Raw genomic sequence first — 72,089 nt, forward strand, 5'->3', positions numbered from 1 at the left:
ATAAGTGCTACAAGCTCCATGGCTATCCGCCAAATTTCAAATTCTCTAAGACTGCTGGTCCCAGGAAAGCTTCAGCACATAGTGCAGTTGATTCATCTGCATCCCAGGAATGTGTATCTCATTCCAATGGTGGTGTTGTCCCAGCTGGTTTCTCTAATTCTTCTTCTACTTTTCCTGGCCTGACAAAGGACCAATGTTCTCAGCTAATCTAGCTCTTGCAACAAACTCATGTAACTCCTTATTCTTCTCAGTCACTCATGGTTTCTGCACATTTTGCTGGTAGGATAGCTACCCATAGTGTTCTTCTTAAGCTTGCTTTGATTTTACAAGTTAGTATTTCTGATTGGATCATTGATTCTGGGGAATCTAATCATATGACCTCTCTCAAATCTCTCCTCTTCAATATTCAACCTCTTATTATTCCTTGTCTTGTTTCTCACTCAAATGGTTACAAAGTTAAAGTTACCAACTCTGGATCCTTAACTTTGTTTCCTAATTTCACTCTTCACAATGTCCTTTATGTTCCTAGCTTTCACTATAATTTAATTTCAGTTCATAAGTCGGTTGATCAGTTTAATGGCATTGCACAGTTTACTAAGGTTTTATGTGTATTACGGGGCCTTTCTCTGAAGAAGCCTCTGGCTCTTGATAAACTGGACAATGGTCTCTACAAGCTGCAAGCACCTATGTTTAGGCATGATAACTGTGTTTCAAATTCTATTTTTTCTTCTACATGTACTGTTTCTGGTAGTTCTGTTGTTTCCTCTTGTAATTTTGCACTTGTTGTTTCTAATAAAATTGATATTGTTTGGCATTTTAGACTTGGTCACATACCATTTTCTATAATGAAGGGAATTCCTATTCTTAGTCCTTGTCTCTCCTCTAAACAATCATTTCCTTGTCCTGTCTGTCCTTTGGCTAGGAAAACCAGACTCTCTTTCCCTGATAACACCATTCACTCTACTGCTCCTTTTCAATTGATTCACATTGACACTTGGATCATTTACCACTCGTCTACTTCCCATCTTGCCAAGTATTTCCTTACTATTGTGGATGATTATCCTAGAGCCACTTGGACCCATTTGATGGGTGCTAAGAACAATGCTTTTGATCTTCTCAAAGCTTTTATTGTTATGGTTGAAACTCATTTCAATACTCATGTTCAAACAGTTAGAAGTGACAATGCTTTTGAACTGGGATCTAGTACTATTGTAACGACCTGACCGGTCGTTTTGAGCATTTGCACTTTGCTCGCCAGTTCTCGGGCATGACTAGCCCCGTATGATATATTATGACTTATGTAAATTGTCGATTTTGGTTTTCAGGATAATCGAAATAGATTTGGAAGAACAATTCTCAGCTTGAAGCTTTAAATTTGAAAGGTTTGACTTTTTAGTATTCGATTTTGGTTTTGGATTTTTATGATTTGGTTAGTTCTTTTAGGTGATTTTGGACTTGGGAGCGCATCCGGAATGTATTTTGGAGGTCCCTGGAAGATTTAAGCTTGAATTGGCAAAATTGAAAATTTGGCGTTTTCCGGTCGGCAATGGAAATCCTATATAGGGGTCGTAATGGAATTCCGGAAATTGGAGTAGGTACGTAGTATTATTTGTGATGTGTGTACAAAATTTCAGGTCATTCGAAGTTGATTTGATAGGTTTCGGCATCGTTTGTAGAATTTGAAAGTTCTAAGTTCTTAGGCTTGAATCCGAGGTTGATTTGGTGTTTTGATATTGTTTGGAATGACTCTAAGGTTTGACTAACTTTGAATGATGTTATGGGATATGTTGGCATCTTTGGTTGAGGTCTTGAGGGCCTCGGGTGTGTTTCGGATGCTCAACAGATCATTTTGGACCTTGGAAAGTTGGTAGAATTGCTGGTGTTTTTGTTGCAGAGAATCCTTGTTCGCGTTCGGGAGAGGGATATCGCATTCGCAAAGGGTTGTTGTGAGATGCAGTGAGTTTGTTCTTTGTGTTCGCGATGTTGGTCCCGCGTTAGCGAAGGTTCATGAGTTAAAGTTACGCGTTCGCGAGGAGCGTTTCGCGTTCGCGTAGGGTCGGTTGGTTTGTCTGTGCGTTCGGGGGTGGGCCCTCGTGTTTGCAAAGAAGCGAATATTGTTTTGAGGCAAATTGTGCTTCGCGAATGCGAGGGAGCTACCGCATTCACGAAGAAGGAAATAATACCTGGGCAAAATGTTTAAAAAGAGGTCTCCACGATTTTTAGCCCATTTCTCACCATTGTTGAGTGGTTTTGAAGCTTTTTGAGAGGGATTGAAGAGGGATTCGAAGGGAAATACTTGGAGGTAAACTTTTTGAACTCAATACTCGATTCTATAATGATTTCTAACTAATTAGACATGAAATTAGTGGGATTTAAAGCCTAAAATTGGGGAATTAAGGCTTGGAATTAGAGAGTATAAATTGGGGATTTGAGGGGCCATTTGAGGTCCAATTTTGATGTTCTGGGTATGTATGTACTCGTAAGAGGATAAGGATTCTATTGATGTGATTTTTATCAGATTTTGAGACGTGGTCCCGGGGGTCGGGTTTGACCAATTTCGGGATTTTTGATGTAATTTGATTATTTTCGTGTGGGCTTTGTTCCCTTAGCATATATTGATGTTATGGTTCTGATTTTGGTTAGAGACGGAGCATTTGGAGGCCGAATCGAGAAGCAAGGGTGTTGCGGGCTACAATTTGTCTTGGCTTGAGGAAAGTGACGCTTCCAAACTTAGTTCTAAGGGTTTGAAACCCCGCACTATGTGTTCTATGATTACTATTGAGGTGACGCAAATGCCAAGTGATGGGCGTGTGGCCGTGCATCATGAGAATCGCAACCTGGATCATTCCATGGCACCGCCTAGTGACTGTTTCTTATTGATATCTGTGTTGGAACTATGTGATTAAGTTAATGAGCAATAAATCATGCTAATAATCATGTTAAGGCTTCACACCAATACTGTTGAGACCCGTGAGGTCGTTTCTTGCTGTCATATCATTAGCTTCATTGGTATTCTGTACTCAGTCCTGTTCATGCATATTATATCATGCCTCAGTCTCGATTATTGTTATTTGACACATCATATCATTGTTTGGGCTAGTATCATGACATTTTGAGCCCGTGTGTGTGAGACTGGAGAGTAATGACTGAGTGAGGTGACCGAGAGCCTGATATTGATCGATAGTATGGGATCGGGCTGTACGCCACAGCGAGATATTAATCATGCCTTCGCTGGCTTGATATAGTGCTTGGTCTTAGAGGAGCCCCTCTGGAGTCTTTACACCCCTAGTGAGCGCAGTTGGTATTATTGAGGGATGGATCTTCCCTGGACATGAATCTTGTTCGATGTATTTATACTTGGAGATAGATCTTCTCCATAGGCAGGAATAGCCTTCCTCGGTACTGGATGACTGTTGTCAGTGATGTGTATATATTCCGGTATGGATCTTCCCTAGGCCTTGTGAGCCATATACAGTATCGAATGGTTGTGAGGTTGTTATTTATATTATTATCTGGAGATGGATCTTCTCTATATGCTGGAATGGCCTTCCTCAGTACTAAGTGATTGCTGTTAGAGATATATATATTCCGGGATGGATCTTTCCTACGCCGTATGAATCATATACAGTACTGAGTGGACGAGCATTTGTTATTGTGGGCACATGAGGCACTCAGCATGGGGCATTTCATACAGTATGTGCATTGACATGTAGATGTAGTAGAGTTACACTTCTTTACCTTGTTCATACTTGCTCTGTTTTACTGTTCGAACTATTTATTTAACTGAAATCATGCCTACGTTTCTGTACATTATTTCTGTTATCCTTGAGGAGGTTGTGTTCGTCACTACCTATCAGTCCAAAGGTTGGACTTGTTACTTACTGAGTTGGTGTACTCACATTACGCCCTGCACCTCGTGTGCAGATTCAGGCACTTTGGATCCAGTAGCGGATGTTTGATCGAGGCTTCAGACTTAGAATATTATTGAGGTACCTGCATGGCGTTCGCAGGCCTTGGATCTCCACCTTACTTTCCAGTTGTATTTTAATTGTTCCCTTAGACATTTATGAGAGTATGTACTTTTCCTTAGACGCTCATGCACTCAATGACATCCCGGTGTTGGGCTGGATTGTATTTATTCTTGGAATTTCTTATATTTCAAATTGTTCTTTAACTGTTAAAAGCTTCCGTAAATGTTTTCAAACTTATTATTATCGTTTTGATTGTTGAGTTGAGGCTGGCCTAGTTTCACTATAGGTGTCATCACGATGGGTCGGGTTTTGGGTCGTGACAAGTTGGTGTCAGAGCCTAGGGTACATAGGTCTCACGAGTCATGAGCGGGTTTAGTAGAGTCTCGCATATCGATACAAAAACGTGTGTACTTATCTCCAAGAGGCAATAGAACCTTTAGGAAATAAACTTCACATTTTTGATTTCCTATCGTGCGACATTGATTCAGCTTGAAGCTTAACTCCTTGAATTCCTCCCACGCATTCGTGTGGTGCATGAGAACTCGGTATCAGCTGTTCATCGACGACTCGTGATTCCCTAATCAAAGGGCAAGATATGATTTATGTGCGTTGATATTGGGCCAGTCTGGAGGACTTGAAGCCGGGTTTTTGCCTATAGCTTGAGCGCTGAGGCGTTGATTGTGTGGGCACATGCTTCTGGATTTATATATTCGGTGGTGTCCCTATTAGTAGAAGTGATGACAGGATGTCTATGTGGTGAGCATGATATGACTACGAGATGTGTTCATATGATTTGAATATGAAGAGACGGGTCTGCTTGAGGATAATAAGATCTATTGGGTGCTTGATTTCCATCGTAATTTGATGTATAGCCCAAGTCAGGGGGTACTGAAGAATCTTTTCATTTTGTTAGTTAGGGAGTGAGGTGGATTTTATGTCCCGATTTAAGTTCAGACTCAAGAAGATTTGGTGATTGCGTGATGTTTATGGCGGTGGAAGGGTATAAAGAGAAGTTCATTTGAGGCGGAGCAGGTGGGTTATCTCCTACGGAGTGTTCTGAAGTGGTGTGATCCCTATGTTGTTTGTTGAAAGTCCTCTTCTACTAGTGAATTATATGAGCTGTAGTTTGAGTTTGGATCGCGTATGAGAGTTGCCTTGATTGTTACGAGGATGAATGCGAGATTTGCAGATGACTAGATGGTTTGTGTTGCATGAGTTTATGAAGGAGTTAGTTTAACCTCACATGGTATTATGGCAGTAGTAGAGTATGGGCGTTGTGAATTCTGTGTGTTTTGACATATGGCTTTGAGCCAAGTGGGGGAGCCTGCTATTGATTAGTTGATTGCACGGTTATGCGTTGTATTTGTTTTAGTTTGAAGTATATTAGTGAATTAGTTATGGCTTGTAGGAGGTTGAGACCAAGGATGGCTCGAGTAAAGGAAATTTCAATAAAGGTTATGTTATGCTTTATGGGTGTATGAGAATCATGGAATGACTTGAGTTGTTATTGGCAAAGGATGTACGGTGCATACAACATGAAGTTGCTTGGTTGTATTAAGGTGAGGTTACATTCTGCGGTGTCGGAGTGTTAAGGGAGTATAGGTCGTTCGGTCCATTTGATCGATCTAATTGCGGCTTGAGTAGAGTGGATAACTCTCGAGAATGGTTCTAATGGGTTCAAGATTTTTCATGTGATAATTACTAAAATATCTGATTTTAACGACAGACAAATTCTTTAGATAAACAGTACAATCCGTCACAAATCTCATTTAGCGATGAATTAGTGACGAATTATCAAGAAATACTGCTAGCTACGGGCGATTTAGCGACAAATTAGCGACAACGTTCGTAGCTAATTCCAGTATTTTTGTAGTGAATGGGAGATTTCAGGAGGTGTAATTGGCCAGAAACTGAGGTTTACATTGGAGGGTGTTAGGACTTGTGGCATTTCTATATCATTATGGATTCTACACATCAGTATTAGGAAGGTGAAGGTAATGACTTTAGATTCGCAGGAAGTCTCTTCAGGGTGAGTATTTTGAATGTGGTACTTTTGGGAATATTTAAGAGAGTATTCAGCGGCTTATGAGCCTTAAACTGTGTGATTTCATGCTTGAGTCTCATATGGTGAGTCTGGGTTAAGGATTGTGGTATTATGGGAAAGGGAAATATCAATTTGAAGGAAATTTAGAAGTAACTTGGATAAATAGGACAGCTTGGTATTAGGCCGGATTGGCATGGTAAGGGATATGATTAGTCTTTTGGGTGCTTATGAGGTAATGAGTTTCTACAGTTGTTTCGTGGTAATGCTCTTGGGTTTTTTGTGACTTGCGTAGCTTGGTCGAGTTAGAAGGATTCAGTCATGACGGTTTGGTTTTGTGCAAATGGAATTTGGAGAGTTCGTGATGGTTTCTACCACAGTTAGAGATGTATAACTTTTATTGGCTTGAGGAGCATGTGATGTATAACAATTTTCTTTTAGATTGGATCAAATGGAAAGTTCTTGGCTAGTGGAGTACATAGTTGCTTGTGGCTCGGAATGGATTATTAATTTCTAATATTTGTCATAGGATGGCATGGTATATGCGGTATGTTGTGTAGGGTTGAGATTGGCATGTGAAAGGTCACAATTCAGTTATGAAAGGAAGGTCATAAATTCTTAGGCAGCACGGGCAGTTTCAAATGATTAGGCAAATGATATTGCTAATTGGTATTGCTTGATGAGGGCATGCATTTCAGAAAGGGCAATGTGTTTGAGTTAAGGGTACTTCCTTGGCATTGCGGTACTCTCTTGTTTGATCGACTGCTGATATTCGAGTCTGCTTAGGGGCATAGAAGGATTTTAGAAGTATCCCTCGTGGAATGATTGGGTATTAGAGGTGTGTTATATGTTCGGATGGTGGAATTGGGATTGGATATGGTGATTCGTGTGATATATGGATTTAGGGACTGGGAGTTCTCATAAAAAGGTTATGTTGTGGTTGTGGGTCGCGTATATCGGCCTGGTGTGGTGACTATCGGGGGGTTTGGAGATCCGGGTGGATCCTTTGTTGCTTATATGTTAGATTTTGATGGGATATTGAGTATGGACTGGTTGTCTCCGCGTCGTGTTATTCTGGACTATTGCGCTAAGACTGCGATGTGGCTATGCCAGGGATGCCACTGATTGAGGGGCAATATTCGACTGATTATGTTCTTAGAAGGGTGATTTTTCATTTTTGAAGGCCCAGTGGATGGTTGGGAATGATTGTCCTTCTTATTTGGTCTTCGTGAGGGATGTCAGTGCAGAGACTCCTACCATTGATTTAGTTCCGGTGTTGAGGGATGAGTTGATTCGATTGTTATTGAGCTTTTTAGTGTTCTGGGGTGATCTAAGAGTTACCTTTTTGTGTTGTGGGGCGTTATGATTTGTTGGTTATAAGTACATACATTGCAGTTCTATTGGGGTCTCATAGTGGGATTCGAGCTGGAAGAGTATTGGTCATTGCTCGGTGGATGGCGTATCCGTTGTGTCCTTCCGGGTTTGTATAGTGTTATGTCATTTGCTTCGCAGTGGTTATGATGATTTGCTTTTGGTTCTAGACATCAAATTGCGCGTAGTTGTTGATTTTGAACATAGTAATGTGAGGTGTTTCATGTGGACCAGTGTTCGGATAAGGTCGCGCATTGTAGCGAGATTGTGTGGAGGTATGATCCTTCGGGTTAGATTCGTGTGTTCTGGTTTTACGATGTGTGATGGGTTCTCAGCATTGCGTTGGGGTGGTACTGGTGAGCTTGCAGTATATCTCTCTCATTTGAGTCATCTTTCCATGATTTGAGTACATTTGGATTGTTGCTTATTGGTGCGCGGGTTGCACGAGTTATGGATTTAGATTGTATCGATGTGTCATGTCACTAGTGTAGTCATGTTGGACGAGATGAGGTCAGTGGGATCTAGAATGAATACTATCAGATTTGATTTTAGCATGTTGGAAGGATAATATCGGGATTCGGTTTAGAAATTTGCTATGGTCCTTGCCGAATGGGAGAGAGCTCTACGACTAGTTGATCTGAGAAATGGTTATGATTTTCTGTGTGTTTCGTTCATCGTTGGCAGTACGAAAGTGTTGGAATGAGGCTTAGTTTGATGAGAGGTTTATTATCGGTATTCGGTTGTTTTAAGCAGTTGTTGTGACCTAAAGTTTTCACTATGAGTGTTCGAGTTGTATGGTATATCCTGTGATTTCCATCTTGAATTGTGTTTATGGCTAGCTACAATGTGTTCAGATTTATTCGGTGTGTAGATGTGAGATTCTGATCTTATAGATAACTTTGGAAGTTGAAATTTGGTTCTAAGATTTATGGGCTAGGTTGGATTGTGAAATTTCAGTTACGTTGTGCTATGGGACCTGTCGCGCCCCCTTTTTCCTCGCGGAGTTCGAGTTTTCACATTCATTGGGAACAACTTATTTCCTTTTGGGAATTGGATATTTGAAGAGTCATCACCTAACGGATTAAGGTGCGTTAGGGCACCTAGAGCAATTGACTCATATAACTAGTTTGCATTATCAGAGATTATAGTAAGGGCTCGAAATAACCTTGAGGGGAAGATGTTAGGAACCCCTCGCGGTCCACAACGGTGGATCCCAGCCGAACTCAGTATGTGAATTAGTCATTTAACAGATAAGAAGTCTAAGCACACATTTGAAAATAAAGGAAGTTTAGGCAATCTGAGCACACATATGTAAATAAAGGAAGTTTAGGCAATCTGAGCACACAGATGTAAATAAAGGAAGGGAAGTCCTAGGTTTGTTAGCCTATAGGAGCACATCTATACAGTACCCGGTAAGCCTTCCTCAAATAGAGGGGTTACACGTGGCATTAACGCACAGGTCATCATATCCTCTACTACCCGATTACCCTCCCATTGTTCATAGCCTAAAGTGTTGTAGCAATATTAAGACATATCCTATGCGTGCACTACCCGCCCCTTTATTTATATAGTCCGGAGGTATTTGGTACTTCTAGTTAAGGTGGGTCTAGACTCTCCTACAGTAATTAAAAGGAGAAACTCTAGGCGACATACAAAACATATAAGACCGGACCGAAGATAGAAAAATTAAAAGGCTCACATTTTACCTCCACAAATAGAGCAAGTAAGTGCACGTCTCAAACAACAAATTTCAGATACTTGAGAAAGAGCCCTAGAACAGGATATCTAGGTGAGCATGATAATCAGAGAATACACAATGCTGGTTTAAGGCAAAAATGTTGAAGACATATTCAGTTTGCCTACTGAATTTAGAACTTGTTAAATCTGGGTAGTCACAATAAGCAAAGCAATTTCACAGTTTATTAAACCTTGATTGCCTATAGGCTTGCCTAGGCGTGGATTAGCAATAACATGTCATCTAGACATTAATGAAAAACCATAATTCTGAGTTAGTAATTTACAGGCAGATTTTGTTTTTTATTGAACCTATATGTTGTTTAGGTGCTGAAAAATGATCACAAGCAATACAGAATTGATTTCACTCTTTTATATCTAAGAGTATGATGTCTAGGTATTGAGATTATTTTTGTGCATATTCCTTATAGGCTAAGTGACAACGCGTTCAAACTATAGGCATGGTTTTAAGCGAATGCAGTGAAAAATCCTAGAAACATGGTCTCTAATGCACATAGAGCAGTTTGTTGAACGTGATTATTAAGACATAATTGATAAATGACCTGAGAACCAGATTTTTAATGCAAGTAAGTGAATGCAGAATGGCAGTTTAGAACAAATAGTGTAGTGATCCTATAAATAGGTTTTCTAATGCATATAACAATCCGGTAGGCATGGCTTCTAACTTATACAAATAATCATAACAGTCCTATGAGCATGGTTTCTACTGCATGAATAACAGTCCTATAAGAATGGTTTCTAGTGCATCATAACAGTCCTATAAGCATGGTTTCTACCCGATTCCCACAAAAAATATATAAAAGTCCCTCCCTTTTACTAATTTTCCACAATATCCGTTTACAAGAAATGATTATTACGAATCAATAGTGAATGAATTACATAAATAAATATAAACTATCTATATGGAGCCTGAATTAGGCCCACTAGTAAACCTGGGGATGCCAAGCCTTCAGAACAGTCTCAAATGCCAAGAGTCTTATAGTCAATGGCATGTCCTCGTGTGTCAAAGTTCCCTAAGGACCTCAGGGATCCCGGGAAGTGCTCACACGAAGACCCTTTCTTAAAATAGAGAACTAGTTATGTGCAGTATGGAAGGGCCAACCCTGGTGTGCCAGAGTTCAGAGGAATCTCATGGATTCCTAAGCAGTACACACACTAGAGGGGCAAAACTTAAATAATCTAAGAGTAGAAGTGAGAGTGCTTGACATAGTTTTAAAGAACTTAGTAAAACAGTGTTGAAGTAAAACTTTCAAGAGTGAAAAAGGTTTTCAGGAATAGACACAATTTTAGAAAAAAAAGGCAAGAGTGAAAACAGTTTTGGAAGCAATTCTGAGAAAATACACAATCACAAAAAAACAACTTAGAGTGCCCAGATTCAGAGTCATTTATTACTTGATTCTAAGTGAAGACAAACAGCTTTACAGACAAGGATCGAAGGGTGGGGGTTGGGGACATAGAGAGCTCAAATCAGAAACACACAAACATGGATAAGATGAGAAGCATATAGACTAGCAAGCACAAAGAACAAGTAGGAACTGATTGACATCCAGAACACAAAACTACCACTTCAAAGTGTTAACAAGGGAATCATGCTCGAAATTAGAATAGTAACATGTAGTAAGACATAGGGACAGGGTATGGGAGTGGTCATGCTGAGGACAGGGATCTATTACATAGAATTAGTCATGCCGCTTAGTGTTAATCCAGTATATTAGGAGTCTATGATACTAACATGAGCATACTAGTTGAGAGACATAAACAGGAACTCAAATAAACATGCTGGCCAAGTATCAAACAAGACAAGTGATACCCAGACATGCTGATTATACACTTGAACAAGAGAGGGCAAAACTTAAGCATGCTGAATAAAGTAGTAAATAAGAAGGGCAATTAAATACATAAGCCATTAAATTAGTGCAGAAGGAAATATGGATTAACAGACATGGGGCACATAGAGTTGAGTTTCAGAACTAAACTAGGAACATACCAGTTAAGGAAGCAAAGTGTAGAAAGTAAAGCTATATAGCCTAGCCTTGGCTTTCAGCCGGCTAGACAAGCAGTTAGCACAAGTAGGAGAGAGAGAAGAGAGAATTTTTGTGTGTGTGTCTTTTTTGAACTAATTGTTCGTGTGTTGAGAGGTAAAACAAGAGTGTATATATAGCAGTTTTAAGAGTAGAACAAAATAGGGTAAAGGAATCAACATCCAGTCAATTAAGGGAAATCATAGGATCACATAATCCAATCACATAAAAGGAGTTCAGAATAGACCCCTTAATTAGGGGTAATTGATCAAACGGTAATAACAGGGGTCTAATTAAGGAAAGAATCCCAATCATACCATGTAAAAGAATCAGTAAGAATCTCTGAACCATATAGTTTACTAAGGCAAGGCAGGTAAGTATTGCAAATAAGGTAAATGAAGTAACCTAATAACCAATCAATGTTTGATTGGGGATAGGAAATTAGGGAATTATACCATAAATAACTCTAGTTGAATTTCAAATATGGAAAGAAGTAGGTTTAACAGTTAATTAGGGTTAGAACCCTTAAATCTAGTAATCAGTTTCACAAACAAGGCAACACAGGTAATCAGAGATTAATCAAAGGGTAAGACAACCCATAGATGGACAAGAGATGTCAATTAAGAATTAGGGATTAAGGAAAGCTAGAGGTCGAACCCTGGTCTTTGAGCTGCCTACATATCCCTAGTTTAACAGGAATCAGGCCGTGTGTAGTTTCGGAACCAATAGTGAGCGAAAGCCGATGGAGTTATAAGAATCGCGGCCATTTCCTGCAAAGGTGCTTTTGTGAAGGGTAATGTCTGGTGGAGTTATGTTTGTAGATCTGAAATGTATCAGATGTATTATAGGGCAGATAGCTGGATATCACGGGATAGTATGGGTAACTGATGAGAATCGGTTATGAATGGCAAAGTGAAGAATGGTACGAGCGAAAACCGGAGCGAAGGCTGCTCCTGTTTGAAAATGGTTACCTCCGGGATCACCTGCAAACTCAAAATACAATGCATGCAAGTACGTAGATTACTGCGAGCATTTAAACGTGATGCAAATTCCTTTTGGACCATGAAAGATTGCTTTTGGACGGTGCAGATGACGTCCTTAGACTATGATGTCCTGGACCATAAATTGTGAGATATGAGATTTGCAGGCGATGAAATGATGTTCTCGGGCCATAAGGATGGTGCCTCTGAACCATGATGCCTTTGAATAATGATATGCAAATTTGAGAGATCCTCAGGCCATGGCATGGTGTCTTTTGGCTATGAGGATGATGCCTTTAGACAATGATGCCTTTGGACAAATTGGCGATATTTTAGCCCATGAGATGTAATAATACGATGCTAAGATCAACAAGACAAGGCTTAGTCTTGTGAGGTTGAGGGCAGAGCTTAGCCAGAAAGAGGAGCAAATAAATAGTGCCGGAATAGAGCAACATTTATGCAAGGAGGGACAATGCTTATTCCCATGAGAAGGTAGTACTTAGCCTTATGCAAATATGGAGGCAGTGCTTAGCCTCATGCACAATTCGGGACAGGTCTTAATCCCATGCAAACTGAAGGCAATGCTTAGCCTTATGCAAAATAGAGGCAGGGCTTAGCCTCATGCAAGATTCGGGATAGGGCTTAGTCCCATGCAAAGGGAAGGCAGTGCTTAGCCTTATGCAAATATGGATGCAAGGCTTAGCCTCATGCAAGATATGATACAAAGCTTAGTCTCGTGCAAGATGCGGGACAGGGCTTAGTCCCCATGCAGGTGGAAGGCAGAGCTTAGCCTTATGCAAATATGGAGGTAGAGCTTAGCCTCATGCAAGATGTGAGAAAGAGCTTAGTCTCATGCAAGATGCGGGACAGGGCTTAGTCCCATGTAGGTGAAAGGCAGAGCTTAGCCTTATGCAAATATGGAGATAGGGCTTAGCCTCATGCAGATGGAGTTGGCAAATAGGAGCAGAGTATTTCTTAGCTGGAAATATATTCGGTGTCTGATGGCCCAATTGACAGTGATTTTGCTGCGTATATATATTTGCAAATGCTACTGTTAGGTCAGATGTGCCCGTACCCAAAGAAAAATTGTAAGTTTTGTAAGGGGAGGTTGGTTTGTGTCTTTGTCTGCTGGCTTTGCTTTGCTCCGTTCTGGAGGCCTTATTGAGTTTTCCTAGGTAACACATGGCTGTTATGGAAATAAAGTTTTTGAAAATATGCAATTATTGATGAAAATAGAGTCATTTTCAGGAATCATAATGGAATATCAAGTAGTTTAGATGAACTGATGACTGTAACACATTTCAGAGACATTACAACTTTCTTGTATTAAAATTTTGAGGGTCCTCCTCAAAATTCTGCCCCAGTTTGGTAAATGATACTTTGGTCGTTTGCGAGTGATGAAACTTGTTGAACCCTTCTCAAAATTCTACCCTAGTTTCTTAACCAATTTCTGACTTTCTGGTATGCGATGGCGTCGGCTGGACTTGCTCCGGAATTTTGAGGGTCCTCCTCAAAATTCTGTCCCAATTTCTGGTTCGGGGGGCGGGGGGAATAAAAATTTTATTATGATATGACCGAACCCAAAGGTCTGCACACATATCCCCTTTTAAACGGGAATCAGGTCAAGCGTTGTTCAATTACATCATATGAGGAAATATAAGTAGTCTTAACATAGTATCTCTTGACTACGTCTGAATTGATTGGTTTCGGCTAGACTTGTTTGTCCATTTCTATGAGTATGAGTGCTCCTCCTGTTAGCACCATGTGATCCATGTAGGGACCTTGCTAATTGGGAGAGAATTTCCCTTTGGCTCCATCTTGATGCGGGGAGATCTTCTTCAGCACCAGCTATCCTGGTGCAAACTATCTAGATTTGACCCTTTTGTTGAAAGCTCTGGACATTCTATTCTGATAAAGTTGACTGTGACATACTGCATTCATTCTTTTTCCATCTATAAAAGCTAGTTGCTCATAGTGGCTCCTTATCCATTCTGCATCGCTAAGTTCGGCTTCATGTATGATCCTTAAAGAAGGAATCTCTACCTCAGCTCGGATGACAGCTTCGGTACCATAGACCAGTAAGTAGGGAGTTTCCCCAGTTGATGTGCGGACTATAGTACGGTATCCCAACAGGGCAAAGGGTAACTTCTCGTGCCATTGTTTGTGGTTTTCTACCATCTTCCTTAGTATCTTCTTGATGTTTTTGTTGGCAGCTTCTATGGCTCCATTCATCTGAGGTCTGTATGTTATGGAGTTCTTGTGCTTGATTTTGAAAATCTTACATGTGGTCTTCATCAGATCACTGTTGAGATTGAAGGCATTGTCAGTGACGATTGATTCCAGAACTCCAAACGGGCAAACAATCTGGTTGCGGACAAAATCTGCCATGACTTTCTTAGTTACTACCTTGTAAGATGTTGCTTCAACCCATTTGGTGAAGTAATCAATAGCTACCAAGATAAACTTGTGCCCGTTTGAAGCAGTGGGCTCGATCGGACCGATGACATCCATTCCCCAAGTGGCAAATGGCCAAGGTGAACTTGTTGCATTGAGCTTATTTGGTCGCACCTTTATCATATCGGTATGTACTTGACATTGGTAGTATTTTCGGACATACTGGACGCAATCTGTCTCCATGGTCATCCAAAAGTAAACAGCTCTAAGAATCTTCTTGGTCAAGACAAAACCATTTATATGTAGGCCGCAGATCCAAGCATGTATCTCCTCAAGTAGCTTAGAAGCTTCTTTTGCATCGACACACCTTAGCAATCCCAAATCAAGGGTTCTTCTATATAGGTTTCCTCCGCTATGGAAGAAGTGATTGAACAACCTCCGAAGTGTGCATTTTCGAGTATTGTTCGCATGCTTCGGGTATTCTCCTTTTGCCAAGTACTTTTTGATGTCGTGGAACCAAGGTTTTCCATTTGTCTCCTCCTCAACATGAGCGCAGTAAGCCGGTTGATTATGAATTCTCACTGGGATAGGATCAATGAAATTCTTGTCTTGATGTTGTATCATGGATGACAAAGTAGCCAATGCATCGGCAAACTCGTTCTGAATTATGGGAACATGCCAAAACTCTATCTTCGTGAACCTCTTTCTCAATTCCTGTACATGGTGCATATATGACAATATCTTGGAATTCTTGGTGGCCCATTCTCCGTATACCTAGTGCACAAGTAAATCTGAATCACCGATTACCAGCAGCTCCTGAATATTCATGTTGATTGCCATGTTGAGCCCTAGTATGCATGCTTCATACTCTGTCATGTTGTTGGTGTAGGGAAATATCAGTTTAGCAAATATCGGATAATGTTGGTCAGTTTCCGATACCAAGACGGCTCCAATGCCCACTCCTTTGAAGTTTGCAGCTCCATCAAAGAACATTCTCCAATTGTTGTAAGCCTCAACAATGTCCTTCTCCTATGAATGATACTTCTTCATCAGGAAAATACATTTTCAAAGGTTCGTATTCCTCTCCTACAGGATTTTCAGTAAGATGGTCTGCCAATGCTTGTCCTTTGATCGCCTTCTGAGTTACATAAACGATATCGAACTCACTTAACAGTATCTGCCATTTGGCAAACTTTCCAGTCGGCATAGGCTTTTGAAAGATGTACTTCAGAGGGTCCATCCTGGATATGAGGTATGTGGTATAGGCATAGAAGTAATGCCTCAATTTCTGAGCCATCCAAGTCAAAGCGTAGCAAGTACGCTCCAACAGAGAATATCGTGCTTCGTAAGGTGTGAACTTCTCACTCAAGTAGTATATGGCTTGATCCTTTTTCCCTGTCTCGTCATGTTGTACCAAAACACATCCGAAAGCTCCATCTAATGCAGATTGATAGAGTTGCAAAGGTCTCCCAGGTTCTGGAGGGACTAGGAATGGTAGTGTGGCAGGTACTCCTTGATTTTTTCAAAAGCCCTCTGACAATCTTTGGTCCAACTTGTTTCAGCATCTTGAAGATGGGTTCACATGTGACTGTGGACTGTGCTATGAAGCTACTGATATAGTTGAGACATCCTTGGAAGGTCATCATGTTCTTCTTGCTCCTTAGTGGTAGTAACTCTTGAATAGCCTTAACTTTGGACGGGTCCAACTCAATTCCCCGACGGCTGACAATGAATCCCAATAACTTTCATGCAGGAACCCTGAATGCACATTTTGCAGGGTTCAGTTTTAAGTTGTACCTCCTTAACCTGTAAAAGAACTTTCTCAAGTCTGCTATGTGATCTGCGGCCCTCTTGGATTTGATGATGACAACGTCAACATACACCTATATTTCTTTGTGTATCATATCATGGAAGATGGTTGTCATGACTCTCATGTAAGTGGCCCCAGCATTCTTTAGACCAAATGGCATCATCTTGTAGCAGTACACCCCTCATAGTGTAATAAAAGCTATTTTCTCTCCGTCTTCTTCATCCATCCAGATCTGGTGATAACCCGCGAAGCAATCCACGAAGGATTGGATATCCGTGCTTGGCGCAATTGTCGATCAGGATGTGTATATTTGGCACTGGGAAGTCGTCTTGGTACTTGCTCTGTTTAAGTCTCGATATTCAACACATACTCTAACTTTCCCATCTTTCTTCAGAACTGGTACAATGTTGTCTGACTAGGTTGGGTACTTAATCACCCTAATAACTTTGGCTTTGATCTGCTAAGTAACTTCCTCCTTGATTTTCAGGCTCATATCTAGTTTGAATTATCTGAGTTTCTGCTTCACAGGCAGACACATTGGATTGATAGGCAACTTGTGAGCCACTATGATGTGCTCAAACTGGTCATGTCATCATATGACCATGCAAAGATATCTTCATACTCCTTCAAGAAATGAACGTATTCTTCCTTCTCTGCCGGTGATAGGTGAATGCTTATGCGAGTCTCCTTGACGGTTTCGGCGTCTCCCAAATTTACTGCTTCGGTTTTATCCGGGTTAGACTTAGGCTTATTCTCAAAGTTCTCAACTTCTCTGACAACTTCCTCATGTATTTCATCTTCTTCTTCTGAGTCACTATCCTTATGTTGCGTTGTCTTATTACATGTCACAATCACTGGTTCATCAGGAAAAGTAATAATAACGCTGTAGAAAGAAGAGTGTGAAAGATAATAATGAATAATAAATAGCAACGCATTGATTAAAAGTTGAAAACATCCAAAACAAGTAGGGGTCGATGAGTCAAGCAATTATTTTGAAACAAAATGCGTCTTTAAAACAAAATTACTGAAAACATCTGAAATGCTTAGCATGACTATAAAAATAAATTAGGCTAAATTCCAAGCTACCCAGGGACTCGGCGGGCCCGGGATGGTGTGGCGGTCTAGTTCCTCAGAACAACTCCCTTCTCCACAATCTGAATGGTGAGGCCTTCTTCCTCATCCTCCTCAATTATCATGCTGCAATCCATATCCTCGTCCTCTAGGAACAAATTCCTCAGTCCAACTAAAGCTTCTTCCTCTGCCGTTCCCCATATTGTATCAGCCTGGTGAAAAGTTTGACCCAGATATGGCACTGGTTGCTTGAGAGGTCCATGCCATGGAGGCGACCAATCATCATCCGCTTGCCATGTATACTGGTATCCGAGCCCGAAGGTAGTACCATGACGTTTCAGCTATATAGGCTTGGTAATGCCCTAAAGATCCTTCCCAAACCCTTTACTGGGTTCATACCCAGACCATGCTAGTATGTTTTCTATCTTGTTACTCTGCCATTTGTCCTTCTCAACTACATTGACATGTTCAATATGGTGGTATGTTTCCCCTCCTAGACTTCTTCTATTCTCGATAACCGGGATGGTTTGGCTGGTGTAAATGGGGTTGCTCCCATCTCCGTGAATGATTACCTTCTGATAATTCCATTCGAACTTTACGGCCTGATGCAGTGTGGAAGCCACAGCCCCAGCAACGTGTATCCAAGGCCGGCCCAATAGAAGATTGTATGTAGCTAATATGTCAAGCACTTGGAATTCAACATCGAACCATGTTGGCCCCATCTGTAGGCAGATATTAATCTCCCTAATTTTGGCTCTCATGAAAACCTTTGCCCAATCTTTTCAGTGTAGACAATGGGCAAATGTTGAGGCTTGAGCCTCTATCTATCAGGACCCTAGCAATGAATTTATCTTCAAACTACACTGTAATGTGCAATGCCCGGTTGTGACTTAACCCTTCGGGCGGTAGTTCATCCTCCTGGAAGGTGATCTTATGACTTTCCAGCATCCGCCCTACCATGTTGGCCATTTCTCCACAAGTGATATTGTTAGGCACATAGGCTTCACTTAACACCTTCATCAGATCATTCTTATGCGCTTTTGAATTTTTCAATAGTGACAAGATGGATATCCGAGTGGGGGTTTTGTTCAAGTGATTGATAACGGAGTATTCCCTTGCCTGCACTTTCCTCCAAAGATCATTTGGCCCCGTTTCAATGACAGTTTGCTTAGTAGCAGCCTCCTTTCTTGATCCTCCCAAGTGTTCAGGTGTATAGATACTTCCTGTTCTGGTCATTCCTTGTGCAGCACCAGATTCTTCCATCTTTGCCTTTCCCTTTCACGTAGCTTCGGCAACGTAATCCCAAGGTATGGCTTTGGAATCAAAAGGAGGTGTGGTTGACATTGTTACTGTGAAAGGTGTGGCCACTTCTACCTCAAATGGAGCGGGTGTGGCTGTAGGCGGAGCTACCTTTACCTCAAACGGAACCGATACAGCTACCTTAGACTCGACTGGTGACTGCATCTGCACCACGATAGGAGTGAGTGTGACTGCAAGTTTAAAGTCATCACCTTCCCGAATAAGCCCGATTGATCCCTCAGGATCCCATTCCTCATTTGTCTCTATCACATGTACCCCATTACCCCTATGATCTAGGAGAGGATTGTTGTGGACGTTAGGCGCATCTTTTTTTGCATGTATGACCTTGTTGTCAATAAACTTCTGGATTTTATCTTTCAATGTTCGGCATTCGTCAATGGTGTGCCCCTTCATACTGGAATGTATGCACAAGTTTTGTTTGGGTTAACCCATTAAGATGAGTTCTCCACTGCCACAGTAGGAGTAGAAGTGACAAAACCATTGGCTTTCAGCCTTTCATACAGCTGGTTGATAGGTTCAGCAATAGCGGTGTATTGTTTGGGTGGTTTGCAATCAAAGTTAGGTCGGGGTCTTGGGAAGTTTTGGCGAGTCGGAGGTGATTGGAAATGAGATGGTTGGGAATTATAGGTGTGATAGGCAGTAGCTGGTTGGGAATATCTGGGAGATAAAGGTTGGTATTTGGGTGGAGGTGTTTGGTATGTAGGTGGAGGTGTTTGGTATGTGGGTGGAGGTGATTGGTATGTGGGTGGATGTATTTGGTATGTGAGTGGAGGTGTTTGGTATGTGAGTGGAGATTTTGGGCATTGAGCCACCATTACTGCCCCCATGTCTTTCTTCTATGATATGCGGCCTGATTGTAATGCTTTGTTTGTGTCCTGTAGTGCCTCAAAGTTTGTTACCATCCCGCTCTTGATTCCTTCTTCGATCCTTTCGCCAAGTTTGATGATATCAGAGAACTTATGGTTTTTAATAACCATCAATCTTTCATAGTATTGCGGATCATGTGCTCTGACGAAGAACTTGTTCATTTGTTCTTCTTCTAGTGCTGGTCTGACCTTGGCTGCTTCTGACCTCCAACGGATAGCATACTCGCGGAAAGTCTCAGTTGGCTTCTTCTTTAAATTCTAGATGTAGAAGACATCCGGTGCATTCTACGTGTTGAATCTGAATCGGTCCATGAAATCAGATGCCATACTCACCCAGTTAGACTATTTCTTAAGATCCTGGCTGATGAACCAGGACAAAGCATCTCCCGTAAGACTCCTCATAAAAAGCTTCATCCAAATCTTTTCATCCTTTTCGACCCTAACAAGTTTGTCACAATAGGTCCTTAGATGAACCCTGGGATCACCTGTACCATCAAATATCTCAAACTTGGGAGGCTTGTAACCCTCTGGCAGTTCTACAACTGGTTGTATGCATAGGTCTTCATAATTTAAACCTTCTATCCATTTGCCTCCTTTGACACCCTGAACTCGACTTGTCAATTTCTTGAGTTCCTCAGCCATGTTCTTGATGAGCAGGTCCTTCTCATCAGATTCTGGTGTATAGGAGATTGGTTGGGTAGAGTTAGGTACGGTTTCCACATATATAGGGTTGTTTTGGTGAGTGCCAAGGACTTGGATGTAGTGGTGGTCGTTGGTTGAGTTTTGAGGATCAGAAATAGGTTGTGGTGTGTTCTGAGGAGTATGGTAGGTAGTGGTTTGTAGTTACTAGATTTGTTGATGATGGTGTTGTGGTGGAGTTGGTATCGGTAAGGGATTGGGATTTTAAGGTGGAGTTGCATATTGATGTGGTGCGGGAGGGTTTTGTGGATGCTGGTTTGGTGTATTTTGGGGGGGCGCTGGGTTTTTGTATTCTGTTGGTTGATATCAGGGACGTTCAGGGTGAGGGATAGGTTTGCTAAGTTGCGAACCTGCTCAAGTTCTCCATGTAACTCCAGTAACTTTTGTTCCAACCGCAAAACCAAGTCATTTGGTGCCGGAGTACTTCGATCGTCTGAAGTTTCCACATTCTCAGCATTTTCCTTTTGAATACCACTTAAGTCATCCATTTTAGCTTTACATTTGCTTCTCGTATTACTTGGAAGGGGAGGTGGTGGAGGGCCTCTAGATCTGGTGTGATATGCTGATGATGCTAGTATGTGCGAACCAACCTTAAGGGATGGGAATGATAAAGAATAAAGAAAAATAAAAGGTAAATCAGTCAGTAAGGATTCTGAAATGTTTGCAATATTTCAACACATATTGCGGGAATGTAAATTCGCGTTCTAATTTGGGAGTCTCGTTATGCCCGAGGTAGGCCTAGTAAGAAATAGATTTGGAGAAATTCAATGCCAATAATTGCCTCATTTCATTAATGTAAAAATAAACGACCCAGAAAGACACTAAATAAGATAATGTTACTGATGGCACTTGGCCTTATTACATTTTAAAAAGAAAGCATGTAAACCTAATCTACTTGGTCCCAGAAGGACCCTCTCAAGACTGGATACTCTTGTCGATCAGTTCCCCCAGCTCGTGCAAGTTCAGCAGTAAGAAAGCCCTTGCCAAATGTCCTCCTTCATTTCCCTCAGCATTCTGGCAATCGGTGACCCTTTTTCTCATTTTCCCTTCCAATTCCATCAGACTATACTCTGGATATTCCAGCCTTTCGTTGGATTTAGCAAGTCTCTCTTTCCACTCATTGATCATTTCCATGTCGGCTTTATGCTGCTCTATATGCTCAGCTTCGGACTCACGAATTGTTTTGCGCAACTTGTTATACTTCACCTGTGCTTCGGCAACCTCGTCTATGACCCTGTTTCTTGGACCAACCCTTGGCTCGAAGATTCCTGCTATGTTAACATCCAACCATAAGGAGTAGAATTATGTGTGTCCCGCATGATATCGGTCCGGCTCGATGGTATCCTTTTCCACAATAATTTTCAAGCTCCACATGTGTTGTGCTTCATCTTTATATGGGATGGCATCACCCTGAAAATCGGCTATGAAGTGACTCATCTTAGCGACTAGTGGTATGACCTATCTCCTGCCTGCCTGTCTCATAACCCTGAGGGGAGCATAAGGGTATATACCCCTTAACCCAATCAATACCAAGTGTGGAGAATCCCTGGATTTGATTATGAACTCGTTGGTAGGGAACCACTCAAACATCCATTAAACCTGGTCCTTGGTCAAATTGTTGAAGAAATGTACCCATCCTACAACGTCCTCTGGTTGAGCAAACATGTCTGGGATATAGGTAATTCTTTGGGGATGATGGAAGACTATATGATCATTCCACGGCCTTCGCGAAAATTCCTGACGGTATTGACCATTTTGGAGATGTTCTAGTAACCAAATTTGTAGCAACAAATTGCAACCCTAGAAGAATCTGAACCCCCTCTGACAGCGTTCCAAGGCCTGGTACATGTCTGCGATGATCATAGGGACAATGGTGTATGTCTACCCCTCGATCCCATCCATTAATGTTTTGGCCACCATGGCCAGCCAGGTGTGGATTCTGTCCCCTTGGATCGGGAACACTAGCATGCCCAAGAAACACACAATGAACACAAAGGCCCTACAATAAATCCAACCCAAGGAGGTGATTGAGAACTCATCATCAAAAATATGGTAAGAGCTGTTGTGACCGTATCGTTCATAGAGGAAGTCGAAAGGTATGTAGGATTCTTTTAGGCACTTCAAGTTGTCATTCTTCTTTAGCCCTATCATCTTCAGGAATCCCCTAGTGGTGCGATTTTCAAGCGCTAATAAACTAGGGCTATCCCAATGCAACCCAGCGAATCCCCTATTTCTTTCAAGAAAGGGGTCATTTCTATGCTTCCAAAGCGGAACACGGCCCTTTCTTTGTCCTAGAATATGGTGGCGGCCTCGATCAACATTTTGTTTGGCTGAAGTTCCAATAGAGAAGGCAAATTTCCTAAGAGTAGTTTCACATGATTTTGGTCACATGAAGGAAGATCCCTCCACCAATCTAGCAAAAGTGAGGGTATGCTACCGACCATGCCGAATCTGGGGACTTCGTGCCTCATTTTTTCTACAAAACAAAATATGGTTAGGCTCTTTCCCCCTCCAGGTTCGTCTATTTATACTACAATGATTAGCATTTTGCCACTTATTTCTCCAAAATTAATGCACACAATCGTGGTTGCGTCCATTGGGATTATGAAAAACCCGATAGACTTTTGGGTGAGTTTTGTCTTAAAGGGTTATTATGTGGACCACATATTAACCCGGCTAGGTTTGACCATGATGCATGTACAATTAATCAGAGTAAGGTTGCTATAGAGGTCTAGACTGGGACCCTCGAGCAGACAAATTGAGGGGGAAAGGCACGGAACCGTCGAACACACCGTTGATCGACTAGTTTTACCGCAAATACACCTTTCTGAATTTAAAGGGTGATATATAGGAAGAGCGCAAACACTCATCAAACATTGCTATAGTATTGATTGCGCACGAGTGGAATATGATGTTGAGCATGATTTATGCAACAATAAATAGCATGTTGTCAAGTATTTGCACATTAAAAATGATAAATGCGGTATTTAAATAATTGAAAGTCAGTTACGAAAAAGAAAACAAAAAGACAAGTCAGTATCAAGAAATAAAAGAAATCATAAATGCTTGAAAATAAGTAGTTAAATCCAAATAAGGGGGAAGGGTGTACAGGATAAAGCATGATCAAAACTAATTCACAAAAATAATTTCGTTATGGTAAAATCCTAAAATATCCCCAGCAGAGTCGCCATGCTATCGCACCCCCTTTTTCCTCGCGGAGTTCGAGTTTTAACATTCATTGGGAACATCTCGTTTCCTTTTGGGAAATGGATATTTGAAGAGTCACCACCTAACGGATTAAGGTGCGTTAGGGCACCTAGAGCAATTGACTCATATAACTACTTTGCATTACTAGAGATTAGAGTAAGGGCTCGAAATAACCTTGAGGGGAAGGTGTTAGGCACCCCTCGCGGTCCACAACGGTGGGTCCCAGCCGAACTCAGTATGTGAATTAGTCATTTAACAGATAAGCAGTCTAAGCACACATATGTAAATAAAGGAAGTTTAGGCAATCTGAGCACACATATGTAAATAAAGGAAGGGAAGTCCTAGGTTTGTTAGCCTATAGGATGACATCTGTACAATACCCGGTAAGCCTTCCTCAAATAGAGGGGTTACACATGGCATTAACGCATAGGTCATGATATCCTCTACTACTCGATTACCCTCCCCTTGTTCATAGCCTAAAGCGTTCTAGCAATCTTAAGACATATCCTATGTGTGCACTACTCATCCCTTTACTTATATAGTTTGGAGGTATTTGGGACTTCTAGTTAAGGTGGGTCTAGACTCTCCTACAGTAATTAAAAGGAGAAACTCTAGGCGACATACAAAACATATAAGCCCGGACCGAAGATAGAACAATTAAAAGGCTCATATTTTACCTCCACAAATAGAGCAAGTGCACGTCTCAAACAACAAATTTTAGATACTTGAGAAAGAGCCCTAAAACAGGATATCTAGGTGAGCATGATAATCAGAAAATACGCAATGTTGGTTTAAGGCAAAAATGTTGAAGACTTATTCAGTTTGCCTACTGAATTTAGAACTTGTTAAATCTGGGTAGTCACAATAAGCAAAGCAATTTCACAGTTTATTAAACCTTGATTACCTATAGGCTTGCCTAGGCGTGGATTAGCAATAACATGTCATCTAGACATTAATGAAAAACCATAGTTCTGAGTTAGTAATTGACAGATAGATTTTGTTTTTTATTGATCCTATATGTTGTTTAGGTGCTGAAAAATGATCACAAGCAATACAGAATGGATTTCACTCTTTTATATCTAAGAGTATGATGTCTAGGTATTGAGATTATTTTTGTGCATATTCCTTATAGGCTAAGTGACAACGCGTTCAAACTATAGGTATGGTTTTAAGCGCATGCAGTGAAAAATCCTAGAAACATGGTCTCTAATGCACATAGAGCAGTTTGTTGAACATGATTATTAAGAGATAATTGATAAATGGCCTGAGAACCAGTCTCAAATGCCAAAAGTCTTATAGCCAATGGTATGTCCTGGTGTGTCAAAGTTCCCTAAGGACCTCAGGAATCCCGGGCAGTGCTCACACCAAGACCCTTTCTTAAAATAGAGAACTGATTATGTGCAGTGTGGAAGGGCCAGCCCTAGTGTGCCAGAGTTCAGAGGAATCTCAAGGATTCCTAAGAAGTACACACACCAGAGGGGCAGAACTTAAATGATCTAAGAGTAGAAGTGGGAGTGCTTGACATAGTTTGAAATAACTTAGAACAATAGTGTTGAAGTAAAACTTTCAAGAGTGAAAAAAGTTTTCAGGAATAGACATAGTTTTAGAAAAAATGCCAAGAGTGAAAATAGTTTTGGAAGCAATTCTGAGAAAACACACAATCAGAAAAAACAACTTAGAGTGCCCAGATTCAGAGTCATTTATTACTTGATTCTAAGTGAAGACAAACAACTTTACAGACAAGGATCAGAGGGGGTTGGGGACATAGAGAGCTCAAATCAGAAACACACAAACATGGATAAGATGAGAAACATATAGACCAGAAAGCACAAAGAACAAGTAGAAACTGATTGACATTCAGAACACAAAACTACTACTTCAAAGTGTTAACAAGGGAATCATGCTCGAAATTAGAATAGTAATAGGCAGTAAGACATAGAGACATGGTATGGGAGTAGTCATGTTGAGGACATGGGTCTATTACATAGAATTAGTCATGCCACTTAGTGTTAATCCAGTACATTAGGAGTCTATGATACTAACATGAGCATACTAGTTGAGGGACATAAACATGAACTCAAATAAACATGTTGGCCAAGTATCAAACAAGGCAAGTGATACCCAGACATGCTGAGTACACACTTGAACATGAGAGGACAAAACTTAAGCATGCTGAATAAAGCAGTAAATAAGAAGGAAAATTAAATACATAAGCCATTAAATTAGTGCAGAAGGAGACATGGATTAACAGACATGGAGCACATAGAGTTGAGTTTCAGAATTGAACTAGGAACATATCACTTAAGGAAGCAAAGTGCAGAAAGTAAAGCAAGTAGAGTTACACTGTCTAGCCTTGGCTTTCAGCCGGCTAGGCAAGCAGTTAGCACAAGTAGCAGAGAGAAAAGAGAGAATTTTCTTTTTTGTGTGTGTGTGTTTTGAACTAATTGTTCGTGTGTTGAGAGGTAAAACAAGAGTGTATATATAGCAGTTTTAAGAGTAGAACAAAATAGGGTAAAGGAATCAACATCCAGTCAATTAAGGGAAATCATAGGATCACAGAATTCAATCACATAAAAGGAGTTCAAAATAGACCCCTTAATAAGGGGTAATTGATCATACGGTAATAACAGGGGTCCAATTAAGGAAAGAATCCCAATCATACCATATAAAAAAATCAGTAAGAATCCCTAAACCATACGGATAGTTTACTAAGGCAAGGTAGGTAAGTATTGTATTGTAAATAAGGTAAAGAAAGTAACCTAATAACCAATCAATGCTTGATTAGGGATAGGAAATTAGGGAATTATACCATAAATAACTCTAATCGAATTTCAAATAAGGCAAGAAGTAGGTTTAACAGTTAATTAGGGTTAGAACCCTTATATCCAGTAATCACTTTCACAAACAAGGCAACACGGGTAATCAGAGATTAATCAAAGGGTCAGAAAACCCATAGATGGACAAGAGATTTCAATTAAGAATTAGGGATTAAGGAAAACAATCAGATATTAGTAAATTAGTTTAGTAAACAAAGGAAAACCTAGATAATTAGGCTAATCAATCAATTATTCAAATAAAGGACAAGATGCTGAAATAAAACAATAAATAGTCAAAATAATCGAACCAGAAACATAAACATGCAAGAAGGGGTAGAACACAAACATAAGACATTTCAGAAAAATCTTTTGCGAAGACAGAGTGGAAACCCTGGATTTTAAAAAGATACTCATGGTTGATTAGTAGCAGGAAGATTATGGGAACTTTAAAGAAATAGCCATGGAAACAGAAAGCGACTTAAACATACAGAGATTCGAGCAGCAAAAATCAGAGAAATCAAAAACCTAAAGTATCATAGTTCTAAAAATCGGTTAATAATAAAGGAATAAGAGAAACTTAAAGAAAAATCATGGGAACTTGAAAACATTTCAAGTATGCAGAGATTCGAACAGCATATAACAAAGAACCCAAAATATAAAGTAATATAGTGCTAAAAATCGATTAATCAGTAGGAAAACAGAAGAACATTAAAGAAAAATTGGTGACGAACTCAGAATCTCTCCAAATCTACAAAGATCTGCAAGGATCCGTGTTTAAAAATTCAGGTTTTGAGAAAAGAACGAAAGGGTAAAGGGAATCCAGTCTCAAACAAGAGATTTGAACCGAAAGAGCATCAATAGCAACACTCACAACCATAGATGGACTCTCATAGAGTCTTGAACCAGATCTAGTTAGATCTCTTCGAGATTTTTCCAGAAAATCATAAGAACGAGCAACCAGAAGACATAGAAGATCAGCAAGGTCTTAAACACCCATGGAAACCCATGGATCGAGTGAGGATCGGAGGGATTAGGGATGGTTTTGGGTGGCGGCGTCCAGGGTTAGGTCTAGGTCTGAGAGAGAGTTTGAGAGATGAGGGAATGAAATATGGGGGGTATGGTGAGAAATGAATTAGGTTAGGGAAGTCATTTGGAATTAAAAAGGAAGTATGATTGTGGACCGTTGATCTAAAAGATCAACGGCCACGATCTAATGGGGTTATTGGGTCGGGTAGGTTTAATTGGGTTAGGATCAGATAAAATTGGGCCTGGGTATGTTGATTTGGGATTGAAATTGGGCCATTTAATTAGGCTAGGTCTAAAAAAAGGGCTCATTTGTTAAATACTCATTTAATTGATAAAAATAATTTTTAAAAATATTTAATAAATTATAAAAATGATTTTCATGCCTAGAAATATTTTAAAATAATTACTTAATATTTTAAAAATATAAAAGGCTATTTTTCGATAAAATAATGTAATAGTGCATGCATAAGCTATCATTGCAAAGTAATTGCAATTGTAACCTAAAAATACAAATATGGCTATATGTGCGATAATGCAAAATGATAAAATTAAACCAAAAGTTATTATAAAATAATTTGTAACGCAATCAGTGATTGTTTTATAAATAAAATACTGGGATAAATTAATTAAAATCTTTTAAGAATGCAAAAATTGTGTGAAAAATACAAATTGATGTCAATGCATAGTTTTGAAATATTATAGGGAAAAATTGGGTATCAACATGACATATATGAGATAGGGTGACGTGGGACCACCCTCGGATATGTGCATGGTAAGGTTATGCAGCGATTTGCTGGTTTTCGGAACAACTCTGGGCACGTTCGAGGACTAACGTATGTTTAAGTAGGGGAGGATGTAACGACCCGATCGGCCGTTTTGAGCATTTGCACTTCGCTCGCCAGTTTTCAGGCATGACTAGCCCCGTATGATGTATTATGACTTATGTAAATCGTCGATTTTGATTTTTAGGATAATCAGAATAGATTTGAAAGAACAATTCTCAGTTTGAAGCTTTATATTTGAAAGGTTTGACCAAGTTTTGACTTTTTAGTATTCGATCTCGAATTTGAATTTTTATGATTTGGTTAGCTCTATTAGGTGATTTTGGACTTGGGAGCGCGTCCAGAATGTATTTTGGAGATCTGTGGAAGATTTAAGCTTGAATTGGCAAAATTGGAAATTTGGCATTTTCCGTGCGGCAGTGGAAATCTTGATATAGGGGTCTTAATGGAATTATGGAATGGAGTAGGTCTGTAGTGTCATTTGTGACGTGTGTGCAAAATTTCAGGTCATTCGGAGTTGATTTGATAGGTTTCGGCGTGGTTTGTGGAATTTGAAAGCTCTAAGTTCTTAGGCTTGAATCCGAGGTTGATTTGGTATTTTGATGTTATTTGGAGTGATTTGAAGGTTCTACTAAGTTTGAATGATGTTATGGGATATGTTGGCATGTTTGGTTGAGGTCCCTAGGGCCTCGGGTGTGTTTCGGATGCTCAACGGATCATTTTGGACCTTGGAAAGTTGGCAGAATTGCTGGTATTTTTGTTGCAGAGAATCCTTCTTCGCGTTCACGAGAGGGATCTCGTGTTCGCGAAGGGGTGTTGTGAGAGGCAGTGAGTTTTTTCTTCGCATTCGCGATGTTGGTTCCGCGTTCGCGAAGGTTCATGAGTTAAAGCTACGCGTTCACGAGGAGTGTTCCGCGTTCGCATAGGGTCAGTTGTTTGGTCTTCACGTTCGCGGGTGGGCTCTCACGTTCACAAAGAAGGGAATATTGGTCTGAGGAAAATTGTGCTTCACAAACGTGAGGGAGCTACCGAGTTTGCGAAGAAGGAAATAATACCTGGGCAGAATGTTTAAAAAGAGGTCTTCGCTATTTTAGCCCATTTCTCACCATTGTTGACCGGTTTTGAAGCTTTTTGAGAGGGATTGAAGAGGGATTCGAAGGGAAACACTTGGAGGTAAGATTTTTAATTCAATACTCGATTCTATGATGATTTCTAACTAATTAGACATGAAATTAGTGGGATTTAAAGCCTAAAATTGGGGAATTAGGCCTTGGAATTGGAGAGTGTAAATTGGGGATTTAAGGGGCCATTTGAGGTCCAATTTTGATGTTCTTGGTATATATGGACTCATGGGAGGATAAGGAATTCTATTGGTGTGATTTTTATCGAATTTTTAGATGCGGGCCCGGGGGTCGGGTTTGACCAATTTCAGAATTTTTGATGTAATTTGATTATTTTCGTGTGGGCTTTGTTCCCTTAGCATATATTGATGTTATGGTTCTGATTTTGGTTAGAGACGGAGCATTTGGAAGCCGAATCGAGAAGCAAGGGCATTGCAGGCTAGAATTTGGCTTGGCTTGAGGTAAGTAACGCTCCCAAACTTGATTTTGAGGGTTCGAAACCTCGAACTATGTGTTCTATGATTACTATTGAGGTGATGCAAATGCCAAGTGACGGGCGTGTGGACGTGCATCGTGAGAATCGCGGCCTGGATCATTCCATGGCACCGCCTAGTGACTCTTTCTTACTGATATCTGTGTTGTAACCATGTGATTAAGTTAATGAGTTGTAAATCATGCTAATAATTATGTTATGGCTTCACGCCAATACTGTTGAGACCTGAGAGGTCGTTTCTAGTTGTCATATCATTAGCTTTATTGATATTCTGTACTCAGTCATGTTCATGCATATTATATCATGCCTCAGTCACGATTATTGTTATTTGACACATCATATCATTGTTCGGGCTAGTATCATGACATTTTGAGCCCGTGTGTGTGAGACTGGAGAGTAATGACTGAGTGAGGCCGAGAGCCATATATTGAGTGACAGTATGGGATCGGGCTGCATGCCGCAGCGAGATATTGATCATGCCTTCGCTAGCTTGATATAGCGCTTGGGCTCAGAAGAGCCCCTCCGGAGTCTTCACACCCCCAGTGAGCGTAGTTGGTATTATTGAGGGATGGATCTTCCCTGGACATGGATCTCGTCTGAAGTATTTATACTTGGAGATGGATCTTCTCCATAGGCTGGAATGGCCTTCCTTGGTACTGGATGACTATTGTAAGTGATGTGTATATATTCCGGGATGGATCTTCTTTGGGCCTTGTGAGCCATATACAGTACCGAGTGGTTGTGAGGTTGTTATTGTTATTATCTGGAGATGGATCTTCTCCATAGGCTGGAATGGCCTTCCTCAGTACTGAGTGATTGTTGTCAGAGATGTATATAATCCAGGATGCATATTCCCTGGGCCGTATGAGCCATATACAGTACTGAGTGGACGAGCATTTGAGATTGTGGGCACATGAGGCACTCAGCATGAGGAATTTCATATAGCATGTGCATTGACATGTAGATGTAGTAGAGTTACACTTCTTTACCTTGTTCATACTTGCTCTGTTTTACTGTTCAAGCTATTTATTTAACTGAAAGCATGCCTACGTTTCTGTACATTATTTTTGTTATCCTTGAGGAGGTTAAGTTCGTCACTACCTATCAGTCCAAAGGTTGGACTTGTTACTTACTGAGTTGGTGTACTCACATTATCCCCTGTACTTCGTGTGCAAATTCAGGCACTTTGGATCCAGTGGTGGATGTTTGATCAAGGCTTCAGACTTAGAAGATTATTGAGGTACCTGGATGGCGTTCGCAGTCCTTGGCTCTCCACCTTACTTTCCAGTTGTATTTCAGTTGTTCCCTTAGACATTATATAAGACTATGACTTTTCCTTAGACGCGCATGCACTCAGTGACACCCCGGTGTTAGGCTGAGTTGTATTTATTTATTTGCACAATTGATGAATGAAAAAAAATAAAAGTTTAAAATATATATTCCATGCACGTACTGTAGAAAATAATTATTTAAAATAAAGGTATTTTTATACTATACGTTATATATTCTTCATAATTATGCTCAATTATATTATTATTCCGACATTATATATGCTAGAAAAATAATTATTTATTATTTATTTTAAAATAAAATTTATTTATTCTTAGGTAAGTCCATAATGTTGATTAAAAAGAGAGAAAAATTATAATATTAAAAAAATGATAAATTTTGATAAAAGGGTAAAATAGGTATTTGGCAATCAAAAGTTTGAGAAATCTGGTTGAGTGACCTTCTGAGTGCTATAAGCATAGTTAAGTGATTTTTCTGATACAAACGAAAGAAAGATGACTTCACAAGATAATTTTGAATAGTTGAGTGATCATTTAAGTAAGAGACTCCTAATAATGAATTGTGAGCCTGTGACAGTTTGAACTTCAGGCAACTGCCCTAACGTTTGGATTGATTTAATAGTTTGGTCTAGAATTTTAACGTATATTGTGCTATAAATTATCAATTGTCACTATCAAATTATTTGACCTTATAAAAAATAAGTGTCAATCATCAATTGTTGTCTAGCTGTATAAGTATTCTCCGCATTCTTTAAGGAGAAGAAGAAGAAGAATCACCAATAACAACAACGTCTATGCGGTGAACCTTATGTTATTCGAGCCACGTGAGTTTTCTGTATTTGGATTAATTTTTTGGAATTTTTACCTATTTATACTATATTATAAACTTATGTATCCCTCATAGAGAGATTATTACTTACTTACATTAGTATATATATATATATATATATATAAAACTCAAATCGTACCCATTTTAAGCTTTATTCTTCTCTATTTTCTTCTCCACTTAGATATTTCTCTCTTGATTCAGGTTTTGCAAATGAACATGCTCGGAGTTTTGAAGAATGATGAAAAAAATGATTCAACTGGTTAAAAACCATAGAATAAATACCTAAAGCACCAATACAAATGGGTTACTAAAAACTTTTTAAGATGAATAAAAAAGATATTGTCAAAAAGGAGTGGCGATTGGAACTAAGCTGAAACTAATTGACGGTGTAAATGAAGCTAAACTGAAGTTGGTCGTGTATACATGAGCTTAAACTCCATTGATAGTCATTAGAAAGCATAGAAGCTTTGAATTTGAAAATCGAAACTTGTAAAATTGTTATTTATTTGGATGAGTGTTGTTGCAAATGATTGAGAATATCCTTTGGAGTTTATATCTCAATTTGAGAGAATTTGGTAAAGATTCGTGGTAGTTTGTGTTAGAATTTCAAATTGAAACTCGAAATAGAAGACATAAACAAGTTATATATATTTTGTATGTCAAGTGTAAAAACGATATACAAAATATATACAACTTACATAATTGTATACAAGTTGTACATAAATTATAATTTTTGATCGGATTTTGTACAAAAAGTTTGTATTTAAGTCGTAGATAAATTGTATATTTTAATCGAATTTGTATAGATTTTGTAAAAAAAATGTAGTTACTTTTTGTAAATATGAAAACTTAAATAAACCGAGTAAATAAGTTTAGAATTTCGTATAACTACGAAAAAGTCCAAAAATGTTCATACTTTGCAAATGTTAACTATTTTTTAAACAACAATTCTGAAAAAAAAAAAAAGAAAAAAGGTTGCTCTAGTGATAAATACCTTTACATCCAACTTTGAGATTGCATATTTGAGTCACTAAGGTAGCAAAATAGGGAGCTCCGAGAGAGCAGTAAAAGAGAAATCAATTGGGTCTATATAGTTACCTCATATAACAAAGGTTCATATCTTATTTATTTTAAATAAATACTCTTTTAAAAAAATTATATTCCATAGCTACCTTTTGATTTTTATAGTCAAATATCTATTTATGGTCACCTCCTACTCTTAAGCCATAAAATACGTCTTGTATTATTTTTCTCTCTCATTCTTTCAGATTTTTCTCCACCTTCTCTCTTTCAACACCAGTCTTTCTCCATGAATACAACCACAATTCTCCCAAATACAGATCGAAACGAGCAGCTTTGACTCTCAATCTGAAATTTTTCAGCAAGAATGGAATGGAGAGAGAAGTGAAGTCAACAACTATGGACAAAAATAAAAAAGCTTCAATATCTTATACGGCCAAGAACCAGAAAAGGCCACCAAAATACCCTTGCAACCCTAAACAGACTCATGTGAAAGTTGAAAATGGCACAGATATGATGATTTAATTTGTAATTTATGATTTATTACAGCCTATTAAGTTGAATTAACTCAATGTGCTATGTTGTGTCCTCTTCTCTTCGTCGTTCTAGGGTTCTGCCCAAACTGGGGTTTTCCGTCCCAATCCACAAGCGCCATTCAAATTCAATTATAAAGAATAGATTTTTTGAAGCGCATGTGAGGTATTATGTTAACAAGAACAGTGGCGTCGATGGGGGCAGTCTATTAGAGCGGCTTCTAAGTTTCTTCTTCTCCCCTTCATCACATGCTTTGTCTTCAATCCGGTAATTACGTGCTAATCGTCGGCGACCGGAGGCAACAGTGACGACGAGTGAGGACCGGATACTGATGCTACTTGAACGAGATGACATTAGGGTTATTCTTGAACAAAGACGATGGAGTTGGGGGTTGAGTAACTTGAATTTTGTGTTAATATATTTCAATGTGTTTCAATGTATTTCATTGTATTCATTGTCTTTTTTTCATTGTATTTCAATGTATCTCGTTGTATTCTATGTATTTCATTGTATTCGTTGTTTTCCCCCAGTGTATTTCAATGTATCCCACTGTATTTTTATGTATTTCATTGTATTCACTATCTCGCTATATTCCATGAATATATTCATATGTTTTTTTTAATTAATATAATTCATGTATTCAAATGTATTATATAATTTCTCTAAAGATTGCTATGTTTTTGGGGTGTTTTTCAGTTGAGAGTCTTTTTTTTATAACTGAAAATACAAAATTTGTGTGTTATAATTGAGTTTGTTGAGTTATATTATGAGTATATTATGTTAATTAATTCACTTTCCGTTTAAAAACAGTGTAATCCCTTGTTTCACGCCGTGAATATAGTCGAATACAATAATCTGTCCAGCTGTAATCCCATGTTTCACGCCATGAATACAGTCGAATAAACTCGAATATAAAAATATGTCTAGCTGTAATCCCCTGTTTCACGCCTAGAAATGTTGTTGTATTCATGAATATGAATACATGAATACAGTATCTTAAATACATCGAATACACTTCTAAAAAATCTGAAAACATAGTTATAAAAAGTAATATAGTAAATGATAGCTACAACTAGCTAATAACCACTAAAATATAGTAATTTCCGAAAGTTTCTCTTTAATTTACATAGCATGATGTCCAGTTCTCTACCAAAAATTTCGGATCCTTGAAGTTGGGGTTTTGTGTCTTTTTGGACTAGACATCAAAATCCTATACTTTATGTAATTCAAACACGTTCGACCACCATATGTTGACAGTCCTCCGATATGACCAAAGCTACTATTCAAAAGGCTGGGTTAGCTTGTACTCCTATTATATTATTCCACAAAAATCAATTCATACGAGAGTTTCGTTGGGGAAAAAATGACAAAAGGATGGTTCTAAATATGGAATATAATCCTACTTAATGATATATAAATTCATTTTTAGTAACTCATTCATATTATTGGAGATTACCAAAACAAATAAATAAAGTTAGATAAGTTGAGTTACGACACTATCATCAACACGAACAAATGACAATGTAAAGCAATTGATTACTATTTATTCAGTGAATTAATCACCCTTAACTATCCAAAATTGGTAGGATTCGTCAATTTAACACTTGAAAGGGATAAAATAACACATAGACAACCATGTAATAGATGAAATGCGTGCAAATTGGTTGGACAAGGTCACCGTTAAAAAAGAAAAGAAAATAATTGACACACTTAAAATACGATTTGCGTGATCTAGCGCTCAAATGGGTGAAAACTACAAGAGCTTATAATTCAATTGTCAGTAAAAACATAAAATAATACTTAATAGGCAATTTCTTCTCATATACCTAAATCTTGATAAATAAAGTTACTAGATATCATTATTTTACTCATATCTTCTATATGAAAACCATTGTTATTTAAAATAAGATAAATTAATTTGTGAAAAAACAATTCAAAGTTGGAGTAAAAATCAACATATTGTTCATAATTTGATATTTGCGAGTTTCTTTTATTAATATCTAAATAAGTTTTTAAATAAAATTTATATTAAAATATATTTTCTAGTTTCTACTAAAAGTAGATTTGCATTATTATGTATATTTCTTCTTACTTGGTTCCTTCACTAATGCACTTCTTTTTGGAGATTAGGAATAGATAGATTTTCTATCAGACCCATTTTATTTGCTATGAACTGACTACATGACTAAGGGGTCGTTTGGCAGTCGGTTAAAGAGGAGTTATCCATGTATTAAATTAGGATAACTCTATACATTGTTTGATTATAAAAAAAAAAAAAAAAAAAAAAAAAAAAAACATAAAATCTAGCATAAGTTATACAATATTTGGTTGGTTTTTTCTCTTTTCCATATAAAATATAGCATTGCTAATACAATTTTTGGTTCATGTTTTCTTTCCCGCATAATTAATACATGTATAAATAATGAGAGAATCTATGTACTCTTATTATTTATGTAGGGTAGAAGGTGGAGTAACTTATACATGTAATAGTATTACTTATATTAAAACACGAATAACAAGAATACCCTCTATTCATACTTGTATTTTTTCATTTAAAATATATCTAAATTATACTAATAATTTTAATAGAATAAACTAGACAAATAATAAATAATACTCGAATTACATTTATATTTTACTAATCCTTATATAATTAATTTTCGCATAACTAATCCTTGCATAATTAATCCCAACATAACTAAATCCTCGATAACTAATTCTTGCATAACTAATCTCTATATTACTAATGCCAGCATAACCCTAACCAGCAACCAAACAACCCCTGAATTATTTTGAACCACTAGTTACCCCTTGTTTGGATGGTTGTTACCCATCGTTTCATATCGTATCGTATCGTATCGTATCGTATTATTTTGTGGATATAATGTTTGGATAGATTGTATCGTTTTATTATTTAGTTTGACTATATGGTAATGTATTGTAACTGATAAATTTACTAAAATACCCTTAATTGCAGTAAAGTTTAGATTTTATCAACAATAACTCATAAATTAGTTTAAAATAATTGCTTTAGACTAATTTATCACCAGTTATATATATATTTATATACAAAAAAAAAGTTATTCAATCCATACAAATTCTAGTGAAGTTAATAAAAAAAAGTTTTGTTTTTATAAGAAAAGTACGCATTCTAGATCAGTCAAAAACGTTGAGTAGTCAAGACTATAAAATTGTATAGGGTATTTACTTATAGATATATCTTTCTTAGCATTACAATCGAAGAAGGTTTTGCCACGCTATATCAACATAGATTCATGTAGACGCTATACCAAGTACACATCATTCAAAATTTAGATTGTAAATAATATTTCCTAGTAACAAGCAATTGTATATAATCCAAAACTTGAGTGCATGATATAATATCTTCTAATAACGAAGCATTCCACTTCATTATAAAATTCTTAATAGTTATAGTAATATAAATAATATTAATCTAACTTAATTGTCAACCGACATCATGGTTAATAAAAGAATTTTGCGTTCTTCCCATGGACATCCAATTAACGTGCGGCACAAGTCTGCATGTTGGCAAAGAAATATATAAGCCTTTGGGACCAAACGCGGTTCCAAATCCATCTCCTTCACCATCTGCCATATCTCACTCTCTGGAATTGGTTGCATAGTTGATAAGCGATTTATGGCATTAGCCAAATTATCCATCCCACCTCTCAACATATCAGTCATACCTTCAAGATGATCTTGTTTTGGCTTTTTATTCTTATTAGAAATTGGTGCCTCTGAATATGCATTCAATGTAGGCGTTTTGGGAGTTGTTTGCTCTTGCTCGTCTTGCCCATCTTTCTCAGTGTTTTCCAAAGAGGCGGCATTCATAGAAATTAATTCATCTACCTCATCAATGGTCAATGAAGCAGTACTTGATCTTCTCGAATTATTGTGAGCACTTCTTTTCAACATGTCTGATCCAGTTTCGGCATGCTTTCCAGTAGCCCTATCTTTTCCATATAGCACTATTAGTTTATCATAATTTCTAATTGGTTTGTTCCTCAATTCAGCAGCTTCAGGCTTAGCCTACATATAAAAAGTATAACATATATTAATTAATAAAGAAAACATGAAAAATAAGAACAAAACTAATAAATATAAATTTACTTGAATTAATTGATCCCATATTTCAGATTCAGCATTCCATGTATTTGTATTGGGATCCCATGCAAACCCACTCATCCCATTTTGAAACATGTCATAGCACTTTCCAAATTGTCTTTTAATTAATTTCATTCGATTGTGAACTCTCTCTTTGTTAATAATTTTATCAGAAAATTTTGATTGTAGCTCATTCACTATATTATCCAGGGCGTGTGAAGTGAAGGTTCCACCAACTCTGTTACCAAGTATATGCTGATGATGAAATGCATCAATTAAGGTATCGTCTATAACATTTGACCAAACACAAACAGAATTGTTATCTAAAACATTTATATCGCTTGAGGATGGCTTTGACCTTTTCGGCATATTGGCAACTACATAATTAAGATGAATCAAAAAAATTTAGATTCAATAAAATTAAATTACACATAAATACTCATAAGAGTTATAAAATAAAGAAAACTGCAATACATACGGTCTATACTTCAAAAATAACTTATAGAAATTACTTAGCACAGAATCAATCAAATAGTCACGAAAATATTCATTTGAGTTTTACTTCCTAGAAAATTAAGCAAGGTAGTCAAGCCACATGTTCGTTGCTATGTGATCTCGAATCAACTCTCCTTTCTTAAACTCCTCATTGCTTTCCTTGCTATTTGAAGGTTCTTCAAGCACATTTGTATCGTTAACAAGCTCTGCATCAACCTCTGCAAGTAACCAATCATCTGGATCTACACCTCTTAAGTAGTTGTGCAAAACACAACATGCAAATATAATAAGTTTTTGGGTGTCAACACCATATGATGGCTCTGTAGAACTAGCAATTATCGGAAATCTCTTTTTAAGAACTCCAAATGTTCGTTCAATAGCATTACACAAAGATGCATGTCGCAAATTAAATAATTCACGAGAATTTTGAGGTGGATTTCTTGAGTACTCTTTCAAGTGATATCGTTCCCCCCTATATGGCGTAATAAGTCCACTTCTCAACATGAATCCAGCATCAACAATGTAATATTTTCCTAAAGATAAAAAGATAAAAGTCTTAACTATTTATTCATCACATAACTTATATACAATTAGATAAATATTATGTAATATTTACCTTCTGGAATTCTTAGTGGGTCTTGTTTATTTAGTGCTTCTTTCACGATTCTTGAATCAGATGCCGTCCCTTCCCACCCAGCTAAAACATATGTGAATTTTAAATCAAAGGTACATGCAGCCAAGACATTTTGTGTTGGATAATCTTTCCTCCCACGATATTTAGGTGCTTCACTTTGTGGAACTTTAACACGTATGTGTGTTCCATCAATTGCACCAATACAATCATGACATTATGTTCATGATTTAAAATGCAAGCAATCTTGGCATTAGTTAAAACTTAAATAAAAATTATAATTGTGTTCACCTTAAAGTATGGGTAGAATCTCTGACTGCTGGCAATTTCAGAAGGAACATGGAAGCCATCGGGTTGTTTAATAATTTTTTCATATAACCTCAAGATAGCTCTCAAGACAGTATGGAAATAACGACTGACTGATTCACCAGATCGACGAAAGAAGAAAGCTAGTTCACGATTTGTCACATTATGCGCTAACAGGTAAAGTGCTTTTGCAACTTGTTCCTCAATGGTAGTTCGAAGTGTTGGTCTAAGACCACCCTCTCTAACTAATATCTCACATAGACCGATAAAGGTTGGAGGGGTCATTCTCAAGATATTACGACAGAGTTCAGTTGAGAATAAATAACTCATTAATTCACTTCTGACTCGTTCTCCTTCAATTCGTAAATTATGTGTGATCGTACGTCGATCATTTTCAATTTCACATGCATAATTCCAAAACCAGATAACAACTAAGCAAGCAGCATATGCGGCTAAAGAGCTCAACTGTCGTGATATTTGACTATTATTTTGATTATTCCGATCATCCATCTATAATAAAATTGAATGAGATCATCGTCAATAAATTAAGTTAGAAAATAAAATATTTGAAATGATAGCAGATCCAAGATGCTAGACCTTAGCCATACTTAAAATACTAGTTTTCAGTATATATGTCTCTAATGTGAAGAATAAGAAGTGATGGACAAATCTTCACTGAATACATTATATATATATATATATATATATATATATATATATATATATATATATATATATATATATATATATAAACACACACAGTAGACCTTAGACATGAATTTAGTTAGGCAAATCACATTACCAGATTACACTTCAAGTTTTTCCCAGAACCAAACTATAGTTTAACCATATACTCAAGTCATGCAACAAAAAATCTCCATAACTAGATGTTAAAGTTGCAACACAAAACGCGATATCGACACGTAGACTTTAAGCTATAACTTATTACTCGGTGAATCATATTAGCAAATCATATTACTCATCAAATATTTACATCATGCAAATAAGAATCTTCAAAATAATCATACATAGTTTCAACATAGTAGGAGATGAACTACTCAAACAGCCGGATATAGTTACAACAAAAACTGAAACACATGATAACTAACCAAAAAAAAAAAGGAGAGAAAAGTACCTGTATTTTGTATCTTGAAAACAAGCCCATAAACCTAATCAAGGAAAAAAGTTAACAATTATTAGCAATAAAAAAAGTAGAACAATAGAAGAACCATAAGAAACAAAAGCGGCAAATCTAACCAAATTCTTACGGGAGACTAAACGAAGACAGTAGGTTTAGGTTGGACTTGGAGTTAAAATAATAAAATAAGGAAAAGGGTAAAGTAGGATTAATAAGTAATAAATAAGGGTATAGTTGGAAAGAAAAATACGTAACGATCCGACCACACCAAATCGGTCGTTACGTAAAATGGCTCTTTTTGTTGTTACGTAATAATGAATTTAACAATACAATACAACGGATTTTAGATAACAATCAAAACAAATATTGTAATTATAATAACGATAGGATACGATACTAACGGGTAACAACCATCCAAACAAGGGGTTAAGTTAATTGTCTTAATTCCCTTTAATTATGTTTTAGGGCGTCGTTAAGAGGGTTAATTACAAGAACCTGAATCTGAGTACTTGTATGTAGTTTTGAGAAGGGGGGAAACCAAATAGCGTAAAAAGAAACCAAAATTTTCAATCTCCCTCCCACTAAAGACAGCTTGGTCGCGTTGGATTTACGCGCTACCCACCCCCCTTCACGCAAATTGCCTCCTTATTACCTCAGCGCCTCTCTCTATTTTCCGCCATTGTCTCTCTTCCTCCTCCAATTCAAATAACCAACCCTTAAAATCGATAAACAATGAGGAAAGGTACGAAGAGAAAGGCTAGAGAAGTAGGAGGCAAAAAAGGCAAGTCCAAGGAAGAGGAGAAGGCTAGTAGCCAAGAACAAACCGCAACCACCGAGGAAACGACCAACAAGAATGGTGAGCCCGCCCAAGCCCAAGCCCAAACCCAAACCCAATCAGCTGCGGAGCAAAGCGAATCTGTTCAGAAAGAAGAGCCTAAGAACAATGACAAAGAAGGAGAGCCTAGCAAAGATGTTAAGCGCGGAGCTAAACGAGCCAAGATTGCTAAGCCTCAGACTGGGACTGAGTACTTCCCTGATAAGCGTAATTTGGTAATATGCTACCTGCCCTCTTTTTTGTGGATTATTTTGGTTGTTTCATTTTGATAATGTTGAGTAACTTGAATCTTGAAACTGCTAAATGTTATGCTTTGGTAGTTCAATGATTGTTAATAGCCTGAATAAAGTGGAATGGATTGAGAGGATTCATATAGCTGAACGTTCTTGAATGATTGTAATGATATGGGTTTTAGCTTAAGTGTTTGATTTACTTTTTATTGGTTGTTTTATTTTGATAATGTAGGTTAAGTTGGATTGTTTGAAGCACTAATTACTACATTTGTGGTTTGGTACTCCGATAATTTTTAATGCTCACTTGGACATTTGCTTAAATATTTTTTGGGGTATGTTGTGTAATCTTTTAAAGGTGAGCTTTGGCGCAACAGTAAATGTTGCCGCCGTGTGACCAAGATGTCACGGGCTCAAGTAAGATAGACTGAATGTGGTCTGGCCTTTTGTCGGACTCTGCCCACATCACTTAGTAGGAGCTTAGTCTATCGGGCTGTCCTTTTTTTTTCCCTTCTTCTTCTGAAATCTTGTTGTTCCCTTTAAAAATATAGGGTAGGTATGTTTCTTTGAATTGCTAAGTGGTTTGATGATAGTATGTTGTGCTTAGCTTCATAGTTGCAGTTGTACTCGTTTAAACTTTTGTTGTAGAAGATTTGCAGTTTCCTCCTTGCTCTTGTAGACAGTTAATAATACTTTTGCCTGCTTCCTTACAGTTTCAATTGGTATATTTTGCAGGAAGATCTATGGCAAGAGGTTTTTCCTGTTGGCACAGAGGTTAGAATTTGATTGTTTTCTGTTTATTCATTTTTTTGAAAACGGCTTTCGGATTATTCATTGGCATGGCTTTCTGGTTTATGGTACTTAATTTCTTGCTTATAATTTCTGAAATTTGAATTTATTCTTTTCCTTGGTGCCAGTGGGATCAGATAGACATGGTTTACCAATACAAATGGAATTTCTCGAATCTCGAAGTGAGTTGGTTATTTTCAGTTCGTTTTTTGATTCAACAAAATTTTGTATTAAGAAAGTGCATTATCTGCCTTATGTTTCTGCATGCAAAGTATTCAAACAAAAAGAGACCAGATAACTCAAAGGTCTTGTGTGTTTTCTGATAGGATGCATTTGAAGAAGGCGGAGAATTGCATGGAAAGAAAGTCTATCTTTTTGGTTGTACTGAACGTAAGTGGTAGCTGAAGCTTGTCGCCTTACTTATTCTATGGACATATGCATGTGATATGCTCCAAGTAGCTTGACTTATAGCTGTGATCTTTGAAAGTGCAATGCTTCTACAATGTGGTTCAGCTTTCTGTTTAGTGTCTAATCTTGCTATATAGTTTCACCTAGACATCTTCAACCCCTTCAGCTGATTTATCCCTTCTTTTTCCGTCAATGCTTTTTGCATAGTCATGTTCTCATGTTCAACTTTCTCTTTATTCTAATCTTCCTATGCAAGTTCTCACCTGGGGATCATTGACCCCTTCAGCTGATTCATTCTTTTCTTTTCCTGCCAATGTTTTTAGTGAATATTTATCTTCTCACCATTTTCTATGTTCAAATTTCTATTAACTTGAGTGTTGCTTAATAATTTTATGTATGGGTAATTGACCCCTACATTTGATTGATTACCGTCCTTTTCCTGTCAATATTTGTGATTAGTTATTTGATACTGTTCATAATAAGAAGTTCTGTGTTATGTACTCTGAAACACTTTTTCTTTAGCATAGGTGATCATATTCTTTCAACTTCTTATTCTGTTTCTTTCTCGCTACTAATATCCTCTTATCGACTCAATTAATTTGCTTCGTGACTAACTGCTCTCTTGTTTTTGCAGCACAATTGGTTTATTTTCAGGGCCAATCAAAAGTGACGTGTATACCTGTTGTGGTTGCTGTAAGTCTCTAAGATCTAGCTTTATATTGAAATAGTTAGAACTATTAACCTTATGTGTTTAACTTCTCTTTAGATATTCTTCACTGCTCATAAAAGTTAAATTGACTGCATTTTTCAATTTGGCCCATTTTGACATATTGTTTGTCGGGTATAGCGTATAGCTTTAGTCTGGTCCACCCGGAAATGGATGGCATGGAGATTACAAAGAATTTACTTTTGAACCCATCCCCTTACTGTTAGTGACCTTAAGAAGTTTGAAAATGTGACAAGGTTGTACACTCGAGTAACTAAATTTCTTGGGCTGAGCCATATAGAAGAGTATTAACATTGCGGAGAGAGAGACTAAACCTAGGAGAGACAGAAAAAGAAGTAGATAACAATTGCTGATGACTTCATCGACTTTCTACGGTTTCTAGTGTATTATTAAGGTGCCCTTACCATGGTTCCCTTTTTTTGTGGGGGGGGGGGGGGGGACAAGAAAGGAAACATGGTTCTAGCTTTTGTGCTTTTTGTAAAAGTAAAATGATTTCAGAACTTGACATCCTTTTACCTCATGTACAGGCTGGTTATAAACTCTTTGTTCTTCCTTAAACATACATTATATAATCTCCTCTCTTTCATTGTCATTTTTATTCCTCCTTTTGAACAGGTTGTATCTCCTTTTCCACCTTCTGATAAAATTGGAATAAACTCTGTACAAAGGGAAGCTGAAGAGATACTGCCAATGAAACAGATGAAAATGGACTGGGTTCCATATATACCGTTGGAAAATAGGTATTTCATTCTCATTTTGTCTCTTGTAAGTCTTATGTATGTCTTTTTTGGCTTCAAACAACATACGTTCCTTTGGAACAATGGCATTGTCCCTTAGTTAACTTTCTTTCTTGTTGCCTCTCTTGTATGTCTTATGTAACTGTTTTATATATTGGCTTCTGATGCTGCTTTTATTCTTTGGCTGACCAACAGGGAATCTCAAGTTGAAAGACTCAAATCCCAAATTTTTATTCTGAGGTGTACTCAAAGAAGGTCAGCTTCCTTACCTCCTGCATTCTTCTTTGATGGTTTGGCTGATGGTATTTGGTCTGTTAGGCACTCAATTTTCTCAGTATGGTATCTGAGGAGAATTTTTCACTGTCATAAGATGCATGATGCTTCCGTGTTAAAGAGGTGATAGGAGACAATGAAAAACTTTCTGTGATTAATATCTTTCTACTTTTTTATTCCAGGGCTGGTTTAAAACACTTGAAGCTGGAGCGAGTGAAGAAGTTTGAATATTGCTTACCTTGTAAGTAAGATAACTCCAATATCAATGGAGATTAAGCCCTTTATTTGTTTCCTTGTGTCCATCATTAACGTAGTTTAAGTTTTACCTTTATGCTGCTTTAATTTCTGAGATTAGTTGATTCTGTTATAGTATCATGATAATTGACGCGTATATCTTTCTTTCAGAATCTATCCTCAGAGGTAACTCCCTTCCCACCCTCCCCCACATTTGTTGTTCTGAAGCAGGTCTAAGGACTTGCTAGTCCATAACTACTTGAGTTATTAACATGTAAAGATGGTCTGCATCAAGCCTTTCTCATTAATTCTCATTTCTAAAAGCAACAAGTTTGATGATTAGCTTCCTTTCAAACTTGCTTGGAGGATATGTGGACCTCTGAGATTAATAGTTGCACTGCAGGCTAATTTGCTTTAGAATAACATTCAACAGGGGGAGAGGGTTTAGGTTAGCAAATTGCTTCTATCTTTGTAAGGATGATGAGTCGGTCACTTATCCTATCTTTTTCTTCATTCCGAGGGGACATGTTTCTTTGTATAAGGTGCATTGGGTAATGTCTAATTGTGGTAAGGCTTGCTTATTGGGCATGGCTCTGTACTGCTGTGCTTCTCCCTGGCTGGGAGTCTCTGGAATGAATTTTAATATATCTCTAATGAGCTGTTTTGAGAAAACTATCTTCTGAGTGAAGCTTTTTGGCTGGATTGCTTAATTTTGTATCGCTGAATGATACAAGTCACTGTATTTAAATTCAGAAAAATCGAAATTTAAAGTTGCATTGTCTGTGTGCTAGCACTGAGTATGCGTAGAAAACTAAAATCTTTTAGTTACTGACTTTTTGCTGTCTGATTTGCTGATAGTTTTTTCTTTTTAAATGTATTTACATATACTTGATCTGTTGTAAAACGTCATCGTTAAATTATTAATATGTTTCTGATAATCATCATAAAATTATTTAATTGAATATCAAGCATGTTAGCCTTTATATGTGGGTTTAAGTTTGTTTGAGAAGATGATATCTAATGATTTCTTATATTAGTTGATTCTAGCTTGGTGCTTCAGTTTCATACATTTTTCTCTGCCGTTTATTTTGCAGTTTTTCACTTGTGAATGAGACGATAAACTGTCAACTTTAACTTTCCTTGCTCTGTACGTTTTTTAATCGTTATAGTTGTCTTTGATGGGTTCTGTTTTTGGGTAGAAGTCTCTGTGACATTTCTTTTCTTGGCAGATTTCTATCAGCCATTTGCAGAAGATGAACTTGAACAGAGCACCATCGTGCAGATCTTATTCCCAACAGAACCGCCTGTAAGCTTTCAAATACTAGTAGACTATACAATAGCTATTCCACAATGATAGTGTCATAAAAGGGATTGCTTGAGGATGACTTTTCTTGGTTTGATATTGTTATTAATTGGGAGTGACATGAGCAATATTGTATGCTAGATTCATAAGTGGTTATATGAAGAGAAGTATAGGCATATAGGCATGATCTTCACAATTTTATGAACGTTTTGACTTTGTTTTGCTTCAGGTGTTTTGCGAGTTTGATTGGGAATTTGATGAGCCAGAGGTATGCTTAACCCTTCTCTTTTTATTCCCTGCCACCTGTCTACTTTTTGGTGCCGTCCTCTTTCCAAATGAAAATTAAAATGCTGTTCAGAATCTCTTTAATTGGTTCTGTGGTTGACCTCATATGTTGAAGCTCTTTAAGACATTTGACCACCAGCTTAAACTTCTCTATTTCTCCTATAAAAAGAAACTTCTCCATTTTCTCCTTTTAATGTCCTAAATTTAGAGAAACTTGTTCAGCTGAAAAAAGAAACTATTCGATATTTGTGTGATTGTTGCATAATTGAATTCCATTTATCCTAATTTAGTAAACTGCAAGAACTCAGAGATTCTTGTTCATTCTCAAAAAAAGAACTAGGAGGTTCTTGCTGAGATACCATATTTGTGAGTTTGATTGGATTTTGAGGTTTAAAAAATTTGAGTAGCGTTGATGAACTCCAAGGATCGTCACAAATCTTAATGTTTAACTTGCACATTTGCTACTATCCAATTCAATATGTTATCTTTATGATTTCTGCTGTTGCAGCATTTGCTTACACACAATGAACAGAATCCAGCAATTCCTTGAAATAAACTCTCTTTTTTTGTTGAACTATCACTAAGAAATTCTTTGTTTTCAACCAAAACCAAACTTCTCTCTTCTCCATTTTACTAGAATAAAATGGAAAGGAGAAAATTCTCCTCATTGGAACCCACAATAGAAAATCGTTTACCTTTCTGGACCTCACTCAGCCATTTCTGAGCAGATCCTGCCTTTTCTCTGATTTGGCTTTTCTTTATGATGATTCCATGTTTTTAGACACCTGTAAGAGCGGACAAATTTTATTTTCTTAGCAGTTCCAGCGAGAGGCTTAAAATAATCATCCTATGGGTTGCCATTTTTCTTACCAAAGTCGTTTGTAGATTGAATGGCAAACTTGTATCAAGTTTGGAAATTGTTTAAGATTATAAACTTTGACACGTGAAGAAGCAAAGTAATTAGTTGATAGAATACTGCATCAAGTTTGAAATAAAATAAAGTTCAAGTTTGTTATATGAATTGTTGGCGTGAATTCCATTCAAGGAGAGAGGCGAAGCTCTATATAAAATAGTTACAGTTTATACTTGAGTTGAATTGATTTAGCGAGATAAAATTTTCATTTTACTGAAGAGGTAAATTTTGCAATATGAAACAAAGGAGAATTAGCATTTTCCTCTATTGGTTCAAGTATTGCAAGTTTTGCTAGTTTCAAGTCATACCAATCTGTATATGCCCGTGTATAGTTCCATTTTCAAGCCATTTTACCATCTATTAACTTGAGTGACAAAATTTGTAGGAAATGGCAGACAAATTAGTTGAGGCAGAGGAGTTAGCGGCAGATAAAAAAGATGAATTTATGGTAACGCTTCCTTGTGATATCAAATGACAATACTGATTGTACATCAGTAAAATATTTACCTTATCAAAAAAATTGTAAAACTTAAATGAATCATCTTTGTCATTATAGGAATTTGTGAAGGAGAAGGTTCGTGAAGGAAAGAAGAATAATCGAGAGGTATATTTTGAGATTCTTGTTGCAATCCTGTATCTTTTTTCGTGTTAAAACTGTTGGTTTGTGTCAATACCAGAGTGCTTGATTTGCTTATGTTGATGACTCATAATTTTCTTTGTTTTAGGCGAGAGAAGCCAGGAAAAAAGCTATACAGGAGATGAGCGAAGAAGCTAAAGCTGCATTTCAAAGTATGAAGTTTTACAAATTTTATCCGATGCCCTCACCTGATGCGCCTGATGTATCTCAGGTCAAGGTTAGTATTCTGTTCGTAGTCTTAAGTTTCGTATAAATAGGTCTATGCATGACCTCATGGCTGCGTAGCTATTGTTTAGTTAGATTGTTTGGACCCCGCCCTCCCCTGCAACCCTGCTCCCCACAATTTGGTATGAGATTTTTGATGAAACTGATAAATTGAGAGCGTTGAACCCTCAAGATTTAGGCTGTATTGCTGCTTTAGTGTAACACAACATTAAAATGAGATCTATCTTAAGACTCAATATAGATTATTAACTGTTTGATATGTTGCAGATAAAATTCGTGGTCCTCACCTCTTTCTTTTGTTTCCAAATTTTCTTTGCAGTCTCCATTCATAAACAGATACTATGGAAAGGCTCACACAGTTTTCTGAATGATGCATCAAAAATATAAGTGACTATATTGTTGAACCATGTACCTTTGGATGCCTACTTTGGAGCTGCATGATGGAATCATACTACTCAACTTAAGCTTGTACCTTGAAGCAACCATTTGGATTTATGGAACTATTTGAGGATGTAGAAGATGCACAGAAGCAAAATGTAGTTTCTTTGTCTCAACCTTATAGGTAGAGTTCAGTAAAAATTTTTGGCAACGTGTTCTTGTCTTCGCTAACTGAAATTTTTTCCTCATTTCGGATACAAATGTAATCCTTTTCTGCTGAAGCTTTAGTTATCATGTTCACCCCTACGAACAATAGGAGCTGCAATTACAGTTGGTTCCCAGTTCGACTTTGAGCTATAAATTTTTAGTTTCATATAAACTTGAGTGAATGTTGTATCCACTCATGATGATGTTTTCTTCTGATATGATACTTATGTGAGCATGGCTAATACTTAAGCAGGACCAAATTTAACTGCTTGCTTCCTTTTGCATTTTTGATTGGGATGAAGATATTGCTAATATTTGCAGCTATGCTATGGCTACATATGTACACTGAAACCCTCTGCTAAAATAAGCAAATGAGTCTCTTTAGACTGGAAATCCTTGCGGAACAGAAAGATCCATGATTTGAAAGTTGGCTAAAATGGTTGAATCCTAGGGTATCTGGAAAGTGAAAAAAAATATCGAGCCGTAATAGAAAACATCACGCAAATGATGTTTTGAACAAGAAAGAAAGACTGACTTTCAAAACTAGTGGTGTTAAACATGTTATAAAATTTCTGTAGGTATAAAGTATGTCAATAAAGGTAATTAAAAATTTAAAGTTAAATTATTTTTAAATATACACGAGTATAATTCTTTTATGAATAGATTAACAAGGATATTGTATCACAAAATGGAATGGAGCGAGTGCTAAAATCCAAGGTACAAATACTCAAAAACTGCACTCTCCTCCTTCACCCAAAAAGAAAAAGAAGCAATGGTAAAATATGAGGTAGGAAGTAACGTGAACATTAGAGGATTGGGTGGTCATTGGTAGAGATGCTACTAAATATCTTGCAAGTGTCAAAGTTTGATCCTCACCAAAAAGAAAGATACAAAATAAAGGAACCTTACTTATAGAAGGAAAACTTGCCATCTAAATGGTTCTAAGTACCAAAACAATGTAAATAGTTCAAGTCGTTGAAGCAGCCACTAATGTTTATATTGGGATAGATAGTTTACATCACACCCATTGGGTGCGATCCTTCCCCGGACCCTGTGTGAATGCGGAATGCTTTGTGTACCAGACTGCCCTTTACCAAAACCATCTATCCATGAAGTTAGCATTTTATTTATAGATTTACATTGGGGTGCAGTGCTTCCTCATAATTATTATCAACCTTTTGTCTATTGACGAGGGAAGCACCCTCTAAATTTGTATCCATGAAAAGAAGGCAGGTGTAATTACTGTTTTAGTGTTACCGTCCTGTCCAAAAAGAATAAAAATTACAGAATGGAAGAACAAAACCCAAGACCCATCAAGTTAAATAATCAAAACCATATAGATTCCAATAATATGGTATACAACAAATCCTGAAAAAGCATATAAACTTACCATAGAACATTGGTACCAGTAGTCTACACAATCTACAAACCAACACTTCTTTAATTTAAACAAAAAGAAAAAAAAAAAAAAACTACAAGATGCTCTTTGGTACTACTGTATCCTGCATTTTCACAAGATGATGTTACAAGACTCAACCTGCTTTCTCCAAAATATAAACCAAAAATAAGGGAGAACTAATGATACAAGGCCTCATCTTGCTCTTTCAGCTAGCCTCTAATGATACAAATAATTTTACATGTATATATAATAAACCTAATCACCCTTAAGCCAGGCACTTAACGCTCATCTTCTACTAATTAATGATACAAGGCTAAAGTTCCTTGACCGGCGTAAATCAAAACAGTGTTTCATCCAATAATAGGGCTTCTCGCCTATAATCTTCAGCCAGCCCCTAATGATACAGATAACTTTACATGTAAACATAAACCTAATCACCCTTAAGCCAGACATTTTAGGCTCATCTTGTAATAATTGATGATACTAGGCTACAGTTCCTCGATGGGCGTTGATCAACACAGTGGTTCATCCAATAGGGCTACAAGCCTGAAATCCCTCCCTTTTAGTATTCAACTGGAGTTATAAAAGCGTCCAGAACCAGTGAAGAAAAGTGATCCTTCCACTCACTAGGGCCAGCAAAAGGCATCATACCACATAATAACGGGAGAAAAAGAAGTAATGTGGTATAAAACACAGATCTCCTCATCCAGTATGGAAATCTTGTATCCCTCGTGCTCTTTTCTGACACAGTGACAGGTTCGTTAAGGATCAGGAACAAAGTCGAGATACAGACATTCGAAAAGAAATGTAGCAAGCACAGAGTCTCCCAATAAATTAACCAATGATATCCGCTGCCCCCCAGGGTGTCGATACAAAACTTCCCTGCAAAACCGCAGCCAACTCCCAACAGCAACAGAATGAAAGTAACTGGCATCGTCTGGTTTGAAATTGCAGAGCGTTGGAGTAGTAAATAGGCTATAACCAATATCATGAGCGCACCAAATAGCATGCGACTGAGAACTTGAACTTGACACCATAGAAGTTGCAGTCCTGAATTAAAAGTTGACATTGATTTTGGCATCCACCAAGACGACTTGTACTCCTGGAGCGAAAAAGATGTCCATTTCATTAGCATAGGTATTGCAAATAAATGCTATACACGGGGCAACACATGGATAAACCGAGACGGCCAACTATTTAATTTATCATCCATGGGGTCCATGCTTTAGAAATAACACCAAAAGCAGCATCTATAGCAAATAACATTGACTTCTTAGGACAACAAGTCTCCTTGAGAAAAAAGTTCCTTCCCTTTTTGTGCATCTCCTAAGTAGGTGAATTTGTTAGATATAAAAAGAACAAAGGAAGTGAAAGAAAGAGAAAATACAAATCTTTAGACAGCATTTGGTATAAAGAAACCATTTTTTCCCAGCTATATGCCACTTGGCAACTATATAGACAGAATATATTTATTGTGCCTTATTATTCTATAACCATTACCCCTCTTTTCCACCCTTCATCCAACTTGAAAATGGGCTTTTTCATTCAAGAACTTCCTGCATGCATGTACCTGACACCTTTCGTTTTGACTCGGACTTGCATAAACAAGGGACTCAAATGAGCTTGTGACATAAACGAAAATGATGCATGTTACATCTATTCCAGCCACCCCCTACTGACACCAATGAAAAAGACTTGATGTAGCAACAGGAAAAGAGTTAACATTCTTTTTTTGTTGCTAAGTTTCTGCCATCTACAGATTCTAAAAGAACCATGTGGAAGGGAAGATGAGGCAATTGGCTTGAGTCAATACTATACTAGAACTCTTAAGAAACCCTATAAACAAAATCATCGCAATTCAGAATCAGACATCACTTACCATGGCAGGTGTGCAGGATGCTGTAGCTTCAGTAATTCTTTTGTGAGAGAAAACATAAGTTCCATATCCAAGACACGCCAACATGATAAATAAACCAGCAACAAGGCAGTCTATACATGTTTTAAGCAACTCAGCATGTTTTAAGTCTTCTACTTGATTTTTAAACTTTTCGGCTTTGAAGGACGTCTTAGAGATTCCAAATGAAAGTTTGACCCTCTCCAAAAGGTTCGCATCAGAACTGAGAGACAGCTGCCTTTCTTTAAGTTGCAACTTCCTCATTGTAAGACCAATCTCAAATGTCTTGAGGTCATTCGACCTAGCTTGCTCCATGACAGATCTTTCCAAAGTGCTACTCACAGATTGATTAATCTCTGTATTGGATGAAATCATGCTTGAAGAAACAGAAGCCAATTGCTGCCTTACTTGCCTATCATAGAGGGTAAGCTGCCGACCTATTGATTCAAGACATGTACCTTCACTTCTCTCTTCTTGATTGCTCAGTTCGTTATCTGATATGGCACTCTGCTGACATGACTCCGATTGAAACTTGCTGAAGTCAGGATCACATGTAAGATTTTCTAGTCTGTTGGAAATCAAAGGCACAGATCTTTCTGAGACAGAAGTCCTCGCTGCACAATGATTTTGCTGTACTCCATCGTTCATAGAGGACTCACTGATTAATCTGAGAGTCATCAATGTACTACGAAATGATTTCTCAAAGTTCCTCACGAAAGACTCAAACTGGTCACCAAAGACCTGTTCCCAAAACAAGCCAAAAGTAGAAAGTCTGCTGCTTTAACATCGTGACTATGTTGAGCTGACTGTATTAGTGACAAACCATAGCTTAAGAGAGAGAAGATGGATTTTGCTTACATTGGCCAAAGACTCTCGGACAGCCAAAGTACAAATCTGAGGGAAAAATGACAGAAAATAAAATCATGAAATCTACACATATGATTTCTCTGAGGAAATACGAGATGTTTTAAACATGTCCACGACGGCAGGTTATAGTTGTAATCTAAAATTCAATCAAGTAAGGAAGTTCACTTGGACAGAGGAGATAAAACACCCTTGAAGTCCATTTTTTGATATATAGTAATATGGTTCTGCGAAGGGCAAACCATTATTAAATCCCACGTCACTTCAAGGAAAATTGTTCGTCCATAAAATTTATCTCATACCTCTGAGAGGTGATCCACAGATATCTTTTCTCCGGCTGCATCTTTCCTTTCCAAAACCTAAACGAAGCAACATAAGCTATATTAACAGCCTACACTTACTATATCCTTATAAACACATAACAAACATGGTCACAACTCATGAGCGACTACCAACATATTAAGTTCCTGCGATAAGGAGGGTGACAACTTTGCAGCAGCACAAAGATGCAGTATCAAACAAGACAAAACTCATTCTTTAGAATGTGAAGCACCTGTCATGTTTGAATTAAATGGACACCAGAATACACAATGTTTATAGGGCTTTTAGTAGTAAAAGGCAGCTTATATCTAAAAGGTAACACCGTCCAGTTAAATGACAATAAGTGCTACTAACAAAGAGTATCACGTCCTCCTTTGTTGTTGTTGTCGTAGTTGTTGTTATCATTATCATTGTAATTTCTTTGAAGCAAATACCATGAAGCTTATCAAAATACTCTATGATGTCATGATCATAAAACAAAAAGGAGAGAGCTCAAACGTCGTTGATAAATTAACAGAAATAGCAATATCAACAAGCATTCACAGAAGAGAGAAGAGATTCCCAAACAATCAAAAAGAAAGAAGAGATCTCTAAAGATCAGAGCGAATGAATTTAAAATGAGACCAAGAAACTAGTAAGACAAGACACTCAGAAGCTAAAAACGAATTACTCATCAAATTCCTAAAATCATTCCATTGAAATATTAAATAGACATTCTAAGCATGGATGCCATGTCATTACGATGGGATAAGTCGATTGAGCCACATGGCAACAGAACTGCAGAAGGAGCCAATTTCAAGAATAAGGATAAAGCTATCTTTGATTAGCTCATGCTCAGAAAACTCCACGGGTTATTAGAAATAAACTTTTTTTTACGATAGTGGTAACAGGCCAGCTTATGAGAAATCAAGTATTGTCTTGAGTTTATTCCTCAAGAAAGAAATTTTTTGAGTTAATTTTAACAGAATTAAATGGATATTATAGGAGCATGAGAAAAGATAAAAGCTAAACATGCAACAATGGATATCACATTTCTATCACAGATATACAATACAGGGAAGTTCAAAGAATAAAAAAGAAAAAGGATGAGGCCATCAGAGATGTTACCCTCATCGTGCATCATGAGAGCATTCCCATCCAAAAACCAGATACAATTGGTACTTTTGAGCAGAAAGAGTGATAATCAACCTAGTAACACTATTTAGTGTTACGACAGATACAGCAAAGCAGCGTTACGAAATATGAAACAAATCTAACATTTATAAGTGTGCAGCCTTAGGGTTGACGGTATAGGCAGGGGACAACTATCGAGTGGAAGCAGGTTTAGCAACGACCACCGAAGCAGACTATGACTCAAAAAGAAGAGGAACAGAATCAAAATTCATTGGGGTATCAATGCAGGTGATTGAGAAGGGATCAATACATCTCCACCTAAGATAATATAAAACTATACCTAGTTTTATCATAATGACTACAATACAAAATTATGGAACTAGCATTCACAAAGAAAAATATATAATGAATGCAAAAAATGAAGAGTCAACTTCACAAAAGATGAAACATAATAGTATATTTCTTTTTCCAAATAAGAACTACCAATATCCACCTTAGTAATAAACTGAAGTTTCACTCCGTTCGGCTAAGCATACTAGTTTTAAGATCCAGATTGATTCAGATGTTAAAGACCTCTAGCAGAATGCACACACAGTCGATGAACGACTTTCTATTTCTTCCAATCATAGCTACACTTGACCTGAATGATACCATCTTAGAACTGAAAAAACGACATACTAGTAGATAGAAAGAATAAGACTTGTTATCAGAAGAATGAAGTATTAGGCTCCTAACTTAATATAAAGTTATAAACTGTGTCGTCCTAGCTATATTCCAGTATCTCGAAAACTAACCATCTTACCCAATTAGTAATAGTTTTGTTGCTTTCTTTTCTTTAACAAACAATACTGCAAGTTGAACAGCTAGGGGGATCTTGGATTTAAAAAAACTGATATAACAACCTAGACTGTTCTGCTTTTGATATTTTACTACACAAATGTTGAGCCAGCTTTAACAATCTTGTCCGAAACTCGTTCTAGAAAATACATTATTGTGAGGTCATATGACTATGAACAAGTTATCAAGCCTATTGAATGATACAGAAATATACAAAAATCAAGCCTATTGAATGATAGAGAAATATACAAAAATGGTTGAAACATGATCTTCAAGATTAAAAAAAAGGATACACCACGACACAAAAAGGAAACATGATCTTCAAAATAAACCAGTGCAACATAGCAGCTCCACACACCTCCTTTCAGTCTCAACACATTTTCTAATAACTTTAGAAAATTCAAGAATATCCAACTGTAATTCCAAATCATCGCCAAAAGAAGTAACAACAAGAAGCACAAATAACTGATATAGCATCTTTGCCAGCTAGATTTCAATCTCAAAATCAAGATCACTTCTTTCGAAACAAAAAATACAACTTTCACGAAAAAGACTGAAGCTTTTCCATGTAATCGAACAATGTACTTAAAAAGAAATAAAATAATTTCCATCCACAATTACAAATCACAGTATTTAGTAAACACAAGAAACGCCATTAAAAAATATGAATACTACCAGCTACAAATCAATCCCAAGCTCAACAATAGCATAAAATTCACATAAAATTGAATCTTGCATCCTAAAGGTTCACAAATTTCACATAAAAGACAGATTCTTTTTGCATTCTAAAGGTTCAAAAGTTTGCTAAAATTAAATATAAATAGATATAACTAGGATACTAGCAAGCACCACGGACATTAAAAGAAAGGAACTACATTTTACAATTCCAAAAAAAGAAAAAGAAAAAAAAGGAACCTGAGCAAGAACAGCAGCAATAGACATGCCGAGAGGGAGAGCAAGGGCTTCAACATTCTCATCACTTTTCTGCCTGCCGGCCCCAATTACCACTCTAGGGTTCCGACGACTTGCCGAAACCCTAATACCCCTTTGAGAAAACCACGTCGTAGAACAAGATGATGATGAATAGGAGGCAGCGGAAGAAGCATGAGGGTCAAAGGGATCATTGACGCACGCTTTATTCTTCTTTTTCTTCTTCTTCGTTTTATTCTTCATAACGCCGCCGGAGTTTGAAGATTCCGGTGGAATTTCGGTAGCCATGGTGTCGCGAGTGGGCTCCGGCGGTGGATCCACGGGTTGAGATAGAGGGTGGTGGTCCATAGAATGGGTAATTCTTGAAATCCTTGATCTTTTTGGAAGATAATGGAGATGTTTTTGTTTTTAGTTAGAGTTTGTGGTACACCAAACATAATTATAATTAATTAAGGAAAAAAATTACGACACTTTTGTTTTGGCAACGGCTAGAATTTAAGGTCTTAGGACTCTAGGAGTCTTAATTTGTTATGATTTGGTAATATTTTACGGGGGTCAATTACACCTCAAAAAATAATTATTAAGGAAAAGAAAAGAATGCACGGGAGTTCAGTAATGGAAAAAACTTACCGACACAAGTGTTTACGTCAAATCAATACACACATGTCAAGTGTTTGTACATACACTTTGCTAACTTCGCCATGATTAGCTAATGTATATCCTTACCTTATAAGTCATCTAATCATGGTAAACTGATATGATTTGATTTAAACACTTGGTATTGATAATTTTTTACCGTTATGTATCCTTCCCACAACATCTCCTCAACCATAAATTTGAGCAGGGTATGCAGGAGCAATGCAATACGTGACACGCAGTCATGTTAAACTGAGCAATCCTTGAAAGTACAAGAGGGGAAGGGGTAAATTGTATATTTTTAAACTTAATCTCTATTAGTTGACTCGTTTTTCAATTAGTCGACTAGATGAAATAAACTAACAGTTGTAATAACAAAATATAGGATTAAGAAAGTAAATGCAGGAATTAAAGACACCGAAATTTTTATACTGGTTCGGATTCAATGTGAATCCTAGTGCAGTCCCCTTGGGTTGCAAGGGAATTCTCTTTAATGAATGCGTTTCTTCGAGTATAATGGAAATGACGTGATAGTTCAGTTCATATATCACTCGTCTCTTTTGATACAATGTCTCACCAGTGTTGATCTCTCTTTCTTCTCTAACTTGTTACACAACAGGTCGTAAAGAGCTACAATGTTTGTTTGCAGTAGAATAAAGAGAGGGTGTTTGGTTCGATCAAAGTATGTCTAGCTAGGTGTGATTACAGGTTTAAATACTTTGAGAGAGAGGCTTGAATTCTGGAGAGATTTGCCAATCCAAGAGATTTGATCCTTGGAAAGAGATTGATTCTTTCCAAGAATAAAGTTGTTCTTCAACAGCTCTGTTGAACTTGGAATCTTGATCTTCTATATTTAGACACTTGATGAATATGCAGTGAGATCTTGATTTATCTGATTCCTTGAGTTTAGCTATGATTGATTCCATCTGTATCTTTTGTGATTTCGTCTTTCTTTAATTGCGTCCCTTGATTCCGTCAGTATCTTCATGATTGATTGCTTCCTCATTTAATCGCGCCTATATTCCGTCAATTTTGTAACTCAATCCATACGTTCCTTTATCAGTGATTTCGCCAATCCAAGAGTTCAGGATCTTCGATGCTAATGTGCTGGACTTGATTGATGCCTTAAGTTTAGGCTTGTTTGAATCTTTCCATCGTAGCTGTCCATTGATCTTCCTGATCTTTGCTGATTGATTTCTTTCCTTAAGCTTCCTGATCGATCTCTTCAATCTTATAGTAACTCCTTGATTCTTTGATCTTCTCTAATTGATTTCTTCAATCTTTGAATGGTTGTCCAGATTTCCTGCACAAATATATTATTTGCATCATTAAAATAAGATCTAACAATCTTCCCCTTTTTGATGATGACAAAATAATATATATGTATAAACAATAGTTGGCTTCCCTGTGTTTTACTCCCCCTCAATGTATGCAGTTTACAGGTGCATGGTACTCCCCCTCAGTTCCTGCAGTTGACTAGTCCATGATTATAGATGTTGTAGTCGACTCCTGCCGTAAAGGATGCTAGCGTACATTTGCCCTTGAGTCAACTATACCTGTATACAAATATATATACTCTTCTCCCCCTTTTTGGCATCAGCAAAGAGGGACTAGACAGAACAAACCACGAATTAAAACAGAATATATAGCATTATGCAGCAGAGTTATAGTCCAAAAAGAAAAAACCAGAACAAAACAGAAACAAAAATTGTCCAATGGCTGAGTGAACAACCCAAAAACAACACATCAAAAAAAATTTATCTTAAGCAATCACATTAGGTAAGAGTGTTGCAGATGACCTCCTTTAGTTGTTCAAAGCTAGCATTGGCTGAGATGCTCACTCCATCCAACCTGTCATGAATTTCCCTAAAAGCCTTGACAGCGTTCTCCCTTACTTTGAGAACGACAACTCTTATCTCGGACACATCAGACCTTGTTTCTTTGGAGATGACATGAATGTCACCAACAGTTGACTGAGTGGCCGTGAGAAGATTTTTGATTTCAGAGAGTTGAATGTCAATGGCACGAAGCTTCTCACCAAGATCAGGATTACCAGGGCTGGGATGAGAGGCAGAGGGTTTAGGTTTGGGATATATAGGAACATGCTTTACATCACCTTCGTGCTTCTTAACCCAGGAGCCCTTCACGCTCACATATCCCATACTGGCAAAAGCTCTAGAATTGTAAGATTTTGAAACAGTGATAAAGGGATAAGCAGACAGGGAAATTTGGCGAGCTTCCAGGATGTGAGTGATGGCCATGCCATAGGGTAGACTGGTGGGATCTTCTGCACTTTCAATCATGAAATTAATGACCTAAGAGGATAACTTGACTTTGAGTTTGGTCACAAGGCAGTATACTAAGAAGGTGTCTCTTTGAGAGAAGGTGAAAAAGAAACCAGTACGGGGAAGCAGAGTAGTTGCTACAATGTGAGCCAGGACTCGAGTTTTGAAACTAACATCACTGGGGCCTAACTGGTTGGGAAGGGATTCAGAGGGATACTCAGCAATACACTGTTTAGCTTAATCAAAGAAAATTTCAAAATCATCGGGCCAGGTATTTTTGAAAAGCATAGGAAAACCAGAACATTTACATTGAAAGAGCGAATCAAACAAGGCACAATAAAGAACAATACGCTTACCTAACACTAAGGATTCCAACCTATCAGGTTTACTAGAGCGAAGATTAGCATAAAACATTTTTACCAGGGGTTCATAGACCTTAGGCGGAGGAATAGAGAGGAACTTAGACCATCCTTGATGAACAAAGAGATTTTTTACCTTACAATTTAGGGCTTCTATGTCGTCAAGGTTGACTACCCTTCCATGAGCAATGAGCTTGTCTTTCAAGGCAATGAAGAAATCCCTGTTTGGAGAATCCTAGAAATTCAGGTCAGATTCTAGAGAGCCAGAAATATCGATCTTGGATTTCTTTGGAGTAGAGGAAACAAGGGGGTTTTCCATGGGTCATTTTCCTAGAGCTTTTTCTCCTAAAAATTGAGAATGATCAGACAAATTTCCCCGCGAAGAAGCGAAACCCTCAGAGTGGTCGGACCCTAGGTCTACTTGTTCTGGGGGCATAGAAGGGGGTTTTGCTTTGGAGCGGGTACTTTATCTGGTGGAAGCGGATGAGTTCTTGGGTTGTTTGGTCATTGAAGGAAAGTGGTTTGAGCAAAGCTTTGGAGAAGGGTTTTCTAGATGATAGGGATGAGAGTGATTGAAAAGAGATCTCCGCCTTAAGAAGAGAACCTTCTGACAGTTGAGTACAGAAAAGGAAAAGGCGTCAGTCGAATAGACGTGATGATTGGCTTTCCAACTTTGAACGACGGAACTGATGTGAAAGAAGAGGAAAAAGAGGGAAAACGGAGGCGTAATTAATGCAAGAGTAAAAGACAATTATTAAACCTACAAAAGTAACCATATTATACATAAGTCCTACATGTTATTATTCAAGCAAGTAATGCCAAGTAATTTTCTTAAAACACAAAATCTATCTTCTAATAACGGCTTAGTAAATATATCTGCTAACTGATCAGTTGTTCCAACAAAAGATATTTCTATGTCTCCCTTAAGAACATGATCTCTAATAAAATGATGCTTGATATCTATATGCTTTGCTCTAGAATTATGCACATGATTTTTTGAAAGACAAATAACACTTGAATTATCACAAAAAATTTATGTAGGTTTAAAGGAAAGTTCATAGTCACCCAGTTGTGGGACATCCATAGTAATTGTGCACAACATTGTCCAATAACAATGTATTCAGCTTCAGTGGTAGATAATGCAACCGATGCTTATTTTTTACTGTTCCAGGATATCGAAGCCTTTCCAAGTAATTGACATGTACCACTTGTGCTCTTTCTATCTTCCTTATCACCTGCAAGGTCAGCATCTGAAAAACCTTCTAATTTAAAAGAGTTAGAGCAAGGATACCATAGTCCGTGGGAGACAGTCCTAATGAGATATCAAATGATTCTCTTTACAACAGTCAGATGAGATTCTTTAGGAGCTGACTGAAACCTGACACATTTACACACACTGAACATAATCAAAGAAGGCATATGTTCTTTTACTAAGCAGTCATCACATGGAACTTTAATAGAACATTCTCAACATTTTGAAAAACGAAAGTAACCTAGTATTAATTAACATTCACACAGTCAAAACAGTCAACTATAATTAAAAATATTTCAACAGCACCAAAAGAAGGTTCAAGTATCTAAAACCATACAAACAAAGAATGTACTTACTTCCATTGTAGTGGTGGACTCCAATCTTAGCCAGCATAGAATAGTACTCTATCTCAGACTTTCTGAGTGGAGGGCAGTTGTTGGCAATGATGATAAGCTTTCCTGTAATTTACCAAAGCAAAATTCAGAAATCCATGTTACATAACAGTCAAGACAATTCCTTCATAACAGCAGAAACCCATAATCTCTATGATTCCGGAAAACAAAAGTCATTTACAGATATATAACCAGCACCATAACTCTCATTATTCAATCAACATACCATGCCCACAACGTTAAATCACTCATTGAACATTTTCTGATAATTTCTTAATCTAAGCAATTTTTAGTACAAATTTGGACCATTACTCGATCAATGCAAATCATCCTTGGGCACAGACCATGCTAATCTACTCAGTGTCGTTGCAATTCTAACCTAAGCAAGGTTTGAACTACCACAAGCAAGAAATTGAAATACATGGGATCTAACCCTAGACCACATTTCTTGTCAAATAAAACCCATGTTTGACAATCTACATTTTTGCATAATAATCTGCTAAAAGATCAACTTTTTACATTGCTTCAGTCAAAATATTAGCATGTATCTACAGCTGCAAAGCTTGACATACAACTAATATGCAACAAAAACAACCAAAATCTGGATAACATATTAATCAACTAATTGAATCTAAAACACAATCTGAATAACCTGAAAAATAATAATTCAAACTAATATACTCGATTCTAAACCAATAAAGTGACTACACGTAGTTGACAGAATCAGTAGCTGAGGGATGAAGTAATATGGCTAACTCGAACATATAGATGACTAAACTAAGAATCACCGAGAGAAGACTAACATCATTGATTCACACTAACAAACGACTAACTAATACCGCTAACTCAAACAAACGGGCAACCAAATTGACAAGTGATTATGCTGAAAAGCTGAAACTTTAGTTAATTATCACGACGAGCTAAACATGAACTAACAGAAACTGTACTTGAAGTTTACAAACTTGAATCAATAACTAATTTGAAAAAAGAAATACATGAATATTTTGGAATATAATTATTACATGAAGATTAGAAATGTTAAGGATACGAATAGTATGTATAAGTGATTAAATTATATTTTAGATTATCAATGATGCATTAGAATTCTTTGTCAGGTGATATAGTTTTTATTTTTTTAAGTTGGCACTAAATAGGATCAATATTAATCATTTCAAGAGCTTTTGCTTTTTAGAAAAAATTATATGACAACTAAATTACATAGTTTAATATATTTATGTGAGTTTTAAAATTTTATATTCATTGATAAAATACACGTGCAACGTGCGTATCCTAAAACTAGTATATATATATATATATATATATATATGTCGCGCCCCGGACTTTCCACCCTCGAGAGTCGTGATGGCGCCTACTAGTAAAAGATAGGCAAGCCACTTATCTTAATCTTTTCATTTTTTAATCCATTAACAATTATAATTTAACATTTATAAACAACGGAAATTAATAGAGCGAAAGAATGAAAATTAACAATTTAACTAACATCAATATGAATCCATAACATATACTACCCAGAACTGGTATCACAATCTCACGGTCTGTCTAAGAAAACTACAAATAAAGTCTGAACAAGAATAGTACATGTCTGTCTCTGAAATAGTAAAGAACAGATGAAAACTAGATAGGGAGGGGACGCCAAGGCCTGCGGACGCCTGCAGGACTACCTCGGGTATCCTGGTGGACTGAAGGTAGCAACCCCTAGCTAGGTCTGTATGCTCCAGTACCGGGATCTGCACAAAAGAGCACAGACTGTAGTATCAGCACAACCGACCCCATGTGCTGGTAAGTGTCGAGCCTAACCTCAGCAAAGTAGTGACGAGGCTAGGACATAACAACCAATAACCTGCAGCTAAACAGTATCTAACAGGAAAATAGTAATAAAAGTGATTCAGAAGTAACGGGGAAAGGGTAACATGCTATGGAGGAAAATACCAACATAATAAATCACAGTGATAGTGGAATAAGACAATTAAGGTACTCGAACCAAAGCAACAAGAAATCAAAATAAATAGGAAATGAGTGCACGACATCATCCTTCGTGCTTTTACTCTCATTCCTCACCAATGCAATCAAGTAGTGAAAATGTGCATGGCATCACCCTTCGTGCTTTATCTCTCTTCCTCACCATATGCATCAATATCAATAAACATGTACACGGCATCACCCTTCGTGTTTTATTACTCTTTCCTCACCAAACGCATAGATATGAATGTGCATGATATCACCCTTCGTGCTTTATCACCAAATAATAGCAACAACAATATCCCGGCAAGGGAATCAATAATAAGCATAAATACATCCCGGCAAGGGAATCAACAATAAGAATTAAATACGTCCCGACAAGGGAATCAACTATAACCAAACTTGCACCACTAATCAACCTTACAATTGAACCTCAACTAGAGCCAATGCTCAACAATAACCAAATACCAAGAAAACAATCATAAATCTTGCTCAACATGGATAATCAACAATTTAGGCAACTTTAGTACTTATTAAGAGATACAACATTTACAATTTAAGACTCACGAGCATGCTTGACACCGACGTATAGATACTTGTCACCACACCTATACGTCGTATACTACACTAACATATAGGAAATAAGGCACAATACCTATTCCCTCAAGCTTAAGGTTAGACCAAACACTTACCTCAATGCCACAAACACAATTCAAGCCTCAACTTATCGCTTTACCTCTTGTTTCCACCACTAATTCACTTGTATCTAGCCACAATTTACTTAACGATATTAATAAACGCTAAATGAACTAATTCTAATGCATGAAAATCGGTTTTATAAAGATTTCCCAAAAAGTCAAAAATCGACACCGGGCCCACATGGTCAAAACTCGAGGTTCGAACCAAAACCCGATTACCCATTCACCCACGAACCCAAATAAATAATTTATTTTGAAATCGGACCTCAAATCGAGGTCCAAATCCCCAAAAATTAAAAATCCTAAGTTCTACCCAAAACACCCAATTTCCCCCATGAAAACCCTTGATTTTGAATTGAAATCATGTGAAAAGATCTTATAGATTAAAGAAAATGAGTGAGAAATGATTTACAATCGATTTGGAGAAGAACTTTTCTTTAGAAAATCGTCCAAGAGAGTTTAGGTTTTGAGAAAGTTTGAAAAATGAAGAATTTTCGGCTAATTTATAATTTGCACAGACGCACATATCGCATTTGCGATGGGATGTTCGCAAATGCGAACTCGCAATTTCGGCCAAAGCTTTGCAATTGCGAAGGATGGCCTATCTCTGCTTTCTTTACAAATGCGAACAATGTTCACAATTGCGGTGCCTGTCAAGGTCGCATTTGCGACATAAGCTTCGCAAATGCGAAGGTTCCCTACCCAGCCCAGTCTTCGCAAATGCGATGGGTGTTTGCAAATGCGAGCTTGCAATTGCGAGGCTGTAGACCTGCAATATACCAGCAGTTTTCCTAAGTCAAATTTCACTCAGTGGCCTATCCAAAACTTACCGGAGCCCTCGGGGCTCCAAACCCAAACATGCACCCTAACCTAAAAACATCATACGGACTTCTTCTTGCGATCAAATCATCAAAATAACTTCAACAACTATGAATTAAGCCTCAAATTCATGAAATCACCCAAGAGCATCAAATTTCCATTTTTTCTCAAATAAGGGTCCGATTCATACTAAACGGACTCCGATTCATACTAAACGGACTCCGATTCTTACCAAACTTCATAGATTCATCTTAATTATTATTTCAAACTTGTACGGGGCTCCGGAACCTAAATACGGGCCCGATACCATCAATTTTCAAACATCTTTTCACTTCCAAAAACTCTTATATTTTCAGAAAATAATTTTCTTTAAAAATTTATTTCTCGAGCTTGGGATCTCAGAATTCAATTCCAGGTATATGCCAAAGTCCCAAATATTACTACAGATCCTACGAGATAGTAGGGTCACTGGTCCGGGTCCGTTTACTAAGAATATTGACCAAAGTCAATTTTATTCAATTTTAAAAGTCAATTTCCTTATTTCACTTAGTTTTCACATAAAAAATTTCCGGAAACACGTCCGGACTGTGTACGCAAATCGAGGTAAGACAAGGAAAGATTTTAAGGCCTCAGAACACAGGATTTACTTGTAAAACAAGTGATGACCTTTTGGGTCATCATATTATCCACCTCTAGAACAACCATTCGTCCTCAAACGGACATAGAAAGGAAGTACCTAAGTCAGAGAAGAGATGGGGATATCAACTTCGCATATAGGACTCGGACTCCCAGGTCGATGCCTTAACAGGCTGACCTCTCCACTGAACACAAACAGAAGGAAAACTCTTCGATCTCAACTGACAAACCTGCCGGTCTAGGATAACTACCAATTCCTCCTTATAGGACAAGTCCTTGTCCAACTGGAAAGTGCTGAAATCTAACACATGGGATGGATCTCCGTGATACTTCCTAAGCATGGACATATAAAAAACTGGATGCACGGCTGATAAGCTCGGCGGCAACGCAAGCCTGTAAGCCACCTCTCCCACTCGATCAGGAATCTCGAAAGGACCAATGAACCTAGGGCTTAGCTTGCCCTTCTTCCCAATTCTTATCACGCCCTTCATAGGCGACACCCAAAGCAACACCCGCTCACTGACCATGAATGCCACATCACGAACCTTATGGTCGGCATAACTCTTTTCCCTGGACTGAGCTGTATGAAGTCTATCCTGAATGATCTTCACCTTGTCCAAAGCATCCTGCACTACATCCGTACCCAAAAACCGAGCCTCTCCCTGCTCAAACCATCCAACCGGCGACCGGCACCACCTACCATGTAGTGCTTTATTGGGAGCCATCTAAATGCTCGACTGGTAGCTGTTGTTGTAGGCAAACTCTGCTAAAGGCAAGAACTGATCCCACGAACCTCCAAAGTCCATAACACAAGCTCAGAGCATATCCTCCAAAATCTGAATAGTACGCTCGAACTGTCCGTCCGTCTGGGGATGAAATGCTGTGCTCAGCTCGACCCGTGTGCCTAACTCTAGCTGAACTACCCTCCAGAAACGTGAGGTAAACTGCGTACCTCGGTTTGAAATAATAGACATGGGCACACTATGGAGACGAACAATCTCTCGGATATAGATCTCTGCCAACCGCTCAGAAGAGTAGGAGACTGCCACAGGAATGAAATGTGTTGACTTGGTCAGCCTATCAACAATAACCCACACTACATCGAACTTCCTCCGAGTCTGTGGGAGTCCAACAACGAAATCCATAGTGATCTGCTCCCACTTCCACTTAGGAATCTTGATCTTCTCAAACAAACCACCAGGTCTCTGATGCTCATACTTTACCTGTTGACAATTCAAACATCGAGCCACATATGCAACAATATCCTTCTTCATCCTCCTCCACCAATAATGCTGTCGCAAATCCTGATACATCTTAGCGGCGCCCGGATGAATAAAGTACCGGGAACTATGGGCCTCCTCTAAAATCAGCTCTCGAAGTCCATCCACATTAGGCACACAAATACGACCTTACATCCTCAAAACTCCATCATCTCCCAATGTAACCTGCTTGGCACCTCCGTGCTGCACCGTGTCCCTAAGAACACACAAATGAGGATGTAAGGTCGTATCAGCCACCACATTGGCCTTTCTCGGATGATATAAGATGGTGATATCATAGTCTTCAATAGCTCTAACCACCTTCTTTGCCGCAAATTTAGCTCCTTTTGTTTGAATAAATACTGCAGACCCTTGTGATCCGTGAACACCTCACACGACACGCCATATAAATAATGCCTCCAAATCTTCAGTGCGTGAACAATGGCTGCTAACTCCAAATCATGAACTGGATAATTCTTCTCATGAATCTTCAACTGTCGCAAAACATATGCAATAACCTTGCCATTCTGCATCAACACCGCACCAAGTCCAATACGCGATGCATCACAGTACACTGTTTATGGCCCTGAACCTGTGGGCAAAACTAACACCGGCGCCGTAGTCAAAACTGTCTTGAGCTTCTGGAAGCTCGCCTCACACTCGTCCAACCACCTGAACTGGGCACCCTTCTGGGTCAACCTGGTCATCGGGGCTGTAATAGCCCGCCAAACCTAAGAAGCTCCGGATATTTGTAGCTGATGCGGGTCTAGGCCAGTCCTTGACTGCCTCTATCTTCTTAGAATCTACTTGAATACCCTCTGCTGATACAACATGACCCAAGAATGCAACCGAACTCAAACAAAACTCACACTTCGAAAACTTAGCATATGACTATCCCTTAGAGTCTGAAGAATGACTCGAAGATGATGCTCATGCTCCTCCCTACTGTGGGAGTAAATCAAAATATCATCAATGAAGACAATCACGAAAGAATCCAAATAAGGCTTGAACACTCGGTTCATCAAGTCCATGAAAGCTGCTGGGGCATTTGTCAACCCGAATGACATGACTAAGAACTCATAATGCCCGTACCGAGTGCGAAAAGCTATCTTAGGGACATTGGATGCCCTAATCTTTAACTGATGGTAGCCAGATCTCAAGTCAATCTTAGAAAACATGGTACCCTGAAGATGATCAAACAGATCATCAATCCTTGACAACAGATACTGTTGCACCCCCTTTTTTCCCTCCGCGGAGAGAAGTCCGGGTTTCGACATTCATGGGGGGTAATAACTCATTTCCTTTTGGGATTGAGTATTTGAAGAGTCGCCACCTAACAGGTTATGGTGCGTTGGGGCACCTAGAGCTATTAACTCTTGGATTGGTTTGCATTACTAGAGATTAGGGTAAGGGCTTGAAATGAGCTCGAGGGAAAGGTGTTAGGCCTCCCTATTGGTCCACAACTATGGGTCTCAACTGAACTTATATTTACAAATTAGTCTATTAATAAATAAATAGTTATAGACTCAACATGTTTATGAAGTGTTATCTCCTTCTAGTGTACCCCAATACGACTCTCCGTTACTAATGATCTATGAAAGTAGTTGTCTATCTTTAAGTGACCTGATTCTGTATCAATTCTGAGGTTCCTTAACCCTTTAGCATGCTGCTGATTCTGTACTTAAGTGCTCCTATAACTTTGTGTTTGCCTATGTGACCTATGTGTCCCCAAATCCCTTGACCCCCTATTTGTGACTGCTGAACCTGCTTTGGTTCTATGATCTCTGGCTGTGTATGAACTTGTTTTAGTGGTGTTGTGTTTGGACTGTTGTTTACTACTCCACTCTCTTTTCAAAATTGTTCCTGATGTCTTTTACAAAACTATTTCAAACAAGTCCCTTTCAAACTGTTTCCATACTTAAATCTTTTCAAGCACTCTCACATCTTCTCTTAGGTTCTAAGTTCTGCCCCTCTAATGTGTGACTGCTTAGGGATCCCTATGAGATCCCTATGAACTTTGATACATTAGAGCTGGCCCTTCCACACTACACTTACTCAACTATGACTATGAAATCTGGGTGTGAGCACTGCCCGGGATCCCTTGAGGTCCTTAGGGAACTCTAACACACCCGGAATATATGAAAGACTATGAGGCAATCTGGCATTGGATCTTTTGGAAATCTGGGCCTATTGGTAGACTCTTTATAACTTCTTATTTTTCTTATCTACTTATGTAATTCATTCGATATTGGTCTGTAATATTTTGTAAACGAACATTGGGGTTTGGATTGTGAAAATGGGAGGGTAACTATGCATGTTATAGATATCAAAATGGGAGGGTAGCTATGCTTAGTCACACCTAGAGTAAACTACTGATTACGGAAGATGAAAAACAGTTTCACATTTGATTATCCTGTTTAAAATAAATTGGCAATGATCCTTGCATTTTATAACACTTAGAACAATATGTTTTTAGGTAAAATAACTCCTTCATTGTTCTAATAGTTCTGGTAACAATTGTGCATTATCCTACGCCTAGGCAAGCCGTAGGTAATCCAATTTCTTATAAAACTGGAAACTGCCCTTTTGTATATACTACTTAATGATTTACAGGCTTAAAATCAGTAGGCAAACTGATTAGGGCCCATGCTTCTGAGTTATGAAATGAATCTGCATATCTACTATGTTCTGATACTCATCTAGATATCATGTCTTAGGATACTGTTGCCCTTATCTGTGTTTGAGTTGTGATGTTTATATGTTTTATCTGTGGAGGTAAACTGAGCCTTTTATTTGCTCCCTCCTGTTCTTATTTTCTAAGAGTCCTATGTGTTATTGCTTGTCGCCTTAGTATTTTTCCTTTAAAACTTAAGGGGTCAGTCTAGAATTGCCTATAGGTAGAGGTCCTAAATCTCCTCTAGGACCATTAAGAAGGGACGGGTAATAACGCGCAATAGAGATCGCTGACCAACGCTCGTTTTAATAACCACTAAGGGGTGGGAAAGGTAGATATGGGATATGATGACTACGCGCTAATATCACGTGTAGCCCCTCATTGAGGAGTGTTTACCGGACATTGTGTGGGGTAATCCTATAGGCTAACCGACCTAGGACTCATCCTTTCCCAAATTTCTTGTGTTTTAAACTTTCCTTTATGTATACAACTTGTTCAAAACCTTCGTCTTATTATTTGAGTTATACAACGTGCTTTACTTGCAAATTATTTGATGGGGAGGGGACACATTTAGGAGCATCCTGATGAAGCAATGAAGTAAACATATTAGTTGCAAGTTGAACAACATAACCATAAGTAAAAACAGACTAGAAACAAGAGGAATTGAAGTAATAAAAGAAACATATTGGTTTTGGAACTTGAATTGAAATCAGGAAATACCAGTAAAGTGATAGCAAACAAAAAGTGAAGAATAGGAGAGCAATAGTTAGCCTTGCCTTGCAGCCGGCTAACTCAGAATAATAGTAAGTAGCACAAAAGAGAGAGCAGAAAGTTTAAGTGTGAGAGAGACATTTTCGAACCAAAGTGTTCGTGTCCTTGTGTTAATGAGAAACCAAGGTATTTATAGTTTGAAAGCAGGTAGCAAAAAAGGTAAAAATCAAAGTTCATCAATAATTATGGGGACTCAGAATCAATCAGTCATGAAATCAAGTAAGTAATCCCTTTAATTGAGGAGTTAACTTCAAACGGTAATAAACATGTGACAAATAAGGAAGGAAATCGTATAAGGCTGAGCATAACGAATAAGGAAATATTTTCAGCATAGTACAAGTACACAACATGTAATAGAGGATAGGTTCATCATATTTCAATCAAGGTACTTAGGAAATCAATTAATAACATAATTGACCATAGAATAAGGTCAGAAAATATTTTACAAGGTTAAAAAATCAGTAGAGAGCATCATGCGAAATCAGTGAAAGATCAACCACAAAGTCTCAAGGATTCAAAAGTAGAAAGTAGCACTGATTTAGCACAACTTTACGAGAACCAACACATAGTAAGCAAAATCAGAACTCTAAGAAGCTGAGTAGGGCAAAAATCATATAAGAATTAGGGATTCATGTAGAGCATAGTCTGAATTAATAGAATAAATATGATATAGGTAGAAGAATTGAAGAATCAGAAACATTGATGAACAAAATAGGGTAAAATCACATAGTAGGCAGGAATAATCATAATCAGGAACCCTACCAAGCAAACATAGGGTAAAAATCATAGAATCACAGAAACATATAGATTAGCTGAACACATTATCAAAAACAAACTCAGAAACCCAAGAATAGAACTAAGAAAATAGGGTTTTCAACATAATGAATCGGGTAAAAGGAAAACTTAAATAAACCGTTTAAACATGGTGAAAATCATAGAAAAATGCTAAAATCAGAAGGAAAAGCTGTTTTTGAAAATGGATCAAGAAACCCTAGTTTAAAGACGAAGAGTCATTTTAGAAGAAATCGAAGAAATCCTTAAGAAAACAGTAAAGATAACTCGAATAGACCCAGATCTTGTTACAGATCTTAGAAATCAAGAGTCAAATCAGGGTTTCAGAGAGAGAACCAAGAGATGGAGAGACTCCGGCTTAGAAGCCATAGATCTAGCCGGAAAATAGAAAGATCTTACTCGGACGGGCCAAGGTGGCCTGAGAACGGCATAGAAACCATGGGAGGTGAGTGAACCGCCTTCTGGTTCCTTGAGGGCCTCAAGGCAGCAACAAACGACATAGGAAGAGAGCCATGGGGCTAGGGATGGTGGTGAGACCACCATGGTTACAGGCGAACCAACAACCGACGAGTAGGAGCTAGGTTTAGCAGAGAGGATTTTGAGAGAGATGAGAGATGTAAAGGCGGAGAGAATGAAAGCAAATAAGAGGATGGGAATGAGGGTTTTGGGGGTAGTCATTTAGGTTAATTAAGGAAGGTATTAATCTGGACCGTTGATCAGAAATGATCAACGGCCAGGATTAGGACGGAAGTGGGTCGGGTAGGATTAGGTTTGGGCCTGGGTATTGGGCTGATTTAATTGGGGTTTTGGGGCTGGTTTGATTGGGTTAAAATTGAAATAAAACGGGGCTATTTGTTAAATACTCAATTAAATTGAATAAAATAATTTATAAAATAGCTGGTAATTGTACAAAATGAATTTTATGTATAGAAAATAATTAAAAACAATTACTTAGGATCTTAAAAATACAAATGATTAATTTCAGGTCAAAAATAATATGAAGTTATATGATTGGGCTATAATTGCAAAGTTATTGCAATTATAGCCAAAAGATGCCAATTTGGCCAATTATGGAATAATTTGATTCAAATAAGACCATAAATAATAAGTTAAATCAAGAGATGCTTCTGAAATAATTTGTAATGCCATTTTGTAATTATTTATTGGAAACAAAAAATGCTGGATAAATTAATAATAATATAGGAAAATTGTGGAAAAATACCAATTGCTATTAATGCATGATTTTGAATGTATATATGCAATTTTAAAATATTTTGGGAAAAAATTGGGTATCAACATATACTTGTTCTTGATGGTGACTTTGTTCAACTGCCAGTAATCTATACATATTCTCATCAACCCATCCTTCTTTTCAACAAACAACACCGACGCACCCCAAGGCGAGACACTCGGTCTAATAAAGCCTTTACAAGTCCTGCAACTGTTCTTTCAATTCTTTCAACTCTGGCAGGGCCATTCGATATGGCAGAATAGAAATGGGCTGAGTGCCCGGAGCCAAATCAATGCAAAAGTCAATATCCCTGTCGGGTGGCATCCTCGGCAGGTCTGAAGGAAATACCTCTGGAAACTCATGAACAACGGGCACAGAATCCATAGAAGGAACCTCAACACTGGAATCACGAACATACGCCAAATAAGCCAAACATCCCTTATCAACCATACGTCGAGCCTTCATATATGAGATAACCCTGCTGGTAGAATGACCAGGAGTCCCTCTCTACTCCAAACGAGGCAACCCCGGTAATGCTAAGGTCACAGTCTTGGCATGACAGTCCAAGATAGCATGGTAAGGTGATAACCAGCCCATCCCCAATATGACGTCAAAATCAACCATGTCGAGAAGTAGGAGATCTACCTAGGTCTCA

The 72,089-nt window shown here is 37.8% G+C and overlaps 3 protein-coding genes and 1 non-coding gene across 4 annotated transcripts; 1 reads left to right on the top strand and 3 right to left on the bottom strand.

Annotated features, from left to right (window-relative positions):
* Positions 1–38,114: 38,114 nt before the first annotated feature.
* LOC107810288 (uncharacterized) lies at positions 38,115–39,258 on the bottom strand. Its single transcript, XM_016635048.2, has 3 exons — positions 38,985–39,258; positions 38,653–38,733; positions 38,115–38,569 (listed from the first exon to the last, which is right to left on the bottom strand). Exons 1-3 carry the CDS (start codon positions 39,256–39,258, stop codon positions 38,115–38,117), a joined length of 810 nt encoding a protein of 269 aa, XP_016490534.2.
* Positions 39,259–40,622: 1,364 nt separating this feature from the next.
* Positions 40,623–48,576, top strand: LOC107810292 (protein HEAT INTOLERANT 4). Its single transcript, XM_075225048.1, has 14 exons — positions 40,623–41,161; positions 41,912–41,950; positions 42,094–42,147; positions 42,292–42,355; positions 43,008–43,066; positions 43,716–43,840; positions 44,033–44,092; positions 44,293–44,351; positions 45,574–45,650; positions 45,877–45,915; positions 47,231–47,293; positions 47,402–47,449; positions 47,571–47,699; positions 48,027–48,576. The coding sequence occupies exons 1-14, from the start codon at positions 40,844–40,846 to the stop codon at positions 48,072–48,074; spliced, it is 1,182 nt and encodes a 393-aa protein (XP_075081149.1). The 5' UTR covers positions 40,623–40,843; the 3' UTR covers positions 48,075–48,576.
* Positions 48,577–49,715: 1,139 nt separating this feature from the next.
* Positions 49,716–56,334, bottom strand: LOC107810291 (protein CPR-5). Its single transcript, XM_016635052.2, has 5 exons — positions 55,636–56,334; positions 52,752–52,808; positions 52,444–52,479; positions 51,571–52,326; positions 49,716–50,793 (listed from the first exon to the last, which is right to left on the bottom strand). The coding sequence occupies exons 1-5, from the start codon at positions 55,996–55,998 to the stop codon at positions 50,254–50,256; spliced, it is 1,752 nt and encodes a 583-aa protein (XP_016490538.1). The 5' UTR covers positions 55,999–56,334; the 3' UTR covers positions 49,716–50,253.
* A 4,534-nt stretch (positions 56,335–60,868) lies between these two features.
* LOC142166609 (U6 spliceosomal RNA) lies at positions 60,869–60,973 on the bottom strand. The gene has a single exon (XR_012697013.1). It is a non-coding gene; the product is annotated as a U6 spliceosomal RNA (small nuclear RNA).
* Between the last annotated feature and the right edge of the window lie 11,116 nt (positions 60,974–72,089).

This window comes from Nicotiana tabacum, chromosome 11 (assembly GCF_000715075.1).
Source record: "Nicotiana tabacum cultivar K326 chromosome 11, ASM71507v2, whole genome shotgun sequence".
NCBI lineage: Eukaryota > Viridiplantae > Streptophyta > Magnoliopsida > Solanales > Solanaceae > Nicotiana > Nicotiana tabacum.

Excerpts from the sequence above, each read along its gene's own strand:
- LOC107810291 (XM_016635052.2), bottom strand. The coding sequence starts at position 55,998 with ATGGACCACCACCCTCTATCTCAACCCGTGGATCCACCGCCGGAGCCC. Across the intron at positions 52,327-52,443 it reads TCCGAGAGTCTTTGGCCAAT|GTCTTTGGTGACCAGTTTGA; the intron begins GTAAGCAAAATC and ends TTTTGGGAACAG. Across the intron at positions 50,794-51,570 it reads CATCCTGCACACCTGCCATG|GAGTACAAGTCGTCTTGGTG; the intron begins GTAAGTGATGTC and ends TTTTCGCTCCAG.
- LOC107810288 (XM_016635048.2), bottom strand. The coding sequence starts at position 39,258 with ATGACCCCTCCAACCTTTATCGGTCTATGTGAGATATTAGTTAGAGAG. Across the intron at positions 38,734-38,984 it reads TCCTTCTGAAATTGCCAGCA|CTGGGTGGGAAGGGACGGCA; the intron begins GTCAGAGATTCT and ends CATATGTTTTAG. Across the intron at positions 38,570-38,652 it reads CCCACTAAGAATTCCAGAAG|GAAAATATTACATTGTTGAT; the intron begins GTAAATATTACA and ends TTTTATCTTTAG.
- LOC107810292 (XM_075225048.1), top strand. The coding sequence starts at position 40,844 with ATGAGGAAAGGTACGAAGAGAAAGGCTAGAGAAGTAGGAGGCAAAAAA. Across the intron at positions 41,951-42,093 it reads TTTTTCCTGTTGGCACAGAG|TGGGATCAGATAGACATGGT; the intron begins GTTAGAATTTGA and ends CCTTGGTGCCAG. Across the intron at positions 42,356-43,007 it reads TCTTTTTGGTTGTACTGAAC|CACAATTGGTTTATTTTCAG; the intron begins GTAAGTGGTAGC and ends TTGTTTTTGCAG.